Source organism: Lonchura striata, chromosome 9, assembly GCF_046129695.1.
Source record: "Lonchura striata isolate bLonStr1 chromosome 9, bLonStr1.mat, whole genome shotgun sequence".
Lineage (NCBI taxonomy): Eukaryota > Metazoa > Chordata > Aves > Passeriformes > Estrildidae > Lonchura > Lonchura striata.
In genome coordinates, this window is record NC_134611.1 from 12,371,643 (window position 1) to 12,429,017 (window position 57,375).

Sequence of the window (57,375 nt, forward strand, 5' to 3'; positions counted from 1 at the left end):
AAAAAAAGGCAGACAAAAAACAACCCAAACCAAGCTTCAGATGATTCCTAACCGGATTTCATGCTCCCTGAGTGCTTGGCAGGCTTTCCAGTCACGAAGGTTTTGGGGCACCAAAGTCCCTCCCCTTAAGTAACTCCTCAGTTATCAAACTCCTCAGCAGCTTGGGAACTTTGGGGCATTTAGTGGTGGGGAAAAGGGACCGGGAGCATGGGAAAGATCTGAGCTTGATAAGGACTCTGCCAAACGGATCCCAAGGCTTGGGACTCCAGTGACCAGCCAGCCTCCAATAATGCCCGATGAAAGGGAGCTCCTTAGCACTGCCCAAAACCGCCGCGGCACCTTCCCCTCGCCCAGCGCAGAGGATACAGCCCCTTTGTCCCCGAGCAAAGGGATCAGCACCAGCCAAAGGAGAGCTCTCACCTCCGCTCCTGCCCGCATCCCAAAGCCGGGATCCTGCCCGCATCCCAAAGCCGGGATCCTGCCCGCATCCCAAAGCGGGGCCGCCCTTCCCCGGCCGTGCGCGGTACCCGGCAGCAGCAGGAGCCCGGCGGGTAGACGCCTGTCCTCACCCATCCGGGCCGCGTTCGCTGCTGGAAGCAATTAGAGCAATTAGCAGCACAATTTGCGCTGAGGACTCTCACATGAGGGTGTTTGCCAAAGACCTCACCCATGGCCTCGCTGTCAGCATCTCTGCTCCTTGTGGGGGCTCCCATCTCCCCTTTCCCCAGGGCTGATATTGTTAAGGGACTGCAGTTCAGGGAACAGCAGTGTAGATAAGGCAGCAGTTAATGAATTGCTCATAATGGAAGTACAACAACTAAGCTAATTAAGGGTCTTCATATGTCTTCTCCAACCTTCATTAGCTGCTGTGGTGACCCCGTGCCTGCTCTGACAGCAGAAACCTACCCGCTCTCCCAAAGAGACCCAAAATCTCCCTTCTCCAGAGCAGTCTCTATCAGTGTCAGTTAATGGATGCATCATTTTTCCTTAATTTTCGAAATTAAGGCTAACACTTTTAATTATTATTATTAATAATAATGTCACTTGTGCTATATCCTTTTCATTAGCGGGTGTTTTTAACTTTTAAAAAACACATGTCATCTCAAACAAAATTATCTACTCTTTTACTCTGCAGTGCAGATGCACTTTGGCAGGCTGGACATGACTGCTGACACGTATCACATCCTTAAGGGACAGCTGGACATCCAAGCTAGATTTGGTTCTCAGATTCTGCCCACAATTATGATAAACTGTTCTTGAGGCACTTCTCCACCAGAATCGGCAGTGCTCTAAAAATTGCATTGATGGATTTCTCAGGTAAAAGCTCCTCTCCTCTCAGTCTTTTGTAAAAACAGCAGAATTAACATCCTGACTTAAACACCTGGACTAGCTTTGGAGGTAAATTGAAAAGATGCAGTGGATTCATACGATGTACTGTCAAATTTGAGATTCCCTCTGTACATTGATCAGTGATACAGGCTGCTCAGAAAATGGGAACACATCTAAGCAGAGAGGAATAGATCTGCTGCAAAGGGGCTACAAATTCCTCAGTGCTGAGCCCCCAGCAGTGCTGCTCTGCTGTCCCAGTGTCACAAGAGCCAGATGTCACTGGAGCAGCACAGATGCTGAGCCTACCCAGGGGGTCGCTGCTGGTACCAGTCCTGCTCATGCCCCACAGCCAGAATTACAGGCTATGACCCAGCACAAAATGTTGTCAAAACAAAGTCTAACCTTGCTGGCACCTCCACACTTCTCATTTCTGCCCTGCACCAGCCAAGATCCCAACCCCATTCTGTCTCTTCCCATTCCCCTTCCCTGAGGTCCTTTTGGGAAAGCACGGGCTTGTTATTGCTGAAGGATGCTCAGGTAGCATCTGCACAGCCACGTCTGAAGAGTAAACCAGTCCATGCTTTTCCATCAGAGTCATTTGGAAGGAATAATAGCATAGAAGGGCAGCTAGAAGATTTTGACAAAAAACATCTACCAACAGACACAGCAATTAAGGTTTTGACTGTATTGCTGCTGTCTTTTCTCTCTAAAAGTTTCCTGTGAAAGGGAACCAGGTGCAATGCACCTGTGAAAGGGAATCAGGTGCTTACCACTGCTCTTCCCAGCAGCTTTGCTTTTAGTGTCCCCTCTGCCATCCCAGGGTAGAGCTCACTTCTGAGGTACTCTTGGATGGAGAGACACCAGAAATACTTCTCTGCCATGGTACTAGGTATCAAACTCCTTCACTAGTGGCAAACTCTCACTCAAGATTATCTCAGAAAGTTACCTTTTGTTTTGGTCCATGCTGTCATGAATGTAGTTGCAGAGAACAGCCAAAATAAGTTGTCCCCATCTAGCTGTTCACATTAGATGCAATTAAATAAAATTACTAATTAAAAAAAAAAAAAAAAAAAAAAGAGGCACGGCAATGACTATTGTCAAGTTACCAACATAGAATATCCATCTCAGTGCAACAAAAAACTAATCATAAACCTATTTCTTTATGAGGATTTTTTTTTAAAGTTACACCGTTAAAAATAGTCAGGCTTTTAATTTAAAAATCAGGTATTTCAATATGCGGGCAGTACTGTACAGCCGTGAATGCCACTTCCAAGCTGCATCCTGCTCTCCGCGAGCCTTGCACCCCTCCTTGTGGTGCATGGAAGCAACTGTCGTGTGAGAAAAATCTGCTGGGCTTTGGTTCCCAAAAAAGAGCACAGAGACATCCATCATCTCTGGCACCGAGCACCACCTTCTCCATGTTGTGAACGTCTCTGAGCTAGAGATATAAACAACTTCTGCCTCTTACTAGAAGTAAACTCTAAGCACACGTTTCAAACATCATTAAAACGGAGGGAGTAGAAATGTGTGACACATTGAAACAGTTACACTTCTCAATCTTAATGTTTGTTTAAAGGTTACTTTTGGATGAAAGCTGGTTAGAGAATAAATAACAGATGCTGAAAGCATTCATTATGTATTTTTTGCAATTAGCAGAAAATCTTGGTACTTTTCTTAAAGAACATACATAATTTTGTGGGATGTTTATTACTGGAAGCAATCTGCTCTTGCTGGCAAAAGCAGCATCCAAGAGCCCAGGGAGGCTTCACAAGGAGTCACACATAGAAAGCCAAAAGCAATGCTTGCTTCAGGAACAGCACTTAAACCCCTGTGCTTGCTGTCAGAGGGAAGTGGTCAAATGCACTTTCTTTCCACAGAAAATTTTAAATTAGAAAGAACATGGTGAAATCATCCCTGTTTCTTTTCCACAGACATTTTGATTACTCAGCAAAAAAAAAAGTAGTTCCTGATTATACTTTCATTTGAAAAATGCACCCAGGATGTTTCATGCTGTTGTTTTCTTCTCTGCCCAAAGGGGCTTCTTCCATGGCCCAGCTACCACCTCCCCTCTGGGGTATGGAGATACTGCTATGCCTTGGGAACTCCTGTGCATCCAGCATGCATGGCCTGGAAGGGAAAAAGGAAGTAAGGAAGCCACTACAGTTCCCAGAAAGTATCTCACTCTCATAAAAATTTGTGTGTGGAGCAGCAGCTTTAACTGTGCCAGTCCTCCCTCTCCCTGATGATTTCCATCACATCCAAATGATGCTGAAGGGGGTATTCAGACAGAACAGAGGTATTTGAGTTAAACACAGTACAAACCTCAGCATACTTGGTGACCATAGTTGGGAATTTCAGCTGGTTTTGATTTAAGAAGACAACAGCAGTAATGCCCTGAACAGAAACCTAAAGAGTTGCCCTCTGCTCAGTCAGGAGATATTACATCTTCCATACACCCTCGTAGATCCTGATAGTCCTGAAGACCTCCACCATAGATTAAGCTTTAATCCTGAGACTTGATCTTATTCTATTCCCAAATCTCTTTTTATACCTCTTGGCTCTAAATAAAAGTGAATGCTGAAAACAGAAGTTGTCCAAGATACCATTTTCACGTACCATACCCAGCCCATCTCACTTTGGTAGTCACACAGCAGTCTGTGCCATTTCTTACCACACAGAAACAGCATTGTGTTAAAAGCCCTCCAGAGTAAAGCAGATAATATCTTTTGGGATGGTGCCTTGTATTTTCCAAGAGTTGTCTCGCTGCAGCCGTTATTACAAGAAACTAAACCAAACCCTCCTATTTGTAAATTGGATAGTAAAAGCACAACTCAAACTGGTATTTGGTTTAGGACTGAAGGGTTCACACAGTGCTTAAGAACCATTTTAGACAAAAGCAAGCTTTTTGCCAAACATTTGAGGGGGAAGAGAAAATTTCTGCTTTGCTGTCTGAACGCAGTCATAAGCCAGGATGCTGAAACTGCCTGGCACTGCTGTCCACAGTGAAATCCACTGTGCATCTCCCACTTCCATGCAAGGCTGATGCTGCTTTCATCCTGCCCAGTTCAGTTTCTGCAGTATTATCCTGAAGAGAAAATCCTGTCTCCACAACCCCTGGCATTAAAGGTGAAAGATTCAACAAGGGGAGATGAGGAACTTGTAGGCAGGGAGTGCTTTTACATTAATTTCTGTGCAGCACAATAATGAAATAGCAGGACCCCACAAGCACTGCTGCCCCATAAAATAGGTATTTATCCAAAGCTGAAGTCTTACAAGTGAGGCAGAATTGACTGAGCTTCTCTAAGCATCTTCTCTCCCCTCTTTAACCATCTTACTTGCCTCCCTTGACGCACAACTCGTCACTGCTGGTTTAACATTAGTGACTGAGCAAGTTTTCTCCTGCAACTGCTCTAAGCTCTGTGCTGAAGCAAGGCACACACAGCTGATCTGATTCACATAGGAGAAAAGAGTAAAGGTACTACACAGAGATTTCCTGTAGCTGGGAAAAAAAAAGTGCTTTATGTTCATTTTGTAACAGCTTATGCACCAAGTTCATGTCAGAAACAGGTTCAGGTTGCTCCAGAGGAAGGTTTAAAGGTTTTCTTTATTTAGCAAGCACATAGAGATTGGCAAAAGCACCCCCTTCCCTATCCCAGAGAGCATCTGCAGTTCAGAAAGGTAAGGAAAAGGCATTAAAAGGCAGAAAGCAAAGAGGATAGAGCATACCTCAGCTGAGGAGATTAGAGGACTCAATAAAGACACCTATTGTTACCAACAGAAATACTCTACAAATACCCAGGCTGAAACCCACCATCTTAAATTAAGCAATCCATGAAAAATAGCAGAGAGATGCAAGATAAAATTCTTTCTCCTGTATCTCCCCTGGCAGGCTTATAAAGCTCTGCAGATCACAAGAGTGTGCACTCTGCTGCTATATGAAACCATAGTATGTATACATATATATGTATTAATATTTTTACATTATCTATTTGTCTCCTTTGTTACCTGATCAGGCAAATCCTCTTCACATTGTCTTGCAGTTTCCATTTGCAGCCATTAACCCTGGGATGTTTGGACTGTGGCAAGGGCACAGCCCCGGGTCTCCAAGCCCTGCTGCACCACAAGTGAAGGAATAACCTGCTTGTGCCAAGGAGCCAAATGCTGCCCCTGATCACAGCCTTCAGAGACATCTGTGCCACAACAGGAACACTCTAATACTCAAACTGGTCCTGAACCTCACACCAGAGGAGCAAAGTAATCCCCTAAGCTGCAACTTTCCTAAATGCTGGCAGCCAGAAACTGCCAACTGGTAATGACAGCTGGCAGCTCTGCTCTGAACTGAGTGGTTTTTTCAATTAACTCTCCCCTTCTCCCCAGGTCAGCCTGGGCAGCAGCACACAGATGTAAGACACCATTTTCCACAAGACCTCAGAACTCCCTTATGAGACAGCTCTTCTTATTAAGGACAAATTGCTCCTCGTGGGGGATATCTTACAATGAGGCAATCCTCAAGTGCATGTTTATGGTCTCCTCTGCTTGCTCCTATCCCCGAAGTGAGAGCCTTAACTCAAAATCTCTGTCCAAAATGTACAAATCCAATGGGCAGCTTTGTCTCTTTCAGTCCATTCTTGAGGAGATGCTACAAGTTCAGGGTGAGGTTTCAGCAAAAGTTTAGCCTCTGCAGTTTACCAGCAGAAAGGTATCGAGCACTACTGAAAAATCCCCTGCTTTCCCCCACCCCTTTCAGACCACCTCTGCAAATCTTTCCAGTGTAAAGTTTCAAGTTGGAAGGGATCATCTACCTTAGAGGTCTTTTCCAACCCAAATGATTCTATGATTTTAAGTTCAACAAGTTGTTTAATGGGAAGCTACACATGACAAAACAAACTCTTTTATAACATAAAATGGGCTATTTTAAAATGAACCTGGCAGCCTCTCAGTTTCTTTTCTAGAGAATATTATGCTGTGCAAATCTCCTTTAAGAACAGCCTGGAGTAGAGCACGTACACACATGCTGCAGAGCCAGCAGAATGGCGGTCAGGGGATCAGCTGCAGATTGAGCAAGGAATTATGAGAAATCCAGGCCAAAAATGTCTCCAACAGCAGGTGCACAATAGGTTTGTGTTTCCTACACCACTCCAAGTCACTCTTCTTTCAGACACGTGCCAAATGAATTATCACTGCACAACTATATGAATACAGTCGTTTGATAAACCTGTATAATCAAGAAAAAGTATCAATGCCACAGGCAATGGCCTGATCTCCTGTGCTCAAAAGGACCTTCAGGACTTCAGTTTGATGGTGAAAACTGAACTTCTATACACATATATGTGCATGTGGCCACGTGAAGTATTTAACTCTAATAAATACTTACTTTACACAGATGGATATATATGAAAAATATCCTTTTGATAGATAACTGTAAGGCAAGCACTCATTAAGCCACAGAACAAAGTTTATTGGATCTCCTCAAATTCTTTATACAGTTTTGCTGCTAAATGGACACAACACATTCGCATATTGCCTTTAATTTTTATTTCAATCATAAGTCCATCTTGAAAGAAGTGATAACACATTTAATGGCATCTTCAATAAATAAAATGACAAAAAAATCTAGTCCTTGCACAGACACATTACAATCCACTCCAAATTCAATACTGCCAAAACATTGTTGGGTGTTTTTCTAAAACCTGCTTCAGAGGTTGTTTTAGCACTTAAATACACCAGAAAGTATATGATGAGAGAAAATTCTGAACAGAACTTGTGAAAACCAGTAACTTAGAAGCAAGAGTTAATGAAATCTCTCTAATTGGATTAAAGAACCCAGATTGAAGTATTTTTTGAAAAACCCTGATTCTAACCTTCATATTAAAACATGCAGTTTTGCTGGATCCTATCCATGTCAGCATACTTAATACAGAGTTAACAAGAGTTAAATTCCAGGTTTTCTTATTTTATTTTTTTTAAATGAGAAATTCATGAAGTGAGAGCATTGGCCTCCCACACTCACAAAAGCAGTCATGTCCATATATTCTGCAGTAGTAAACAGCTCTTTGTGGCCAGTCCACTGCCTGAACTCCTACCAGAGTGGAAAAGCTACTGCAGTTTACCCTTGGTTCTGCACCCATTTCTTCCCCAGTCCAGGAGCCTCAGCAACCTCAGTGAGATAAGAATTCCTGAAAATACAAATCTGACTGCAAAATGAGGACCAATACATCTGATTCTAATTAAAAACTAAGCTTAATTTAAACCTTCTTCTAAATGAAGTCGTGACTAAAGAAAAGCTGAGCATCAAAATTTCCAAATTGCAATTCTGCGTCATTAGCATGTCACAAACCAATTAGAGTGTCAGTTAATGTAGGAACAACCACTCCAGCACTAAAATCAGTTAAAACTCTCATCTTCATGCCATCAGTGGAAGCTTAGGGCACAAAAGGAATGCATGGTTGGGCCCCCCCAGACCTATGCATACTATATAAGGGACAGAAAAGCTTAAACAAAAGACAAAATTGCACCACATCTGTGCAAACATTTCAACCAGGTTGTTTCAACCAGTTTCCTGCTCACCTCAGCTCCTCCTGCTGACTGCATTTGGCTTATTCAAGAGAATATGGGGAAGCAGGACTCTGTTTCAGGGAATGAAACTTTTTTCTGCAATTATCTTCCCCTCAGCTGACCCCACTGCAACAAAAGTGCAATAACTTACAAACTTCTCAAACAAACAACTATTAAAATTACACATTTTAAGGGAAACATATTCACTAGTTTAACCTTAAAAATATTTCCCCAGGTAACAAACCTTAAAGCATTTGGTAACACAGTATTTCAATAATAATAGAGAGAATCCATTCCACTTGTTACAAAAGACAGAACTGTCAGAAGATTTTGCTTACTGTACACTTTTTAAGAACTTTGCCATCTTGTGAATACTATGCTGCAGTTAAGAACATAGCTATCATTTAAGATAAATGAGTATTGAAATCTAAACTGACTTTCTTAATCTTTTGCAAATGAAAACAAGGAAAAATCCAGGGCCATGTCATCCAAGAACTTGCAAGACAGTTTACATCCAGAGTCATAAGGAAGCACCACTTTCCAAAAAGTACTTTGTATGTCTGTTCCTGAAAAGCATATTTAATAGTTTTTTGACAACTGCTAAAACAGATTCTCATACTAACTGTAGCTTGACTTAGAGAATTCAGGTCTGGAGATATATAAGGGAATTTTGGGCAAAATTATACTTAAAAAAAAAAAAAAAAAAACCTGCTAAATTTGGTCCAAGCATCCATGAAAACCTAAGGTATATGGGTCCTTCATTGATTAATGCTGTTCAGTTGATCTTTAAGAAGAAAGTAGGAGTACAGCGATAAGGAAGAAGAAGGACTGCCCATGATAGGCACAGAACTGTGACAGAATAAACAGTTTCTTTAGAAAGATGTACTAACTGTGATTCTGCCATGTGAGCAACTGAACTTGCAGTAATGGAGAACCCTGAAACTTTATACTATAGACACAAGAAATTATTTCCTATTTAAAAAACAGATCCATTTCTGATCAACTGTTTTACCAATCATCATTAGATATGTGAAAAAAAATAAAAAAATCTTTTAAAATAATTACAAAGAGTGGACTGCAGTAGCAGCTATTCAAGCAAGATTCAAGCACAAGTTTAAATGGAGTTTCAAGCTGGGAATTAGCCTTCTTTGTCGAAAATTTGTACAACTTTTTCAAAAACCTAAAACGATAAAGAAGAATTTTATGAAGCATTCATCAAACAGTTACTCCAAGTTAAACCAACATAAACAGTATTTTACACTACTTTCAAAAAAATACAGGGTTTTTTTAAAACATTCACAGTAATTCTGTAACAGTGATACTGGCATCAGTTTTGGGAAGTGGACAGAAGAGCAACACTACTTGAGAAGAGCAAAAGCTCATGAAAATGAAGAAGGCAAGACCCTGTTAAACACAGAAACACTGGAAATGTGTTTAGTTCAGCTCACACTCAAGCAGAACAGATCAATTTCCTCAAGTTATTCACATCTTATTGGGTCCTTCAAGAGTCCAAACAAGAGTTCCACAACATCCCTGAGTAATAACATAACTGCTTCATTAGCAGGCTAATCACACACACACACATACATACACATCTCAGAAGAAATGTCAAAAATATGCACCCTGCCATCCCCATGTTTTTTTTGGCATATATACTTACTTCATCAACAGATTTAGAGGCATCCACTTTTCTGACTTTTCCCATTCTTTCATACAAATCTATTATCGGCTTAGTAGACTGCAGATATGTATTAATTCTAAGAGAAAGCACAAGGAGAAAAAGAACACATTACATAGAAAAATATAAAGAGAAGGGAACTGAAAAGTTTTGAAGCCAGTACCTCTTCTCCAGGCTCTCCCGGTTATCATCACTCCTACCACTGCTCTTGCCTCTTTCAAGACAGCGGCCAATACATATCTACAAAAAAACATCAAAAGGATGACTGCAGCCAGGAACACCAGCTGCCATCCTGAGAGCAGGAACAGACAAAAATCCTGTAAATCTAAATTGGCCTGGCACACAAAACACAGTCCAGATTTGGTGGGGTAACCACAAGTCACACAGGAAGTTAGTGTCTTCTAGAGAAGGATGATGGTTTACAGTCCAGTTCTTGAGAACAGGATTGAGGTCAGAGGAACTAAAAGCAACACCAAACTCTGTGATTTGACTGATCCTCAACCTGAGACATAAAAAAAGAAAACTACCTGATTTTCAGGTTTTCTTGAAAAGCAGCATGTCAAATGGGACTATTAGTATATGTCTGCACTAAAGGAAAGTCACTGTCTGTTCTCTCACGAATTTTGTAAGGCAAACTGACAATACTAAGTTACTGTCACTTAAAATGTTCTTATCTGACATTGCTATAATGAAGACTTCAAAATCTAAGTAAAAAATGAAGTACTAACCATAGCTAGAAGTGTCCCAATGAACTAAGTTTTTTAAACCTTTAGCTAAATAAGCAAAGCTGACACATGTACACTCTGTGAATACTCTTATCCTACTCATGGAAGAGGAAAAGAGTTAAAAAATATTTTCCTACTCAGTACAATCATAGTAAAGATCATTTAGGCATTGCGTATCTTTAGATCTAGTAAAAAAATCAAAATCACAAAAATTAGGCCCCATGAAGTGAAAAAATTAATTTAGTCTTATTTAAGGTTTTAACAGAAAAATTGTAATCCCTCATGTGCTCTTTAAGATTACAAAATGATAGCAAATAAGTAAAAAAAAAAAAAAAAAAAAAAAAAAAAAAAAAAAAAAAAAGAGACCAAAATCTCAGGAAGTTGGGGAAAGGGGCAACAGGAAAAAAAAAAGTCAGCTTAAGGTGCTGGGATACTCATAACAGTTTTTATGTTCAAGGGCACTGACAAATTAAAAAGACAGCATATCATGGCATGTGTTAAATGAATGTAATACATCACTGTCAAAATGCCCTTGTAATTTAATGACTTGCTGAATAAAATGTTGATTACTGACTATCCTCATAGTTATGAGCACAGCTCATAACTATGAAAATAAAGATTGCTGCACTTCAGAATTAAAACAGACATTGCACCAAGTCATTTTGGACTAAACAACAAATTACTAAGAGTAAACAGAATAATATTTTCTGAAAAGTAACAAATAATTCTGTAAAATGTATTTAAAGTTTTGATAAATTTTCTTTAAGAATGCAATTGCCCGGAGTACTTCCTCAATATGATTTATTCACATATGATTACACCAAGTGTTATTAGCTGTCTATTCCAATAAACAGGCAACCTTTCATGTGCTAAAATAAGTTGCCAAAAAACCCTTCAAACACCCAGGCCAAGTTTTCCTTCTACTCTTACATTAGCCCATTCTCCCTGTCAGAGCTTAATTGTTCTTCTTGAATGATTCCCACAATATTGCAAGAAAGGAAGTGACAGAATTACACACTTCATTACCTCATTGTCACAATCAAAAAAGAGAACAAAGGAAACATCCGCTTTTCCATCCATAGTCTTAGTCCAGCCTTGAAGATTATCTTCATTCCTGGGAAATCCATCAATCAAAAACTTGTTCTTCTGGGAATTGGCAGCCATTGTTTGATCCATAGCCTGATAAAAGATAATTCAATTCACAATCTCCTGCACATATTTATCTACTTATTAATTTACCCCCAAGATGTTGACATGGTAAGTTGAGAAGCATTTATTTTAGGATTATTGCAGATTTACAAAATGTGCTTTTGTTTCACTTTCAATGCATGCTGGTTAATTCACTGATGCGCCAACACAGCTACTGTTCAAACTGAATTAATTATTTCACAAAGCTTAAAAATCTCGTAACAAACAAATCTCATAATAAATCCCAGCTTTAAAGCTTATTTTCTACAAGATACCGGGAAGTGTCTTTATACAATAAGACATCAGAACATCCCTGATCTGAAGTTAATTTGGAAGGAAAAACTCCAGATAAATTTAGTGCCATGAACAGCAGCCTTTTTTTGACTTAAAAGAGATACTCTCATTGTTTTCATGGACATCCAACAGAGGCTGAAACTTTTCCTTTCACAAGAACATCAGTAGGTGGTCATCTCCTTCACCTGACTATCTATTTTGACAAAACTTACAAATCTTAGTGCCTTTAAGGCCTCCAACATCCAAATCAGATATGACTGAACGGACCAAGAGGTCCAAAAGCTAGTGCAGGAAAATAAGAAATATAGTTTCACTGCTTTTCCTAGAGCTACTAAAAAATACAAGAAAATAAACATAACCAGTTTTCACAGATCCCCAGGTATGAGAGGCCATCAGCTCTCCAGCAGTCACAAAGAAACACAAGTGAGTGCTGAGAGAAGCAGCTCTGTGTCTGCCCATTCATACTGCTCACACTGGAGGAAATGCAGTTCTGTCAGAAGACAGCCACTGCTTTGTTGCTTACTCTGCAGGAGTGACCCAGCAAGGAAATAGCCCTTCCCTTACCCTCTTCAGCAAGCTGATTGTTATTTCAACTGGCACGATCTCCCCCTCCTTAATGTAGTTCTCAATGAGTTCTCCATACTGGGAGCCCGGCCTTTTCCGCTCGTCCCGGAGAAGGTCACCGGCAGAAAGGTGTGTGTAGCCATACTTCTGCAACAGGAAAAACAAACACAGGCTCCCTTCAGTCAGAGCATTTGTGCAAACCTAACATCAGCCAGCAGTGTCAGCCCTGTTTACCCTTGCATTGCAACAGGAAAACCCAGGGAACAGCATCTTGCCAGCGGTGGATCTGCTCCATCTTCAGTGTGCAATCTGACAATAAAGCACACTCTGCACGTAACACACACAGTAAGAACCAGAGTCATTAAGGATGGAAAAGACCTCCAAAATCATCAAGTCCAGCCTTTGACCAAACATCATAGTGACAACTAAACCAAAGCTTTAAGTTCCACATGCAGTCATTTCTTGAACTCTTCCACGAATGGTGACTCCAGCACCTCCCTGGGCAGCCTTTTCCAGTGTCTGACAACCACATCAGTGAGGAAATTCTTCCAGATGTCCAACCTGACCCTCCCCTGCTGCACCTTGAGGCCATTTCCTCTTGTCCTGTTGCTGGCTGCCTGGGAGAAGAAGCCGACTCTTATCTTAGTACAAACTCCTTTCAGGGAGTTGTGAATGACAAGGTTTCCCTTAAGTCTCCTTTTCTTCAGGCTAAAACCCCCCAGCTTCCTCAGCTGCTGCTCACAGGACTCACTCTCCAGACCCTTCACCAGCTCCATTACCCTTCTCTGAACACACTCCAGCATCTCAATGTCTTTTTGAGGTGAGGGGCCCAGAACTGGACATCCTTGGGGAAAATGCTCAACAGGGCTTTGGTCAGGTATTTCTGTACCATTTTCAAAAGCAGTTTTGTTATGTTTGGAAACAAGATAAGACAATAATTTTGTTTAATTACCTACTTAAAGAAAATACATAGGGTGATTGCAGGTCCTTTGGAGCTGGAAGAATGTCCCAAACACAGGCTAAGTCAGAAATCTCTATGTTCATGTTGTGGTTTCTGGCACCAGCTTCCTCCCCTACCTTGGTGAAATCACCTGTAACACAGCAGCTACACAAACAGTCCTCCAGCCCCTGCTACCTCCTTCCCTGGGATGACCATGGAGAGCAGCCCTTGTGGAAAAGCAGTGACTTCTCCTAAGGATGACGTGGTAGATTAAGGTAAACAGCTACACTGGTTCCACCGTCTGTCACACCACATAGAGTAAACAGAGAGATCAGATTCAGATCTATCAAGATGATAGCAGTGTGCAGGAAAACAGCACACACCATTGCTCTTTCACCTCAAACTACAGCTAAAATAGTCACTTATGAAAACTACTGATGGAAGTATTTAATAGACATGAACTTCTCAGGCATTTATCATTGTAAATAGATACCTAGTGCAAGCACACAAATGCATTCCTATCAAAGAGAAATGCACTGTTACAAATAATAATTTTCTCAGCTCATTTAACACTGCAAGAAAACTAACAAAGTGCACTATGCTCCTTGACCAAATATAAGTCCATCAAAACAGGCAATAAAGACATCTCCTTGGCATTACCTAAGCTAGCTATACATCCAAAACACAGCACGCACATAACATTCTCATCTGAAAGTTTTTACACAAAACAAAAGCAGCAGCAAAAAACTTCAGGGTTATCAGTTTGGCTGCAGCAACATCCAAAGCAAATTTCAAACAAGGTGTCTGAGAGGCATAATAATGTGACTACACACTTGCTGAGGCTGTGAACTTTGGATTTAAAAACTTGGCTACTGAACTAAGTACAACAGAAATATTACACAACCCACTAAGTGACTTTAAAACATTTCAGTTGCTTTCCAATTTCACCCACAAAAGCATGGAAAGTTAGTTCTGCCATAGTCATAATTTAAGAAGGGATATAATTACTTAAATCTCCAAAACTGTACACATTTGGCAAGAAACAGGAGCAAGATTTTGCTGTAAATAAGTGTGAAGGAAAAGCTTCGCAGACATCCTCTGTAAGCTCACTGTACTCTTGCTTTAATGTACATTGCATTTGGATATGCCTAACTAATTGCAAATCTAAATATTTATAACCTACAGAAGCCATAAACCAGAATAAATTGTTCCTTATAAGCAAGAAACATTACTCTGCTGAATGCTAAATTAACATGTAGCTCTTCTTGCTAAAGTTATAGAATGATGATTTTTTTTAACATCAGGTTTCTACAAAGAAGAAAACAGGAGGAAAATATAATCCCTTAGGTTTTAGAGGATTACCAAACCATTTAATTTTCCTTGGCATTCCCCTTTTCATGCATGAAAACGAAATGGAGTCAGAAAATTTTTGGAATTCTCCGTCTTTTGCAAGGGCAAACTAAAGTAGTTTTTAACAGCTGAACTGGAAAGCAAAAGACAGAAGTGTTTTAAAGTGCTTTTGTACAAATAGACTTGTTTGAGATAATAATAAATTATATTCAAGACTAACTCTCAGAATGGCTTAACCAGGCAATAAGAAAAACAAACCTCTCCTTCAGGGGCAAAACATCTATTTGTGAACTGTACTGAGCCAAGCGCCAAAGAAAACACGTGGGTTTAAACAATGCAAACAAGGGGGGAGAGCGGCTTGGCTGCTGCTCCACACACAGAAGGCTTCAGAGATGTGGAGCTCGTGCTACCCTTGCCAGTTTTAATCAAGACGTTCAGGGCACAAAGTTTTCTTTCATTTTAGGTCATAGAAACCTTCAGCAGGCATCCTGAGCCGCAGCAAATCATCGCAGCGCCGAGGGCTCGCAGAAGAGACTGTGACAGAACCACACAAAACACGGGTCAAAACGCTCTCAGGCCTGGACAAGGTCTGCCCTGGGCAGCAGGACTTCCCAGCAGGGCCAAGCACATCCTGATGCAATCCACACAATGTGACTCATTGCCACTCCTGCATCCTCCTCTGCAATCAAAAAGGGAGCAGGACTCTTACCAAATAATGAAAAAGGTGGCCAAATAATGAAAAAGCAGTTTCCCTAGCTCTTACTAGGCACAAAATGTCACACTGAAAGGACAACTCGAAAAAAAAATAGGTCAAAAAATAATTTCCAAATACGTGGATGCCAAGCACCTAAAATCTGGAGAGATTTTGATATTACAGAGAAGAAAAAAGAAAATGTAGAATTAACTATTCTAAAATGCATTTCAGAGATAATGTTTTCTGCTATGCTGTCAGACTGGTGTGATCTAGAAGAAAAAAAGATTAAATCGGTAAGTTACTATTACACAAGTTCTCATTACTACACAAGTAGTGCAAACCCTTGGTGCTGTGATGATTTGCTCTAATTCAGGACACTTGCCAAGGGTTTCTCTCAGCTAAAATAAAAGAAAATTTTGTGCCCCAAACACCTTGATTAAAACTGGCAAGAGTAGAATGAGCACCACATCTATTTATTAGACAAGTTCTCACTATTTCTAAAACCATTTTTTGAAGTATGGGTCTCCAAATATAACTTACAAAAATCAACTGTGAAAGAAAAAGTGCTGTCTTCAACACCACTCAAGATCATTCTCCTCTTTTGCTTTAAAAGAATAAAACATAAAAATATTTTTTTTTAAATCCCAGTGAAATGAAAAGGCAAACTCAAATTTCCATCCATCCCATCACAGCAGTAGTGGATAGAGCAGATCAGATTACCACTTGCTGTTTGATCAGCCTGGCCAGTCACAGCAGGACAAACTGCGACACACAAGCTGTGAGCTCCACATCTCCAAATTCCAACCCGAGACTGCAGCTTCCCCAAGATGCCCTTCCAGCTTCCTTCTGTCAGCTGGGATTTGCAACTTTCACTCTGCAGACAGAACACGCTTTGTTTTCAGCAAATACAATAAACAGATGCATAAAAATGGAAATCCATGAGTCACATCAGGCTGGAAGCAGGTGGAGTCTGCCCCAGCAATCTCAGGCAGCCAGGGAGGATCAGAGGTGCCAGGAGGGATCAGAGGTGTGCAGCAGCTGACGCTGGGACTCCTTCCACACCCCCTTCCGTGGGGCACAGGTTTATTTCTGATTGAGCCCTGGTGGTCCTGCAACAAATCTTCCCACTAAACACACAGCTTGAGACTTCCTTAAGAGAGCAGAAGCCAAGAAGCAAGAGAAACACAAATTACTGCTTTGACCTTGACTCCTATCTTGGCTTATCATTGTTAGTTTGAAAATGAAAGTCACAGGGCTTAAGATTTAAACAAATAAAATACAAACTTTTATTGCCCTAGTTCTGACCTGTCATATCTTGGGCAATCTTAATAAATAACCAAAATTTGCTACATACACCATTCAAGAACTAGTTAAAATAAAAACAGAACTGTGAAAAGCAGTTCTTCTTGTGCAGCCTTTGGGGTTTCTTTAACCTAGAAAGCTCTTGTCAGTCCTACTAGCATGTGGAATTAAATCTTTGGGGCACAGACTATAATGCAGCAGTAGACCTTCTGTCAGCTTATTCCAGTTTTTAAAAATGAAGAAATTTTCTTAGTTTGAAATATGTTCTTGTCTCTGGAACACAAAAACAAACAAAACCCCACATTAACAAACCAAAACACACAATGGACATCCCACTGACAGTGCCTCCAAAAGAGAAGGGTGGCAAACAGAGCACCCCAGCTGCTTCAGGAGCACTGACTCAAGTCCAAAATCTAATGCCTAGTGTTCTGCAAAATTGAAATGTTCAGGGATAAACCTTCAGGAGGTAGATTTAAACACTCACCATGTTTTTTAAAATAAGTTCCAAAGTTCAGAAATACAAATTTATATTCTAAAAATCAACTATGAAAACTTAAAGCTAAGTAGAATACTAATACATGATACTCATTAAAGAAATTTCAGAAGCTGAGTTTAAAGCAAACAATTTAAACCCTGTTTTTATTTCAAGGAAGTTAACGCTGTATCACAGCAGACTTCTAGAAGACAATTAACACATGACAGCAAAACCTAAATCCTCTGCTACTTTCAGAGGACCATTTCTGATACAATGAATACTTCTTTGCATTGTTTCCTTTACCCTGGGAAATCTCCTTATCATATATCCCAAAGCAACTTAACAGCTTTTTCCATTTGGGTATTAACTTATGCCTTTATAAAAATGAGAAGGCTGAGCATCCCACTTTGCGGAATTAATTTTAGATTTAACCATAAACACACAGGATAGGGCTATGGTGGAGGTGAATTATATTTTAGGTACACAGAGAGCAATGCCTTGCATAGCCCAAATCTCTACAGATCACCTCGCCAAAACAAACAGACAAAAAAGTACAACTCAAATCTTGCTTGGAATAAAGACAAATTATTTAGTTACTATTCTACCCATCAACCAAAGAGCTTTGCATCTCAAGCAGAGGTTAGAAGGATTTAAAATTTAAGCACAAGAAAGCATATTTTGTGCAGATTTGCTGAATGCATTTTTTTTCCTTGACTTTACCATAATGATTTTTTTACGCAAAGTTCAGAAGTCAGCAATAAAGCACATTTCATTATCTCACAGTCACAGAAGATACACTGTGGAATGCATGAAGGTTATTGCAAGAACCTGCATTCAAATGACATCATTCAACTAGAGCTCAAATATTCTGCCTCACACGACACCACGCAACAGTCCCAGATGATGGCAGGCTGCACCTAACAAAGCTGTGGAAGGTTTCAGGAGTTAATCTGCAGAGCTGGAAGGGAGAGGATAAGAACTTAAGAGGGAATTCTGCTTCATCCCTCTCTAAATAGGAGGAACTGCTCCAGAACAGCAGCAATTCTGCTGTATTTGCATTTCTCTGACAATTCTGTGTCTGTGGAACATGCAGGAGTTAAGTCTTCCCTCCGTATCGGAGAAAACCAGCCTGGTTCAGCTGTCTCATCTAACCTTATCTGTGGAGATAAAGAATCCTAATCACTTACCCACTGTTCCCTTTCTTACATTGTGTCAATACCCATTTCCACTTGTTATTAGGTCTTCTTCCTTCAAATAATTTCTCCATTTGTGTCCAAATTTGGCACGAATACATGCCTTCTCCACATTCAGCGACTCCAGCACACACATATTGAGCAGTTAAGATTTACAGTAGTATTTAACAAATACATATTTCACCTACAACATGGGATACCCATCTCCATTTTTTGGGAATGTAAAGCACAGCCTGCAAAAAAATTACAAAACGTCTTTAAGAAATTGTTCCCAGGTACTTAGTACATAATATCTCTTTTACTCTACAAAACACAGACACCCTTGGTTTTTAATAAAAATGGTTTGATGCTAAATTCATACAAGAGCTCACCTCAGCCAAATGAGACTTCTTCCACATGTGATGTGCTCTGTCCCAAATCTCCAGTATGAATAGCAACCAAAACGTATTTATAGCTCATACTGACTTTTTGTTCAGCACAACCTTCAGCTCTACAGCAAGATACTGGGTCAGATTAATTCCAAATGTAAACTAATATTATTCCGTCCATTTACAACAAGGATGAATGAGGTTTATTATTACTCAGCTACAGCCCCCTTTTCTCTGTGGCAAACTGCCAACAGGGTTTAAAACACAAATAAAAATACACTTTAAACCTAAAGGCAGCATTGACTGCACACAGGCTGCTCACTCGCCTGCAGCAGGGCTCTCTGGGGGCTGCCAGGGGCCACAGGGAGGATTTGTGCTTAGACAAGCTGTGCTGCTGCTCTCCAGTACCTCTGCTGTGTTTCACCCACACTTCCCTGTTCATGTGCCCTTTTTCTGAAGTTTTCCAGCACACTTGCATCAGTCCAACTGTTCTTTAAACTACCTCAGACCCTCCCTGCCTCCCAATGTAGCCAGTGACTCTCGTGGAGGTGTCTGAGCCAGCAGGAAGGCTGTTCTTTGCATTCAACAGGTCTGAGTGCTTTCTACTGTCAGCTCACTGATTCCAATAAACTTCTTTCCACGTAGTGAACAGGATTAGCAGAATTAAAGCAAAGTTGCATTTATTCAAATTTGGATTTCCTTTTCCAGGCTTAGAGAAGAAAATAAATACTACACAACTGACATTTTTCTTTTTGCGTTTCTAGCTGGAAATATGATTTGAGTAGCAATGGCTCATTTGAACTCCTCCTTATAAAGTGGTCTTTATCCAATTATATCAGCCTATCCAGCTATAGGCATTTATCCTCCTAAACACAGGCCAGCAGCCACACAAGGTACTTCAGCCCTGAGGCTACACTAATGGTTTGCTGAAAGCCATTAATGACAGCCTACAAGGTTCCCCTATAGTTTAAGCCCATTTGTTTGCTATGTGCCAAAGGCTGAATTTGACCTTACAAAAAAGGCTTTATGAGCACTGTGAACCTTCCATCCCACAATTTAATTTAATGAATATGCTGGTTTGAATGCTAGTCTGTAATTTGAGGTTTAAATCCTTCAGAACAAAAGTCATAACGGTATTTTTCAGTCTGGACCAAATTCACTTAACTTAGTTATACAACACGGAGGTCTGGGATGTAGCAGCAGCGTGGATAAACTATAACAGCACTCCCAGGTAACCACCAGAACAGAGGACACACACAATGAGTCTGTTCCAGGAATTTTGGGGTTCTTTCCCACCAACAGATTCAGGAACAGGGGTATCACCACAGCTCTTAGCCAAATCTTTCCGTGAAGGTATGCATAAATTTTGATCCTATATAGCTTTTAATTAGAAAAGTACATACAACTGCTCAGTAAAAAAAAAAAAAAAAATAAACAAAATAGCTGTTTCAAATCCAACACACACACATGCTTGGAAGCATTCATCCCTAACTATTTCTGTAATTATCCACTTGGATACACTGTAATTATCCCTGCGGTTTTTGGTGTTTAAAAGGACAGTACTACACCATGTATCATCCACTGCTCTTTCTTGCGTATTTGTTGTCTCAAAAAGCTGGAAAAAATGTATTTGGAAAACTGAAAATTTGATAATATAACTGAAAGTTTAGTCAAATTATACTGTCAGTCTTAGGCTCTTTAAAAAGAAGGATGAACGATCTATGAGATCAGGATATCCTTTGACCTCTATCATATTGTGTCACAGGAAAAAAAAAATTGTTCTATTTTTAACATATTACTTCCACAACTTACTGAGATGGCACTGGGTATAAAAGCCAACACCCTGCAATGTCTGCTGTACCAGCTGTAACATTTATGGGACAGGCCCCGGGAGACACGGACCTTGATCCATGCGAAGTGCACGTATCCTCAATGGCTATCAGACACATCAGCTCCTCTCCCAGCCCGCAGCTCCGGCTGCCCGAGCATCCGGGTGGCAGCCACCGACGTGGCCGTGCAGACGTGTAGGGAGCCACCCACTCGGGATGGGCTGCGGGACCGGCCCGGCAAGGCAGCACCCAGGGTGGACGCCGGCGCAGGCAGACCCACCAGCAGAGTGATCCCAGAGGGAAAAGGGAAAGGGAAAAGGGGAAAGGGAAAAGGGGAAAGGGAAAAGGCTAGGAGGCCTGACAGGGGCTGGAACGGGAACAGAAGGGCTGCCCCACCACTTCACCCACTAAAGGGGAGATGTGGGACAGTTGCTTTTATTTATGGCCTCGAAGGAGCGAGGAATGGATGGACACTCGACAAGGCAGATGGGGGTCCCGCCACGCGGCAGAGCGGGACACGACCCCCAGCGACCACCCCAAAGAGGGTGACGGACCCACAGGGGGATCCGACACCTCCCAGGGCCCCACGCAGCCGGGGCGCCGCGGGTCGCCGGGCCGCGCAGCCCCTCCACCTCACCTCCACGATCCGGGCGCACTGCGTCCCCTTGCCCGCCCCGGGCCCGCCGAGGACGAAGACGACGACGGGCTTCATGAGGAGAAGGAGGCGGCGGCGTTGCAGCAGCAGGACAGCGGCGGCGGGGCGGCGGCCGTGGGGCGGCCGAAGCGCGGGCGGGGAGCGCTGGGGCCGAGGCCGGGACCGTGACCGGGGCTGTGACTGTGGCACCGCCGCCGCCGCGCTGTCCCCGCGGAGGGAAAGTGCTTCCGGGTCCCGGGCGGGGCGGGGCGGGCACGTGGGCGCGGGGCTGGCGGCGGCGGCTCTGCGGGGACTCACAGTACCGGACCCTGGCTGGGAAAGGCCGAGGCCGGCGCGGTGTTTCAGCGGGACGGGGCGTGTCGGTTCCGTGTTCGCCCCGGCAGGGCCCTTTCCGCCATGGCCCGGCCCGGCGGCGGCGCCCCCGCTGCCATGGCAACGCCGCCGCATCGCCGCACTGCGCCTGCGCGCTCCCCGCCCCCTGGCATTTTTAAACCCCCTGCGCGCGCGCTGGCAGTTGGTTTCCCCGGGGCGCGCTCTGATTGGCTGGACCAGCCGTTCCCCGCCGTGCGCCGATTGGGCCGTGACGGGCGAAGGGGGCGGGCCCTGCTCTCTGATTGGGCAGCGGGGCAGCGGGCCGGCCGGGGCCGCGGAAGGCGCCGGGGCAGGCGGGAGCCGCGCTCGGAGCCGCCGCCGGAGCCGCGCTCCCCTCACGGCCGCTGCCCGCGGGCTGCAGCGGCGGGCCCCGCTGGGGACAGGGAGGAGAGGGCAGAGTTACAGCCCCGCAGCCCTGCCCGGGTCCCGTTCGGCTCTGCCCGGTCCGGATCGGAGGTACCGCTCGGCGCCGCATCGCCGCAGCCCCGCCGGGCGCAGCGCTCCCGGTGCCCCTCTGCGAGTGCGGCTCGGGGTGTAAAGAGCTGTGGGAGGAGTGGGGGTGGGCTTCTGCTTCGTGCTTGTCAACTTGAAATAGTGGGGCTTTAAAAAGAAAATGTTCTCTTTTACAAATTTAAGTTTGAGGCTTGTTCGTTGTTGTTAAGTTGTTGGGCTTCTAAGGGGAGTTAATAAACTGCCGCTGGAAGCATCCGAGGTGGCCGAGCTCCTTGGAGGACTGCCTTAAAAATAAAGTTATTTCCTGGCAAGTTGAAATGCTGAGGAAGCCCCTATGCTTGGCAATATTTCATGCTTGAGATAGCTACAAAACACGTCTTGCTTATTTGTTGAAAGGTATTGAGGTAATTGCCAAATTATATGGGCTGTCAGTTGTTCTGTATGTTGCTTTGTTCAAGCACCTCAAAAAAAATCTAATCCTGGTAGTGTAAATAAGTTAATGTGATTATATACTGATTTCTTCAGGGCTCTTTGAAGTCTGACTGCAAGTTTTGCACCATAGTATTTGAGTTAAGCCAAGGCTTTATTTCAGAAGTCTTTAAAGTTTAAATGGTTTGAATGCTGACTTGAAATATGAATGCTAAAACAGGGCTTTGGGAAGCTGATCTAGCATTAAATTTGCTAAACCAATTTTTTTGTGCCATGGGAGTTTCTAACTAGTGATAACTTTCTCTCCCTAAATGATATCCAAGCAGTTTTTCCTTAAGCTTTATCTGCGAGCTTGTATTTTGGCCTACACATCTTCCAAGGTTGCACGAAGAAACTCAGGTGAACAGTGAAGGTTTTGTGTTGACTTTGTAACTCTGACAACTTCATAGGATGAAGTTTCTGCTTCGTTGGCCTGGACTTGAAACAAAAAAAGTACCAACATTTTATGTATCCTGTTCTTTGGTTTTCTTACTGTGTCATGCCTTAGTTCCTTCTTTTAAACATTCTAAGATAATGATGTACCTTAATCCTTTTTTTTAAAATCTCTGTGATCTTCCCAGATTTGTTCCCAAAAGGATGGTCCCTTTCAGTTTCCCTCTGTCCAAGTGTGCACTTTGGGACCCAGTCCCCATGGGCGATGTCATTGGCGCACACGTCACCTATTACAGGTATCCATTCCCTTTTTGGGCAAGCTAAAGGTTAAAATAACTCATGGATTGTGTGATGCAAAGCCTCATTTTGTCTTTTGATTCTGTTGTATGACAAGGGCCAAAGGACAAGGAAGCAGTGGGTTTGTTATAAGCATATAGGGATTTTCACAGGAAAGATTTCAGTTTCCTTTCCTTTGTCTAACAGTTCAGTGGCTTGAAGATGCATCATTTTAAAGTAACTTAAAATTTTTTTCCATTTTCTTCTCACATGGATAAGGGATACTTTTTAAAAACAAGCATTAAAAAGAATTTGCGACTTAAACTTGCTTATTGCTTCTTTTTAGAAACCCCAGAATATATCTGGTGGAGAAAACCTTGCGGCTTGCCTATCGCCATGCCAAGCAGAATGAAAAGAAATCATTTTCCTGTGTTCTGCTTGGGACCCTGGCAGTAGATGAAGGTAATTCCAAACATGAGGTAGACAGACAGCATTGGTTGGTTGAGTAAGCTGTTGTTAAGGAGTCTGAGTTGTTGCTCTTGGACTCTAATTTTATTTATTTATTTTGAAGATGGCGAAGGCATAACGCTAACAATAGATCGCTTTGATCCTGGCCGAGAAGTTACTGGTGGATCAGGCAAAATTCCAACTGCATCCCTTCCTGGAGACTTTTTGATTCCATGTACAGTTAATGCCTGGGGACCTTGTTCAGATAATATAATAGTGCACAGTGCTGAAGATATCAGCTTGGCTTTCAAGGTAGGCAGCTCTTAGCAACTTTTGGGTCTCTTAAACAGTGAACTGTCTGCGGGACACTGAACTATGCAGAGAGCTGTGTTTCCAGCACAGCAAGGGTATGGCTGAACCGAGACTATGTAGTTAATTGTGTGAAATTAGATGCTTGAGTGTCATTGAAAAGTGTATTGGAAACTTGTAAAAATCAGTTAATCCTCACAAGTGTTTAAGGATCACACAGTCTTGGATGAAAATCTTGCTGACTGACCAAAGTTTTTCATCTGGTCTAACCACCAAAACCAGCGAAACAAAAGAGATTGAAGCAAACTCACTTAAACAAGAGAAAATAGGGGTTTTTTGTTGTTTTCCCCTCAAAACTGTTATTAATCAGTTGCAGTATTTGGGCAGTTGTTGCTGAAGTGTTGCTAGGCGAGTGACCCGCCCAAAACGTGTACAGCCCTATATAGGTTAGCAGCCATAGCTGAAATGTGTGCTCTGCTGTAGAAATGTAATCTACTAAATACACTTTCCGTTCCTGTGGACTTTTCCCTGTAGTTGTTGCAGTGTGTATTTTATAATAAAAATCAAGCCTGCTTCACATCTGAACTTTCTCATGATGATACATCTAGATGTTAAATTACATATTTCTTGAATGCAAGTAAGAAAACTTTGACAAATCAGCTTGAGCCTTTTAGTTGTCTGTTATTATATTTTTATATAATTGAAATAACCCCAGCAATACATCATAAAACAGTGCTAAGGTACGCATAGCTAATTTTCAAGTGTATTTTGCATTATTCATTATATTCAGCAGAGCAGTGAGCTTTGGAGACCTAGGTTAATAGCTTTTTGTATATTACCTACTGCAGTAGTAAGCTGTGATGAATGATTGGAATTCCTATTGTAATGCATCTTGAATCATGGTAATCATATGAAAATAATTTCGTGTATTTAACTCGTCTTTTTTTTTTTTTTTCTTCTAGGGTCTGCAGCAGAGTCTGTGCAGTAAAAAATCTCTGGATCTTTCTAAACTGCTCACTGTTAGAGCCCACATTGTTTTCACAGAAAACCTGGATAATCTACACTTCAATTTTTGCTGGGCTTCTCTTACTGTGGCCAATATTTTGGAATATACCCCTGTGAAACCTGTTCCAATTATTCCAACAGCACTAGCAAGAAATTTGAACAGTCCTATGAATATTGCACAAGTCCAAGGAACTTATAAATGTGGGTGAGTAAAGGGTGGTCCTAAAGCTGTCAAAGTTGCCTGTCAGTTTCTTGCCTTTCCTAAAGGAGGTGGGTAGGAGAGATCTCAGCTGTACTTTGCTTTTTAGTAAAATAACTGGCATAAAAATGGCATGTCTTCTGGCCTTGGAAATGTATTAAAACATTAACTTGCTTTTGGCTTCAGTAAAAGGATCTTCCTACTGGGACGGGAGAACACACCTCTAGTTAACATAATAAATATAAACAGCTTCCAGCTTTTCAAACACCATCAGTGCTTGCCCTGCAGTGAAAAACAGATGAATGCTAACCAAAGCTTTTTTTTTTTTTTTTTTTTTTGTTAATTGTGCTTCTGAGATGGTATTGGGAAGTCATCATTCTGACTGGGAACTAATTGAATAGGGTGAACTAAGGATAGATCAGGGAAATAGTGTGAAGCAACTGAATGTCATTTTATTTGTACAGGGACTTTATGAATGCCTCTCTGAAAGTTACTCTTCAGATTTAACATGACTTGTTCTTGGGGATTTGTTATGAACACTAATTCTATATTCATTAAAATACTACAAATAGTACTATGTAAATTTGGTCCTTGATAACTCTTTGATACACAGGGAATTGCTGAAAAGCTGGGGAGTTGCTGTTAAGTGTGTGGATAAGAGCAGTTTTGATCTTTAATTTTTTTTCCCTAAATTTCTTTTCTTACAGTATTTTCTAAACTTGTACTTTTCTCTTCAAGATTTTTTTTCTGAAAAACTGCCTTCCAAAATATTAAAACAACCCAACTTTTGCTTTCTTTCAGCTATCTTACTATGGACCAGACACGGAAATTGCTTTTACTACTTGAGTCTGATCCCAAGGCTTATGCTCTGCCATTAGTTGGAGTGTAAGTGTTTGTCCAGATTAATACACACATCGATTTGAGATTTATCTGAGTGATTACATAGCAAAAATTTGGTAACAGAGCTGTCTCTAATTAGACTTTTTTCTTATTTCTAGTTGGCTGAGTGGAGTTACTCATATCTACAGTCCTCAAGTCTGGGCCTGTTGCTTGCGATATTTGTTCAGTTCTTCAATTCAAGAAAGGCAAGTCACTTTTATAGGTAAAACATAGAAGCTATTGGCTTCCCAAAAAAAGTATTCCACAGAAATGCATGACAGCATAGGCTCTGCTCAAAGATACTTAAGGAAATTCTGTGATTTATATGTTGTATGGAGGTACAACATATGTGCCTCTGGTTTAAATGTTCTTTTTAGTTTTGGTTTCTGCACAAAAATTTTCTGTGACTGAAATGTTGGAAAGCTGAGCTGATATCTCAAAGTCAGAAGAGGGCGAACATTAATATCCTTAAGGTCACTGCATTTTAGTTTAAATAATAAGCCGCAAGCAGGAAACAGTAGTTTAAACAGTGGTGGGATTTTGTTTTTGAGCATTTCTTAGAGGTGTTTTCTTTGAGATGAGCTTTCTGCCTGGTTATGCCTGACCAGCATATTGAAGCATATTGATTTGCAACCTATGCTGTCCTATTATGACTTCCTGTTACATGTTCAGTTTTTTTTTAATAATGTTTGCATTCTGGGGTATTTTTTCGTTGTGATGTTAGTGGATAATCATTCCTCATTGTCTAGATATTGTCACTTGTAACATTTGCTGAGTTCTATTTGTATGGAGCTGGGAGAGAGTTTAGGTGTTTATAGTTTGAAACTGTACCTCAGATAAGTGAGACTCTGAAATATGCTGTATTCATAAGCACTTCTTTTGATTGACCACACTTGTTTTTAAATTATGAAATACAACCACGTTTGGTGAACAGATGTGTCTGCAATTACAAAATAGACTTCATTCCCTTAACAACTGAAATATGTCCAAACAAAGATAAGAGACCAATTAGATTATTAGATAGGCAAGTTGGATGCTTGACTCTCATTAACTTTCACTGATGCCATCATGGAAGTGGATTAGGGAGATTTGATGAACCATGCAAACAGCATTAACCTCTACAGGCTAACTGCTTAATCTGTGCATCATACATTTTTAACTCTTTAGGCTGTAAGTAAATTTTGAAGTTGCGTGAATGTGTTTTTCAAGCATACTGCTTTTTCTATTGCATATATTATTTAATGAAGAAGCAAACAAATAAAAACCCTCACAAACAAGCATGTTACAAGTCCTATAAAAAGAAAAACTGTTCTGAAAGTAATACTACCTTTTACTGGAAGCACACATTGTTGTCATTATCCTTGAACTTGTGTTAAATGCGGATTGTTGTTATTCGCTATTCTCAACTTGTAGAAAAGAAAAGCTTCAATATAATTTTCCTAAAAAAAATCTTTTTGCTAATGAATGTTTTTTGAAAGTTTACGGATAACAGAGTCACTAAGTGTCTGTATAATGCATCTTCAACTGAAAACTAAAAAGAAAATAAAACACAATGTCATTCTTAGATGTTTTCTTCTGTTATGTTAGAACTCTTCCAGGAATTCATTTAAAATACTAAGTGATTGTAAAGGTTGGAAATACAAACAACATGGATTATTTCCATTTCTCTTCTTTTCTTTGATTCTTGTGTGTGGCTGTAGTCATAAATCCATCCTCACTATCCAGAGCTAAGCACCACTCAAAATGCTATGATTCACCAGTTTGCTAAACTGTGTGAAAATTTCTTCACTGTATTGAAAATATAAGGGCCTTCTTCATGTTTAAGTTATTTAAAGATGTGTTTTTCTTTTATTTTAGGGTTTTTTCAGAATCTGGGAGTTTTCTTATTGTGCTTTATTCGCTGACACACAAGGAACCAGAGTTTTATGAGTGTGTTCCATGCAGTGGGCAGACTGAGCTGGGGTTTCAGATCCTAACTTGCCACGAAACAATTCACCTCTTCAAAGTAAGTGTCTTGCTTTCCTCCTGCATCATGGTACTTCAAAATTTGCCTTAAGAGTCATTATGATGTGACCTAAATGGTGTAGGTCTATAAAACTGCTTTTTCCCAGGACTACTGTAAATTCAGTTTGTCCCTCAAATTGAGAAATTACTTCCAAAGTCAGCACTGCTCATGCTTCTAATAGCATTAAGCATCTGTCTTTTAAGTATAGTGTGCTGTGTTAGTGTTCCTTCCTACTAATGCCCTTCTGGCCTTATGAGCAGAGATTCAGACTTCCTACAGCATTTGTTACTTTAGTGTGCTGTGTTCACCTTGGCCACGTCAAACAGCGGCTCTGGGTGATGCTTGCTGGAGAGCAAAGCTGAGTGTTGTGCTGTGCTTGAAGTTGAATGCAAAAAAGGAATTTAGAGGTTATCAATTTCATCAGAGTTTTATTAATGGCAAACTTTATCTTTGTGCAAAGTAACCCTCTGAAAGAACTTGATGATAGAAGCCTGGGAGATGGCTAGTAAGGTTTGAGGAAGTTCTAGGAAATCTCAGTTCCTTTTGTGTTTTCCTAGGCTTGTGCAGAGCCTGCAGGTGAGTTGTTAATGTGCTCAGTAAGTGCTGCTATGCTCTGTCAGAGAAACAGTGAGTGTAACATGTGTGCTATGCTGTGTACTCATTTCTCTTCCCGATTGAATTTTCTGTCAGGGCTGGGTTCGTCCTTTAGCCTGGGGATAGCTCAGCCTCTGGAGATGACAGATCTCTCCACAGAAGCTCACTTCTGTTGTCTCCAGGAGTTGCCCTGCTGTGGTGTGTGAAACAGTACAGGAACGTTTGCTGTTTCCTGTAGTGGTGACAGCCCTGGAGGAGTATCTGAGCAGTTACAGTGAGGAAGCATCTGCTCATGACTATAATTAGCCCAACTACTTTACAGAGTAGCAGGGGAACAGTGTTAAACAGGAAGGGAAGTTGCCTGCTTCCTTGTAGTGCTGAAAATTTTGAAAGTAGGGGACAAGTAGCAAATAATCATATAACTGTTCTTAAAGCTGCTTCTTTGGGAGTGGTGCCTCAGTGATTGGAAGTTTGAAGGTTTTGTACTTTACAAATATGGAACATTTCATTCCAGAATGTTGAACCATCAGACAAGAGCCCAATCCAGTTTGAGTTGAGTGCAGAAAACCAAAATGCAGAAACTGAGTTCTTCAGCAGAATTTGCAAGAAACTTCCAATCAAAAGGTAAATCTCTCAGATGCCATTTATGTGCAAGTAGGAATTATTTATTGTATGAGGGTTTTGATCTGTTTTGTGCTATGTGTCAGTTGAGCTGTGAATACATTCTCTTGCATTAAAATCTGTGTATGTGTTATTATTTATTCCTAGAGTTAATATTTTTCAAGTTAGATGGTCAAACTGTCTGTATTCCAAAAAACCTACTTGATACTGATGGTTTTAATTTATACAGTGGATGTTTCTAAAAAGGCTTCCTCACTGATGAGGCTTAATTTGCTGTATTAAGCTTTAAGTGCAATCTGTCCTTTGAAGCAAATCTCTAATTGAAATCTACTTAAGTAAAAAAATAATTCCCTTTTTTCTTCACACTTTTCAGAGCTCCAAGACCTGGATAGGTTGAAGCTTAGTCATTTTTTAGAACCTGATTTATCCATCAGATTTTTATCTATGACTAGAAGATGGCCTTTATTTTCCTTCAAACAATGTTACAGTCTTTACTGTAGCACCTCCTATCTTTTTACTATATATCAGTGCTTTGCTGTTAGAATGTCACTTAAAAGGTGTGTTTATGTGATGCTGTGGGGAGGGAGGGTTTGTATCTTCTTTCCCAAAAGCAGCTTTTTTATTTTCATTGTTTCATCTTAGAACTGTTTGCTGGGTGAACTCCCCAGCTAACCAGAGAGAAGATGAACAGCAACTGCTGCTTAGGAAAATGATGCACTGTAGATGGCATGTTGAAAAACGTGAAGTTTCATGTTACTGCTGCCAAATCTGACAATCAAACACTTTTACTTTGATTTATCTTGGTTTTAGTCTTCCCCAAGGCTCTCCACCCAGCAAGTTGTCAGCAAGTGATCATGACTCTGGTGTGGAAGATGAGGATTTATCCCCCAGACCAATTCCAAGTCCTCACCCAGTGAGTCAACAGGTAACTAAATAGTTGCTCTGGGTATCTCAGATGTGACAGAGCAGCAGAACTCATTTTAAGGAAACTGGAGACTGCAAAGCTTCTCTCTCTCAAGCTAGCAGGGGAAAACAGAATTGAAGAAATTAACCATGAGTCCCACTCCTGTAGTTAATCTGCCATTTTCCAGGATTTGAAACACTTTAAATTCCTGTACATGCTGTGATTTGGGAACAGAGAGAGTAGTTTCTATTTTAGGACTCTCACTCTTGTTGAATGAAGAGCTGTAGTGTCTGAAATAGAGACAGTTCTTGTGGTTTTCTTTTCATTTACCCAAAAGATCTGCTCTGTCCTTTTTTCACTGAAGCATATACAAATACAATAAATACCAGCCCTTGTACAGCATAGATCTAGAGGGATGTGGTAATTGTGTATAAAATATGTCCTATTGCAGCTGTCTCCTGGATCTAAGAATAGTAAGAGGGGAGACAGAGTCCACCCCTAGAAGGGAAATATCCATATTCTGAAATGTTCTCCCAAATGACATGGAGCATTCATTTGGCAGACAGGGCTGTTACACTATTTAAAAGCAATTTTCCTTTAAGAATGATCCTAGAGATCTTGCTGCTTTTTCTGGATTCTCCAGTCTTTAAGGAATGTGTTTAACATGTGATGTGTTTGGAAGCTGATAATCACCATATATTGATTTTAAATTAAAACATTTTATTTGAGGAAATTTTGCATTCAAAGAGCAGACAGTATTTTAAAATTATCATACGTGTGTGTAATTATCCCTTCAGGTTACCAGAATTTTTCCTTCAGTGCCAGAGCTGTCACTTATTTTGGATGGGAGTTTTGTAGAATCAGGACAATCATCTAAGCCTGTGGGGACTTCAGGTGCTAAAAGTCTACCCACAGTGCCAAATCAGCCTATTAAAAAGAAGTGTTGCATGAGATCTACATGTCACCCCAGCCAGCACTCTGAAGACAGGCAGAACTTTCCTGCTAATATGGGAGATCCCACTGTGAGACGATTGCCAAATCCTGTACACCAGAAAATTCCAGCTTCAATGCCTTGTAGAGGAAATCAAGCTCTACTACAGCAGCAGGTGCAGTGTAAGAAGGCTTCCCCTCAATCAAGAAAAAGTTCAGGATCATCTTCTCCTTCAACACCTTGTAGTGGGCCTTCCCCAGATACATCTGTGCACCACCCTAGAAAGCCATTGGAAAAACTTGTATTAAATCCTGAGAGTGTCACACCACAGGGAGAGCCTCTGCTTAGGAGAACATCAGTGTCTGGCTCCAAGCAGCTTCCTGCTGTTCCACAGCCAGTCCTCCACAACTCTGCTTTGTCACCACAGAGCTGCAGACAACCACCAGATCTGCAGGTGCCAGTTCAAGTGCCACCTTCCTGTCCAGCATGCAGCTGTCAGTGTCCTGCTTCTCTCCAGTATAATCCCATAAACTCATGGCAAGGGGTTGGTAAAATTAGCCCCAAACACAGAGCAGAAATCCAGTCGGAGATGGCTCAGCAAAATCCTCGTGCAGTGTTCCATCAAAATATCATTTGCCCAAACGTTTGCTGCAACCCAGGGTATGCCACGAGCAGCCCTATAAACGTGAGATATCCCGGGAAAGCAGGGAGCTGTTCTCTTGACAATGGCTTATCACCTGGAATAAGGATGCCATCGAGTGCGAGCCCCTCGAGCCTGCAGTGCTGTGCAGCCCACTCCCCGTGCCTGCACACGCCTGCTCCTGCAGCAGCATCAGATAATGGCATGATGGGATTATCTCCAGATGCATACCGGCTCCTCACCGAGCAAGACAGACAACTCAAATTACTTCAGGCTCAGGTTTGTGGAAATGTCAGCTCTCTCCTCTGCCCTCTCAGTGATTATGCTTTGATAGTTCCCCTGCCAAAGGAATTAAATTAACTGTTGTCTATCTGTGTTGGAACAAGGGAGCGTGTCATACCGGCTGCAGTTTGGGCATAGAGAGGGGACTCAATTAGCTCTACCAATTGGTGTCCTTTTAAAAACTATTTGACTTGCATCTAATGAAATTCTGCATTTAATTTTGGGGTATTTCTATGATATGAAGGTTTCTTTTTAGTAGAATGTTTGTAATGCAAACTGATACACTTTCTGTATAAATGCTTTTCTACTAACATGCTTGTCTGTGTTAAAAAAAAATGCATAGGCTATAGGCTTTGGAATTACTGTAAACATAAGATGAACAACAGAATGTTTTCACATGTTGCTTTTTCCACCTTCAAGTCTACAGCTCCCTGAGCTGTTGCTTTGAAAACTTAAGTTGTCTGCATTGATGCCTGGTTCATTAGGTCTTTTCTGTGCTAGAAAACTGGACTTTGGGGGTCTTGCTGTGCTCTGTTGCCTCACCAGGTTAAGTTTCTTCAAAATATCAGCCCCTTAGCAACTTGCTGGCCCTGTATTTTGCAGGGTATGATTTGGGGCTGAAGAGACAGTTTAAATTTTGCTGCTGGTGATGAACAATGCAAATAGAGAAGTTTGCAGTACTTGAACTAGAAAACTACAACTGTTTTTGGTGTAGTTCCTGTATTTCAAGTCAAGAACCCAAAGCATGGGTTGGCCAGGAGGGAAATCCCTCCTTACTGCAGCCTTCACTGTTAACTGTGTTTCTTCCTGGAGCTGCAAGCTAATCAGTGAATAGGGTGGGTGAAAATCCTAAAGAGAAGATTGCCTGGCAACCTTAATTTTATCACTTATTTGCTTAGCTTTGTAATTAATATAAAGTTGGTGTAGGGACAGTTGGCATATAAATGCTTGGCTGGTAAGTCGGTTAATAGGCTTTGTATGTGAATGAAAGGGAATGAATACTTCCAGCAAGTGTGGTGCAAATAGGCTTTACCCAAGTTGTCTTGGTGCTGCCTCTGCCAGCGTGCTGAAAAATCTTCTTTGCTAGCTGTGCCAACATCAAAATTGGTGTTTTGATTTATGCTGTGTGCACTGCTGAGAGCTGGAAGGTGTTCAGACTGCTGTGGCAGCACAGCCTGTATTTGAATCCAGATCTTAGCAGAACCCAATTAATTCACTTTTGCCTGTTATAGCTGTTAGTTTGTTGTGCAGATGCTAACTTTGCAATGTCTCTGACAGATCCAGCGCTTGCTGGAAGCTCAGGCTCGCCAGGAGGGTTCCTCGGAGGAGGCTGTGCAGCCGGAGAAGCCGGGGGAGCTCGTTTCTATGGAAACACAGACCTCGCCGCGATCGCACAAGAGGAGTGTGAGCGTCGCCGTCAGCACAGGTAACGCTTCATTCTCCTAAAAGAGACTGGCACCGCTTTTTTCTGGACATTTCTGTGGGTCCTTTGGGCATGGAGGAAATGTTCTGCAGAAATGCTGAAGCTCTGCAAACACGCACCTAGTTCCAAAAAACACTTAAGTTGTTGAGATGTTATTTGCAAGTTTAGGCTGGAGTTCCTTTTGTCTTTGATTGCCATCACTGAAATAATTATTTTTCCAGTAGCTTTAGAAAGGTGTTCTGTTTAAAATGGTGTCTTCTTGAAATGTAATTCCACATCTTTTTTTATTTCATACACTGTTTTGAAAAGTAATAGCTTCTATGCAATAGAGTGTTCCAATAAGTATATTATTGATGTTGTTTGTTAATCATGCATGAAGAAGAGATTGTAATTGCTTTAGTTTAGGAGAGGTATGCAGCTGTATCTGCACAGCTGCATATTAACATAGTAGTTCCTGTTAAATCCATGGAAATGTTGTTCTAAGTCTGGAGGAAACTTTGATACAGGCTCAAGGTCAATGAATTAAAATTATTTAATACAACCATTTCTTTCCATCGAGTACACTTTGGAAGAAACTAGGACTTGGATGATATTTTGGCAACTTTTAGCTGATTTAAACTGTAAATCACTTTTTAAATGGTGAAAGAAACATGAACAGGAGAAAATTATTCCTCTAGCTATAGAAAGTCAAAGGGTGTCAGAAAAAAGTAATGACTCTTCCTAAACAGTTAAACCTCTAATTTTGTCCTAGGTGCTAGTTTATTTTGGGATACAGCTGCAGAAAAACAAGACAACTCCATACCACGAGGGAAAAAAGAAGATGGAGAGATTTCTAAGGAGGACATAAACATTTCAATTAATGCTGAACAAGATGCAAGTAATACAAGTATTGCTTCATCCTTAAGGGTCGTTGACATGCCCAGCTTTGTAGAGAGTATTCACCTTGTGGAAGAAGGAACTAATCAGAACATTCCCCAGTAAGTAACAGAAACATGCTGTGCTCACATAATGTGCTAAACTGCCTTATGTAAGTCATTACTTCTGTAATATTTTTTTCTTCAGGAGTTATAAATAGTCTGACCTCAGCTGTTGTGTTCTCTCCCTTCTATATTTTGTAATTATGCTTTGAACTGAACAGCTCACCAAAACACATCTGCCTTTAGAGTCTGCATTTATCAGTCATGCAGGTTTAGCTCTTGCCTACCGGTCAGCAGCAGCTGATGCAAAAGCCTTTAACTTACAAAAGCATGCACTGTGCTGGCAACATTCCTCTTCTTACCTTAAATCCTGACTGGAAAAGGGGGTGACGCTATACTCAGTTGTTTTCCTGCAGTGGCTTTTCCTTGTCAGCATTCAGAACCTTTCCAGTTCTGAGGGGCTTGGGATGAGGTGTTTATGATTGTGGCTGTTCCCTGAATTTCTCTTTGTTTTATGCCTGATTACTTTGTGTGTGGTGCATGCAGATACTGACTTCAGTGCTGTTAATTTAATTATTTTTAAGCTCAGTTGCTTTATAGAGCAGTGACTAATCTCAGACTAATTTGGGAAGTGGTTTTAAAAATATTTTTAATTATCTATATGGATGCTACTTCTACTTAGGAATAGCTCAACAATTTAGCACTTTAGTGATCTAATATTGTCTAAGTATAAAAAGCCAAAGGAGAGGGAATACCCTTCCAGTTAAATTAGATTCCTAAAATACTCATATTGAGAAAAATGATGGTAATTAAGCTATAGCTTAACTATTTGTAGTCCTTGATTAAAGTGCTGTCTGCAAACATATACTGGTACCAGAGATGTTATGGATTTAGATCAATCTTATGAATGTTGCATTTTAGGACAATGCCATCTTAAGGTTCCCTTCAACTTGGATTCATAAACCAGTAAAACAGCTGGAAGGTATCTTATAGTGAGAATGCAGAGCATCACACAGATTTCTTTGAGGAGGAGGAGGGGAACATTTTTGGGAATGATGAATAATTGCTAGTGTAACAGTAGCTGATAACCTACATTGACTATCTGGTATGTCACGTGGTTTAAATCTTATCGCTTTCAACACAGCCAATTGATCAGTTGAGTTCTGAAATTCCCTTATCTTACACTTGTCTCCTCAGGAGGAACAGGAAGGGGGAGGAGGGTCGCTTGAGGATCTTCTTGGGATGATAGTAGTATTGATATGTCTGCTCTCCAAAGGCTTATGCAATGCATACATCAATGAGGGGGGTGCAGAGCACTGTGTTGTAACTCATTCAATGTTTACCCTTTTAAGCCTTTATAGTTCCTCTTTCACATCTCTTACTGAAAAATATTTTAGCTAGTTGTTTGTTCTCAGTTTGTGATACTCAGTGTGCATGTGTCTACTTGTAACTGTCTTTGAGAAGTTTTTAAACTTCTCAGGAATCCCATGATAAGTTATGCCACAGGAATCCCATGGTAAGTTATGTACCTTGGTAAAAGCAGCTTTTTTAGTATGTCATGTGTCAGAGCATACAGAAGATACTTGCTTCTAAAGGCTTATAAGTGATATGCTGAAAACATAAATTTCAAATTGTTAATAACTTTCCTTTCATCTTGTTTAAGTCATAGTGTGTCACTGAGTTTTTACTAGTCCAGAGGTGCCATTGCCACTTTGAAATCACCTTTTGGAAAACTAGTCAGGCTGTTGTAGTTGCACACTTGGAGGTCTATTTCCTCAGTCCTCAAATTACTTTGGAGAGGAAGTGAGTGCAGAAAGGAGCAAAGCCTTGAGCAGCAGGCAAAACTAAAACCCCTTGGGATCCGTTTCCGTTTGCAGTACTCGATTGTTCTTCTCTGATGTTCATGAACAAATAAAGTACACGTAGTGATAATGATGCTTCTGCTGTTTCAAGGAAGTATATGTAGCTATCTTGGTGTTCTCTTCCAGAGCTGGAAACGTTTCCCAAGCACTTGTTCGTGGTTCATCCCTGGAAGAAAGTGTCGGTGTGTCTTTACAGAAAGAGCCATTGGAGGGAGCCAGGAGCCAGGTGGTGGTAACAAGCGAGCAGAGCTCGGAGCCACTGCTGCCTCAGCAGCCCTCAGAGGAGCTGAAGCTTTACCAGGACTTACTGGTAACTCATGCACATTTTATATTCTGCACTGAATGCAGCAGTCAGAAACAGCACCCTGCTGAACTTATGATGTGGTATTGGCATGAATGAAAGCTGCTTGTGGTTTTCAAATTCACATTGTGCTCTGCAGAAAACTCTGCGTTTGTGGTTCTTAAATTTTTTTTACATTGTTTAAGTGGTTATTTTATACTTCTCTTTCATGTATACCTGGAGTACTTTCTATTAGCTAATAAATAATAATTTTTTAATTCAAGGACATCAGCTGATAAGTTCCCAAATTAGTGGCCTTTAAAATAACACAGCATTTTACTTTCAAGTCCCTTAAAGGGCAGATATTTTAATCTGGAAGAATATCAGTATGTGATACGTTTAAATTCAGAACAGACTCTTACAGAAAGCTTGAAGTGTAAAATGTTCCAGTGTTTGCCTACACTGCTTTGAGTTTTAAGTGATTGCATCTGAGCTATATCTGAATGTGCCTTCTTTGTCAGAATAAACTATTAATCCATCAAGTTGTATTTGAAGTTGTGTCAGAGTAAGTCAGGATTTTGGTATGTGGCAGTTCCTGTATGTCATTATGTTTTTGCCGTGTGCTCCCTTTTTCTGTAGGGCCAAGTAAACCACCTCTTAAAGACCTCAGAAGTGAAAGATCACCTGCCTTTAAAATCGGAATTTGTTGTTGAGGATGGTCCTACATATCAGGATATTGATGGTACAGAAGTGGCTTCAGAGACTGACCCAGGAGGGGTGGACAAAGAGAGTGTCGTTAGTGCCACACTCAAACAGCTGAGGAGTCTTGGAGTGACAGTGGACTCACCTGGCAGTATGAAGGAAAATACACACAAAGTGGAGAATGCCAGGTAAAATGCTGGTGGTCTTGAGTAGTAATGTGCAGATCCAACTGAAAATTAAGATTTGACTCAATGAGTCAAGAGAAGACTGTTCACTGCCGCTGGGATTTGGGTGCACCTTGATCTACATTTCCTGCACAATTGAAATGCTGGTTCATGCTATGGGCATTTCAGATAGGTTAAGAGCTCTGTTAGCAAAACTCAGAATATTTAAACAGAACACAAGTAGCTCTTGCTGTTAGAGCATCTGGTGATTCTTAAAGCATTGTGCATGCAATTCCCTCCAATAACAAGGAATTCTTTGGTGTGTGTCCAAGTATTCCAGAGCAACTCTGGACTTGAGAGACTGAACATTAAGTAGCTGTGTATTTTGTCATTGCTTCTTAACCTTTGTCTTGCACTTTACCAGTACATGTGAAATTATCATTGTGGCTTTGGTATCTAATCAAAACTGGTTCTGTCCTAATTGCTTGTTATTGTGGATGCCTTGAGCAGAGAAAGTGCTGGGGAGAGAAACAACAGCCTTGTTGAAACAGAGGAAGGAACAGAAGTAACTTCTGAAGGAGGGTTTTCAGGCACAGGAATTTACTTGCATAGCTGTGTAGGCATAGGCTGACTGCCTGGTGCAGCTTCACTTTCATCCTTATTGTCTTCTTGATCCTGGTGTGTAGCTGTTATGTAAACAAAAAAAAAAAATCTAACCACCTCCTAATTAATCTTCTCTTCAGCCATGTGGCAAAAGCTGTTTCCAGTCATAAGCTCTTTTCTCTCCATTTTATTTGTATTTTATTGAGTGTTTTTCTGGAATGTCTGAACTACCTTCCTGGCTGGAGTCTGTCAGTGTTCTTTTAATGTCAGTAACACGCTAACATGTGAACCCGTATGGCGAAACTGGAACTCTTGGGGTTTTTTTTTTTTCTTCAAACTTGGGGAGTGGGGTGGAGTTCTTCCTTCTGCCACTTTCAAGACTGATAAACAATTCTGAGAAAAGGTCTACAGCTCAGTAGAGAAGGAAACAACAGTGCAGCTCCATAGCATAATAAATGGTTGTTGTTGCTGAGCCAGTTTATTCTCCCTGGGCAAACTTCAGAATCTGTACTTGGTGCAGTAGGAAGCCTCTTAATTTTTAATATGAGGAGCTTGGGTTTATAAACTAATATATGATGTGTGAACTAAATGCAGTGGTTTACAACCATTACTGTTGTACCAGAGCTTGTTCTTTCAGTCTTTAAACACTTGATGTATATACAAGAAATTTCTGCACCAGGCAACAGAACAAATGAACATTCCTTGTTTTAAGGTGCTTCAAAAACTAGAACCTTTTAGGCTTCTGGAAACAGATGCTATGTCAGAGTTTCTGTAAAAATTCTGGAATTACCAGGCATTGGGAAAGATATTCTTGGTCTCAGTCATTTGGCTTTTATTTCTAGCTATAAAATTGGGGCTGAATGGTAGAATTTAGAGTTGTAGGATCAGATGCACATAGTGCCACATTCACTAGTGAGAAGCGACCAAGAGTTCGAACATGCTTTAAAACCAAAACCAGCACTGTAGCCTGCTGGAGATGGGTGGCTCTTCATATGAGGGTACTGTGTATTAAAGGAGAAGGGAATATCATCCATCCTCTGACAGTGAGGATCTCACTCCTGATGAAGCTGTGTTCAGAAGAAAGGGGAAATCAGTACAGTGAGCAAAATTATGAAATGGATGCTTTTCCTGTAATGCTAAGGTAACTTTTTGATGCTTTATTTCAGCATCTTGGCATGCATAAATCCTGAAGCAGTGGTGCCTGGATTAAATTCCATGTTACTTGCCAATGTCAGCATGTGTCCCAACGTTGTTGATCTGAGCATGGAAGCAAATGCCATAGCCCTGAAATACCTCAGTGAAAATCAGTTATCCCAACTCTCTCTCAGTCGCTCAGGCCAAAATCCTCCCACAGATTTCTCCTTCCAAGACATCTTGCAAACAAATACGGACAAGAGCATGGTGGGTCTGAGTTTAATTTCACCCAACAATATGTCCTTTGCAACCAAGAAGTACATGAAGCGATATGGGCTGATACAGGACAATGATAGCAGTGAAGATGAAGAGGAACTGCAGCCTCAAGATGGCAATTTGGGCACTGTCAGAAGCAAAAGCATGCCAGACAAAAACTGTACCACTGCACTGGACAGCTTCAGCCACCAGACTGAATTGCCCAAAAGAATGGATGGAAGACTTCCCATTCACCTAAAAAGTCACAGCAGAGAGTTGACTACTAATGCTTCCCCACCAGAATTAAACAGCCCTGCATTAAAAAACATTACAAATGAAGTTTTTCCTCCCAGAACGGATCAAGCAGATGAAAATTCTCTTCAGTTCCTAAAGGATTTAAAATCAAAAACCAGATTGTTACCTGGGAGGGCTGAATTCAGTGAACACCCCATCAGGAAAGATGAAGGAGATACTCAGGCCTTTCATGGAAATCTACACACTCCAACTCTTGAAATGCTAAACCAGTCAAACAGCATCAATTCTGTTGGCACCATTCTTGATGTCAAACAACTCAGGCAATTACCAAAGCTGTTCTGAACATCCCTTGAGATGGCTGCAACCACCACTTCAGATCAGAGGGACCTCTCTGTAAAAGACTACAGGAAACCACGGGTTGAGCTCTCTTTGAAGAGGTCACTCTGTTGTAGCAATGTAAAACTTGCAGAACTGAGATTTCAGCCAGCTCAGGGACAGCCACCTCAAAGTGCCTGGCTGAGGCAGTGCTGATCAGCATAGACATATGTGTGCACTTTTGTTTACAGTTAGGTGTGATTTTAAAGCATATTGAAGGTGAATCAACCTGAGCCCAAGATGTACTTTTAATACAATTTTAACAGTGGTGATTACTTAAGTGTTCTTTTGTTTTTTAAAAACAGACTTTTCCATGTTTGTGCCAACTGTGAGCCACTGATAATGTGTGTGGCAGAGCAGGGGTAACAGAGCTAAAGCACTAATTTTTAGAAGTTTGCTGAAATGGTTGCATTCCTGTGTGTGGGTTGTGTCTGTGAGGACAGGAGATATAACTCTGGCTTTACTTTGTGTAAAATTATTTTGAATTCAGCCAAAATGGCACATGTAACTCTCTGTATCATGAAATCTTTGAAGGAAATGGGGGAAAGCTAGCACTTTTAAGACTTGTAATTTTTTTTCACCTCTATGTTTTCTATTTATTTAAAATTACATATTGCTGATAAAGGTCAAAGGTTCCATTAAAAAAATTAATCTCCACTTGACTAATGCTGCCTTTATTTAAGACACCTGTGTCTTCCTAGTCATTGTTAAAATGGTTAACTTGAAGTTCACTGATTCAGCTGCTACTGAACTCATCAGGAATCTGATACTGGGTGGTGGGGTAAGCAGAAACGATAATTTAGTTTGTTCTGGATTGACACATAAATCTTTTGTCACCAAGCACTCCAGTCTTCTAATGAAGCAGCTCTTTTCCGTAACCTTGTGATGATAATATTGCACAAAGTGAAGAATTTGGCTGGAAGTGGTGATTTATTCCCATTCCCACCATTCTGGTGGGAAGATAGTGGAATGATGGTGGAGCCATGTGTTTTCTCACTGGCCTTTTAGGTGCATCAGCATTCTCACACAGGCTTTGGAACAAACTTTGTTTTAGTGATGGCATTGTCTCAACAGCAGTTCAGCCTGGTGCTGACCTTGCCTTTCCTGTTCTGAGTGTTAAACCAGAGATTTAAACACCCCACACTGAAATCCCAGTCAGTGTTAGTTCTTGGTATGTTTGAGTGGGCACTAATTGCTAATTAATTTATTACAGAATTGGGCTGAGATAAGCCATGTGGTATTTTGAAGCCAGTTCAGAGAGGGGAAGGCAGCAGCTCCTTTAAGCCAGAATTTCTCTTCTCACACAGCCTCTTCCATCAACAAGGATATTTGCTTCCTTTCAGGAAAGGTGCTACTTTACTGTGCTGGAAAATAAAACCTTTCTCAGTCCCTGAATCTCCCCTGGATCAGGCATAAGCTTATTATCTGCCAACACATTTTCTGCTGAATCAGTCAAAAAATAGTTAATGTTTTTGAACATTCCAGTGAGATGAATGAGGCAATTCATACCTCTGAGCTATTGTTGCAGGGTTTTGTTCTTTGTTTCCTATTGTAAAATGTCTGGAAACACAGGAAGATGACAGTTGTATTGGTTAATATTTTAAAGACTTTCTTCAAATGCTCAAAGGCTAGAAACAATTTGAAAACAAAAGCCAAACTACTTCCACACAGCTCAGGACAAGGGTGTGGTGTTATAATAAGTTACACAAAGCATGTAACCCTGGACAGCAACCTCTGAGCAAGCAAAATGTTAATTTACTGGACCAAAGCAACAAAAAACACCCTTCCCTTCAAGCAACATTTTCCTTCCATAGTGTGGTGCTGAGTAATTTCAAGATGTCTGGATTTTTTTTTTCCCCTAAAGCATCCACTGCAATTAGAGGTAAAAAAAACACACACGTAAAGCCAGGTCTGGCTTTGTTAACTGAGCACTGAGGCCCAAGCTCCAGAGCTGGCTTGTGAGGGGATGGCATGGTTAATGAGGTTATATTAAGGCTTTATTGATTTGATTTTTGAGGTTTTGGGGTTGGTTTTTTTGATGTTGTTGTTAGTTTGTTTATTTCTTCCATTGTTTCTAGCTCTCCTTTATTCTAGTTAAGGGAAGATATTTATAGTGCTATCTCAAAAGTCGCTGGGCCTGCTTGGAGCATCACTGACCACTTTACTTTGGATCATTTTGGTGCTCCCCATCCTGACCGAAGGGTTTGATCCCTCTTCAGTAAATTTAAAATGCGGGCCGGAGGTGAGCACGGCCCCGGCTCCCACCGCAGCGGGCACAGGCACGGCTGGGAATGGCCCTCGGTGCTCAGAAGATGCTCGGCTTCCTAATCTCCCCCGCCCAGCCCCGGCCGTTCTATCTTTAACGCTTCCTGTCGGTGAGAGGAGCCGGCTCGAAAATGGTCGTGTTTCCTGGCGGGAGGCACGGCGGGCTCTGCGGCGCGTCGTGACCGTCCCTGCCCCGCCGCCCCACGCGCGCTGCCGGCATCGTGCGGGCTGCTGCCGCCCGGGACACGGCCCGGCCCCGGCCGTGCCGCGGGGGGAGCGCCCGGGGCTGGTGGAAACCTCTCCCACGGCCACGTCCAGAGCGGGAGGCTGAGGGGAAGGAGTGAAAGGAAGAATAACAGCTCCGGCATTTCCCCCTGCGGAGGGCGCGCAGGTGGCGGGGAGACAATAGCGACCCCCGCGCCCCGGCCCCGCCGCCGCTCCTCGGCAGGTGCGGCCGGGCCCCGCCGCCGCTTGTCCCCGAGCCCCGCGCACGGCCGGGGGCCGCCGCCTGGCCCAAGCCCCGCACAGGGGACCGGGGGTGTCCCGGGAGGGGCTCAGCCCCGGCCCCTTCCCTCCCGCCCCGCGCCGGCCGTGATTTCGTTGATTTTCGGGTTCCCGCGCGGGCCGGTCCCCAAACCCCTCCCCACCGCTGCCTTCAGGGCCGCGCTACCCGCGGCTGCCGGAGGAGCGGGTCTGGGACCCTCCAGCGCCTGCTGCCTTCCCCCTTTCCATGCCGCCAGCCTCTGGCATTTCGGGGAGCTTTCCACGCGTCCCGTCGCTTTGCCATGGCCGCGCAGAGCACCGCGACCCCCGCCCCGCCCGCTCCGTCCCCACGAGCCGCTCCGGGGGCTCGGGGCTCTGGCCAGCCCGGGGATCTCTGCCCGCCCGGGCCCGGAGCCCGCCCGGCCGGGCTGAGCCCCTTCCCCGACGGGGCGCGCAGCCCGGCCCCAGCCCCGCCGGCTGCCCCGCTGGCTGCCCCGCGCTGCTGCCCGGCACTGCTGCCCCGCACTGCTCCGGGGCGAGCCAGGGCCTTTTCCCCCTTCCCCCAGCCCCTCTCCTCCAGGGTCCGCCGCTAACATCCCAAATTTCTCGAGGTGCCGGCTCGGTACCCGCTCCGCTCACAGTCCCCAGCATCCCCGGCTCGGCAGGGATGCTCGGCCTTTTCCCACCCCAGAACGGGAGACGGGACAGGGAGCTCGCCCCAGTTCAGCCCTTCAGCGAAAACACACAGTGCTGGGGGATTGGGGCCGCTTTTCTCCAAAACACCTACTTTCGATGTGCTTTATTTACCTCCTCTTGTCCCAAAGCAGCCCACACCCTTTCCCCCTCTCTCAACAACTCCAACAATTTATTTTGGCTCATTAAATTTAATTAAGAGCGGAGTAGGTGTTCCATATTTAATAATAATAAAAAAAAAAAAAAAGAAACCAGAAAAAAAAAAAAGAAAAAAAAAAAACAGGGGCATAATAACCTCCAAGAGGACTAAAATAAAGAATCGCTATTCAGATGCGGGCAGCCACAGTGCAATTTTTTATTACTTTTTTTTTTTTTTTTTTTTTTTTTTTTAGTGTCTTTTTAAGAGCATCTAAGCACACACACATAAAAAGCTAGAAGGCATGCATTCCGGAGTTATTCCTATGCATATCCCTGCAATAATTTTCCGCTTTCCTTCGATAAAATTGCCAAATAATAATGAATCATTTCATAAATAATGGGTTTAGAAGCTTATCAGGGCAGGCGGGCCACTGCTGGGGTTTTATCTCTCTCGGCCACATTGCAGTAGTGTTCCGCTCTCCATACTAAATAGGAAACTGGACGTGATGTGGAATTAGAGCCTACCCAGCTGAAGCCACCCAACACTTACTACAAATATAGCCGCGATGCGTAGGCCACAAAATGGCTCCACTCACTTTTCCCAATGAAAAGCAAATGGTGAGTAAAGAGGAATCGGCTCTGCACAAGTCTGGGCGCTGGGGACGGGGGGATGTGGTTTTGGGGGGCTTCGGAGGGCAGCGAGGGAGCTTTTGGGGGCTTCTGCCCCACATGAGAGACGGGAAAAAAACACAACATCTTTTCCGCGGTTGGATTTTAATCTTTTTTATTCTTTGATGCGGGGTCGGTGAGGAGGAGAATACACTTTTCCCTTTGAAATTGTGGGGTGCGGCACCCCCACGGCCCCGGGACCCTCGGGCTGCGGCAGCGAGGCGGCGGCTGGGACGGGCTGGGGGGCGCTGGGGGCAAAGAGCCCCCCGGGCCCGGCTCCCCCGGCCTCTCCCCGGGGACAAACACCAGGACACGGCCAGAACCCGAGCGCTTCCCCCCGAGACGGGGGTCCCCGATATCCCGCTCCCTCCCGCCCCTTCGCTTTGGGGCGATTTCCCTACAAAGGGCCGGCGGGAGAGGTGCGCTTTTGGGTTGAAAATTTCCTGCCGATCGGCTGCTGGAAAACAAAAGGATTTTGCGAAGCAGAAACCAGCGGGCGGGGATTTAATGCCCCCCCTCCATTTTTTTTTTCCCTAAACGAAACCACTGCAATTTAAGGCAAAATTCTGCTGATATCTTTGCGGTTTTGCGTATTTCGTTTTTTAACAACTGCGGGAAGAGACGCCATCGGGATTATTTCTTTTTTTACGAAGGGGAAAACCTAATTTTTCGTGATTTCGTTGGCGGGGTGAGCCGGCCTCACCTTCCTGTCGCTGGGCGGCGGGGAGCGGGCTCTCTCCGCCGCCGGCCCGGTGCCGGCTGTCGCGGTTCCTCGGCCGGGGGCGCGGCCGGTAACCGGCCCCTTGAGGAATTTCATTTGCCCCTTTAGGAATTAAATTTTCCAGCCGGACGTGGGAGAAAGGCCGCCGCCGTCGCCGCTTCGTGCGAGCCCATCGGGAGAAAAACAACCCCGTGTCCGGCCCCGTCTGTGATTTCCTCCCGGGAACACCGGGCTTGCAATGTGTCCAAAAAACCGCCCAATTCGCCCCAGATATAGGGCGCTTTTTTTCACGTCTTTTTTTTTTTTTTTTTTTCTGTGTTTATTTTTTTTTTCCACGCCAGACCATGGCCGTCGCTCGTTGTGGCCCCGTGTGCGAGGCGGCGGCGGCGGGGGGGGACCGGGGGTGGCCGCTGTCCCCTATCACAGGGGCCTCCCCGGGGTGCTGTCCCCTCCTTCCCTCTCCCCTGCACCTTTCTCCCTCCGCTGATCTCTGGCAATCCGGACCCACGAGATCCACCCTCTCCTTTTTTTTTTCTCCCTCCCTTCTCTTCCTCCCAGGATTTAGCAGTTTTATCCCGATGCGGGTGTCCTTCCTCTCTGTAAAGTCGTAAGTACCTTGAGGTGGGAGGAGTAAATTCAGCCTGACACTGAGAGCGCTTTTGTTGAAACAGGAGAGACTTGCGGTGTCCCTACTTAAATATGACACATGTGAGTAATCTCTTCCTATACAATATCGGAATAGACAATTAGATTTTTCTTTCTAGAGGGCTGGTGGGAAGGTGGCCGGAGGGAAGGCAGAGAACTTGTGCTTTAGGTTGGGGAGTTGTAATTGTTTTATTTTATTTTCCAGAGAGATAGTGATATATGGCAAAAAAATTTGGGGTTTTGTTTTGTTTTGTTTTTCCCTCGCGACTCAGCTTATCAGAAACGAAATAAAAAATTACCCGAGGCAAAGGACCGAGAATGATGGGTGGCAGCTTTCTGCTCCATGAAGCTCCTTATTTATATAGGAAAGAATAATCAATCAACCAAAACAAAACAAAACAAAAAAAAAAATCCAAAACCGAACGAAGGCATACGTGGGAGATAAAGCATAGAAATAATCGCGATATCTGCCCCAGGCACGAGGTGCCCTGTCGCGACAGCATTTGTTCTGTGGGAGAAGGGGGACAATGCTTTGTGTGCGGCCGCGGCCGGGCCCCTTCCTCCTTCCTGCGGTAGCGAGTGTGCGGGGGGATCGCCTCCGTTAGGGGCTGGGTTAACCCCCTCTCCCCCAAAAAGCGCTTTCAGGTATATTTCGATAGTTTATAAGTAACAATAAAAAACAATCATGAGAGGAGAAGGGGCCGCCAGGGAGGCTAAGGCCGCTGCAGGCAGGCCGGGCGGCACCGGGCCGGCTCCGCAGGGTGGGGAGCCCTGAACGGGGAGAAATGCCCCCCGAAAAGCGGGGATGTGCGCTGAGCCTCCGCCGTAATTCGGCCGCACCGTTGAACCGCACCCCCGGCGGTGCCGCGGCCGCTGCCCGAGCCCGCGGCCGCTCGGGCGCCCCGGCGGTGCCGCCGTGGATCCCCGCGGGGCGCCGGGAGCGCGGCGGGGGCTCCGCCCGTGCCCGTGCGGGACCGGGCGCTGCGAGACGTCAAAGCGCCTCCGTGACGTCACGCGGGACCGGGGCGCCCCGTGACGTCACGGCACCGCACGGCTCGGCGGGGTGGACCGGCAGGCTGCCCTCCTCCCGCCAGCAAACTCGGAATTATTCGGGGCGATCAGGGGCTCCCCCGTTTCTCACCGACGGGTCCAAGCCTCGAGGCGGGCCCCCCGTCGGGGCGGTGCCCGTGCGGGGGCAAAGCCGCCGCGGGCCCGGTGCGGGGCCGGCCCCGAGCGCTGCCTCTCTCCGCAGGACGATGGACAGGCCGCCCGCCCCGCCGCCCCCCAGTGACCCCCGCGATGCCCGCCCCGCCCGGCGGCACGACTCGGAAGCGGAGACCACGAGCGAGCCGGAGAGCAGCCGCGGGGGCATGGAGGCGCCGGCGGACCCCCAGCTGCTGCTCAACGGGGCGGCCAAGGAGGCGGGCCGGCCCTCCCCCGGGCCCCCCGCCGCCCCTGTGCCCGTCATCGAGCTGGTGCGCCGGGGGGGCTCCCTGGACATAAAAAGCCGTGAGGCGGCGGGGGAGGCGATGCAGAGAGCGCCGGGAGCCGAGCCGTGCCGCGCCGCCGAGGCTGCCTGCGAGGCCCGCATGGTGCAGCTGAGCCCCCCCGCGCTCCCGCTGCAGCCCCCCGGCAGGGCCATGCTCTACAACCTGGGCCAGCCGCTGGCCACCATCAACAGGTCCGTGTCACCCTTGTCCCGTCCCATCCCACCCCGAGCAGCTCCCCCGGGGGTGTCCCGCGCGGTGTTGGGGCGGCGGGAGGCGAGGGGCGGAGATGCGGGGGCATGAGCAGCAGCATCCCTTCCTCTCTGCGCCGGGCTCGTCGCTTAATCATCGCGGCTTTGCACGCAAACTTTGCAAAGAGGGAAAGGGAAAAGGCGGGGGGGAAAGTCAAAAAAGAAACGAAAAACTCGTTCCTCGAAGGAAAAAATATTTGCGGTGATAAAGTCCTGGGCAGAGCGAAGGGGTCCGTCAATAAACGGGCGAGAACCGGCTTAGCTCTTCCGAGCTTCCCGGGCTCTCTCTGTTCTCGGACAAGTCCCGCAAATAAGCGAAAGGGACAGCAGAGGCTCTGACAGGGCTGAGCCAGGCCGGGGCTGTGCGGATCCTGCCTCGCCTCGCAAGGAAAGCTGCGGTGAGCGCCCGGCCCAGCACAAACTCTCGGGAATGGGGATTTTGCCCTGAGCCGCAAGCCTGGGCGCCCCACGCCGCTCACATCCATCCCTGTCCGGGCAAGGCTGGCGGCTCTCGCTGCGTGTCCCCGGCTGGCCGCGTGTGCTGTCACCGCACGACCCCGGGCTCGCTTCGTGAGCAGCGAGCTCGCTCCGAGGTCACGGAGCGGCTCCGCTTCCCGCCCACCCGGACGCGGCCCCCGTCACGGGCAGGGCCGGGGGGGTGTCCGTGTGTGCTCACGGCCTGTGTGCCTTCCTTTGCAGCGGGTTTTTCGGCGAACCGGACTCCTTCTCCATGTACGGCAGCAACCGGGTGAAGCGGAGACCCTCCCCGTACGAGATGGAGATCACCGACGGTGAGAGAATTTCCCCCTGCGCCGAATCTTGGCAGGGAGGGGTGTCTCCATCTGCCATGGGGGGCAAGTTCCTGCACAATGCCGCACTCCGGCACTAAACCCCCAAATAACAAAAGGACTAAACGCCCAAAGCGTAAACCGCGAGTAGGATGCCCAGGGAGGCAGGGGGGCTCTCCGGTAAGCGGAGCCCACAGCGGTCCCCAGCAGCGTGCTCGCGGAGTTTGCCTTCCCCCAGCGCCCAGCGATGCAGTTCAGCCTGTGGCTGATTACATCCCTCTTCTGCGAATGGCTTAGAGATTAATCCGAAAGAAGACAATAAGTGCGCGTCTTTGTTGAAGTGCGGATCAGGGCCATTGCAGGGAGATGCTGGGTCTGTAAACCCTTTCAGCCAGGAGGCGTTGGCACTGCAGACCACAGCCTTGGCAGAAAGGATAACCTGCCTTTAAACCAACCGCCTGGGCATCCTTCTCGCGTTTTAGGGTTTGCCTGCTCCTGGCAGCAGGTTTGGGGTGTGGGATGCTGCTGTGAGGGGTGTCTGCCCACGGGCTGCTGCTCACGCAAAGGGACACTTGCAAGAACGATTTGCACGTGGAAGGCCGACCTGTTTATCTCTGGGTTAATTGTCCGTGCACATAGATTCACTGAAATGCGTTTTCTCTTTAGCAATTGTTAACACTGTATTTCAATTGTCGGACAATTAATTTTCTTCCTTTCCAGCTAGCTGTCCCTTTCCTTCTACCCAGCTAATCTAAGATCAAATCATAACCTGCATCAGTCTAAAATAATGCATCCCGAGATGAGAGGCTCAGGCTATTATCTGCATTAATCAGTCCTCCCCTTCCCACTCTGCCCTCCCGGTCCTTTCAGACTGCAGCCCCGTGGGACAGGGGATGTTGCAGCCCCGGCACAAGAAGGGCTTTTTGTCTGGGTTTTGATACCAAGGCTTAGCCGTTATGTGGAAAAGTCCATCAAATCTCGGTGTCTGACTAAAGCTTTGGACTTGCTATTAAATTAGGTATTAAGGATTACAGAAATACTTGGTTTTAAGCAAGTTTTTGAGCATGTGTTTTGTTGCAGGTGTACAGATTGGGCTCAATCCTGCAGGTTCTGGTTCATGTGAATTTCCAAGATTGGACTCAGTATTTTTTGAGGGGAAGAAGTGTATCAGATTATGTTATCTAAACAGGAACAATTTGTAGGGGTGCACATCCCATGCTGAGGCACCTGTGTGGTCTGGGGCCCTTTGCTTATTGCTCTGCTGGGTGACATCCATGGCACACAGGAGCATCACTCTTGGGGGTCCTCAGCCCTTGGGGGCTGCAGAAGGGCAGGAAAATCTTCCCAGACACTTTGTGTTTGTGTTTTTTCTGCAAGAGAATAAGTGGTGGGTTTTTTGTAGTAGTTCTTTATCTATTTTATGGGAATTTTGTTCCATTTAATGTCTTCTTTAAAAGAAGAAGTGAAGATAAAAAGGCAAAAAAAAAGTATCTCTAAAAAAGTATATCCTGGAACTTTGGAAGAACATATTTTTATTAATTTCTCTGATATTTCTAATTTTAAAAAGCATCAGTCAATCCATTAGAACAAAATCCAGGCAAAAATTCTCATCTGATTGCTTGAATTAATTATTAGGCAAGGTTTTTTTTATGAGAAGTAGATTTTCTATTATAACACAGCTATGGGGCATTTTAATTTCCTCCACTGCTTGACATCTTTTGGTCAAAGCCTGATCTCTTTCTAAAAGATATGTTTAATTCAGTTGGGGCAGGAATCGAGAATTTGAGTGGTGTCAGGATTGGTTTTATATACTAAAATTTGATTTGAGTGCTCCTGGATGAAAATGAACAGGTCTTTTTTTTTTTTTTTTCCTGATTTCTGACCAATTTATTAATATATGCCTTTTAGCCATCAACTAAACAGAAATACATATTTTAAGACTCAAAGTCTCATGAAGATTTTTTTTTTTAATGAGCAGTATCCAAGATGAGGTTATTTCTCATACCCTTATGGGAGGAGTAAATCGCTTTTGAACTCCATCTCTCCCTGGATTCAAGACCACTTGCTTTGTCTTGTCTAGAAAGAGCAGTAAAGTGCAAAAATTTATTATTTTAGTAGGATGTAGCACATTCTTCACTGCTTAATTAGCAGTGCTGCTGAGGTCCCTGTCACCTTCCCCACAATCCTGTGGCACAGCAGGCTGCACACATCAGGGACAAGAAACCTTCCCTTTGCATGAGCTCCTGTACCTTAACTCATACCGAGGGCATTAGGTGCTGTCTGGGGGTGAATATTGCCTTTATTAGAGCATCACACTGGCATCCTAGAGGTCAGAGAGGTTTTTGTCATTTCTACATCCCCTAGCTTGTCCCGGGGGCTGTTTGTGACTTTAGGGGGCTCCCAGCTCTGAGCACACCGTGAGGAGGGGTGAGTTGTGTGGCTGCTCGCACACTGGAGAATTTGGCAGCTTGAACTGGCTGCCTGGGAGTGTGTCCCGAGGCAAACCCTGCAGTGCAGCATGCCCTGTGTGCTGTGCTGGGCTGCAGGGACTCGGCTTCCCCTGAAGGGAGCAAAGTGTGATGCTATCTGGTCAGCTGGAACGAGGGATTCCACCTCTCCTGTTGTGCAGGGTGGGATTTGCTGAGGTACAGCCTGACCAGGATACTTCTAAAAAGTCACACACGTCTGGTTCCTGTGCCACAGTCAAGTCAGCCAAGAGTTTTGCTAGAAAAGAATAAAGGTGTTTAAATGTGCCCTGGGGTGCTGGTTCCACTGGGTGATGTCAGAACTGTGGCTTAAACTGCTCACCAAGGCCAGGGACTTGTTCCCACCAGGAGGGAGAAGTTAGGCAGGTGTGGAATACAGGGGAGAGATGGGGGGAATGGGAATTCTACAGCCCTTTGGGGTAAATCTCACCAATGTGATACCTGCAAGGCTTTGCTTCCCACTCTGTGATGATTTTCACTGTATGTGATGCTTCCTATCCCATGGGAATTTCTGCCCTGCTCATTCTTCCAGATTTTCATGAGATTGATGTGAACTTCCATTGTTGATGTCTCCTGGAGGAGATGATGGGAAGGATGTTATAATAAAAGCATCTTGTGATAGTGTTCCCTCATGTGAGCTGGTTTCCATGGACCCAAGGACCTGCAATCCTGATTTACAGCACTGCTGCTCCTGCAGAACAGTACTTTTTGGTAGATGTGCTTTTGGGTCTCCTCTAGCACAGAGACAAAGCTTTTCTCATGTACACCAGGAGCTGCCCTGATGTGCTGAAAGAAGAATTTGTGTGTTTTGTGCCTTCATCCTGTGTAACATTCCCTCTTAGAAACATGGCCGTAAAATTTCAAGGTGTAATTGGGGGTTACATGTAATTAGGTCAAGTGGACACCTCCATCAATTTGGAGTCCCTTCTCCAATTAGTGTCAGAGGGAGTTTTTGCCCTGTGGCAGTGAGGAGGAGAGAGAGCAGGCAGCCCTCAGGTCAGCTCAACTGTTCCATCCTCACCCTTCCAGCAGGACACTGCCTTCACTCTGTGGGTCAGTGTGGTCACTTTTGTACCTGCCCTCATTGCTATGGGGCAAATCCCACCACCCCGTTTCATTCAGAGGGCTGCTGGCAACCCTCTGGTCTCTCAGCAGGAAAAATCTCTGGATCTCAGAGTTGTCAAAGCCTCTGCTCAAGCTAATTTTCCTCCTGTCCCAATGGTGGGTCCTCTAGACAATTTTTGGGATAGAAAATAAAGCCATATAGTTAAATTAACTTTTAATAGGACCATTGTTGCTAACTTATCCTTGTTGAGGAGTTGAGATACCCTAAAATTATAGCAGCCTTCTGCACACATATCATGTCCTGAGCCTTCTTCCTTGGAGAGGTAAATTTCAATATCTGAGGAGACATCCAAAGAGATGCAACTCCATTTTTCCCTTCCGCTGGATTGAACGGAAGTTACAGCTTTCTCAGCTCATGGGGTCAGTTTCCACTTAGCTGGAAACTCTTGTTTCACTGCCTTGCTGATTAAACCTCACTAAAATTAGTCAGTTAGTTAATTTGCAAAGCGGTGACCTGTCCAGCACAGTTATACCTGGCCTGTTAGACCCAGCTCCTAACTGTGCGTGGTTGGAATTGCAGGTCCCCACACAAAGGTGGTCCGTCGCATTTTCACCAACAGCCGGGAGAGATGGAGGCAGCAGAACGTCAACGGGGCCTTCGCAGAGCTGCGCAAGCTCATCCCCACCCACCCGCCCGACAAAAAACTCAGCAAGAACGAGATTTTGCGCCTGGCTATGAAATACATCAACTTCCTGGCCAAGCTGCTCAACGACCAGGAGGAAGAAGGAAACCAAAGGGGCAAAGTGAACAAAGACTCGGGGATAGTCCAGGAAGACCTCCTGCAGGACATGTTGTCTCCCAACTCTAGCTGTGGAAGCTCTTTGGACGGAGCGGCCAGCCCGGACAGCTTCACGGAAGAGCACGAGACGCTGGATTCGAAGCACACGCGGAGCCTGCACCACGCCATCCTCCCCGTAGAAGGCAACGCGCAGCGGTGATGATCCTCACTCTGCTCACTCTGCTCCCGAAGAGCCACGGGGGAGAGGCCAGGCCTGGCTGTGCAGCTGCTGGAACTTGTGCTTGTGGGGTTTGTGACTCTGCCTTTCCCTGGGCTGCCCGCTCTCCCCAGCCCAGCACGGTGGCCGAGGACAGGACCAACCCAAGATGAACGTTCGGGGTTTAGGTACGTGACCGTACAAAGAAGAAAAGCGTTGAAGTCATCTTCGTTGTACAGAACTGCTCGGGATGGGACTCTGAGGAGGGGAAGGAGACGTGGCTGGTGCATCTCCAGCGTTTAGAGGGTTTTCAGACCACTTGGTGGCCGCCTCTTGTCAAGCAGTCATCTGGGTGAGACGTGGAACTCCTCTGCGCTGCCCACGGAGGCCACCGGCGCTTTCCAGCTCCACGTGGTGCTGGAAACTGCTGCATCACGCCAGTGCTGCAGCACTTCTCCAGCCTGTGGCACATCCAGCTGCTCTGAGCAGGAGCTTGGCCACATATTCCTGTTGTCCGAGAGCTTCTGACTGTATCTTTTTAAAGAGCTGAAAAAATACCCTCAGCAAAAGAACTATTAAAATGATTTAGACTATTTCTTTTTCTCTCCTTTTTTCTTTCTTTCTTTCTTTTTTTTTTTCCTCCTTCCCTTTCTTCCTTTCTCTTCTATCTAATTTTGGATTGTTTGGGCTTGTTGTATTTATGATGTGGGATTACTTCCGTTTAACACTGTCATGCAGTATCCACTGAATGAAAAGGTACATAGGTGTTTTCTGCCACCCTCCCAGTCCCTGATCCTTCTGCAGGTGAATTTCAAGCCTGCTGAGGTCTTCTAGAGTTTTCCCAGTGGTTTCTGTGGGACCAGATCTTCTCTTGAGAATTATGAATTTCAGAGTTGGAAAAGGAAGAAAATATTTGCTAGTGAAGTATCTCTTTGGACTGGGGGATTTTTAAATTCAGAAAAGCAAAAAAAAAAAAAAAAAAAAAAAGGGCAAAAGGAGTCAATGATGTATCAACAGTGTGCGTGTACATAGGGTTATAAAAAGGTTTTTTGATGGTATGCTTTGAATTTTTTGCTTTTATTTTGTGAAATGGTGGTTCAGCTGTGCCAGTGCCCACAATAGTGCTGGATTTATTCTGGTGTTAGGAAGGTCCTCACCTGTTGAGGCTGGTGGGAGTCCATAGCCTCTCTGAATCTTGGGGGAAGCAGTAAAAACAGCGGTGGGCTTAGCCTGCACTCCTGAGTGCTCAAATTGCTGCAAAACTGAGCTCTGACTGTGCTGCTGCCCCTCAGGAGGAGGTTTGGGAAACAGGACAGGGGAGCAGGAGGCCACTGCTGTGGTGGCTGGGAGCTGAGACCACCCTGTGCCACCACTGCTGCATCAGGCCCACCTCCCACCAGCCCATCTCCTGGGGCCTGATGGAGCAACTGCCCCAAACCCATCCTCTCCCTCTGCAGAGATGCCAAGGCACAGAAATATCTACCATGATACAGTAGGAAAAAACCCCAAACCCACACACAAACATCCTTTGGAAAGGAGGAAATCATCCTGAGTGGGGACATCTTCCACCACACTCGTGCCTTCCCAGGGATGCTGAGGTACAAGGGAACACAGAGAATTTGAGTGGGTGTCTGCGAGCCCATCCAGGCTTAATTCAGAGCCCTGTCATTTCCATCCCTGCTTGGTTTTGATGCCTCTTTGTAAATAATAGGTAAGAGTCTGGCATGTGGCTTGGCATGTTAGGCAGAATTAGTTGCCTGGGAAGAGATCCTGGCCCATGCAGGGATTTCCAGCATAGCCCCCAAATTTTTGGAAAGCACCAATCTTAAAGTGGGGAAAAGGAGGAAAATTCCTGGGTCTGGATTGCCTGTGCAGGGGTTTTTTACAAGAGGGGGTTACCTGCAGGGAAGGTGCTGAGGGTGAGGAGGCAATGCTGAGGGAGAGGTTTGGACTGGTACTGGTGCCAGGGGTGGGAGAGACAAGCAGGGAGGCTGCCAGGTGGGGAGTAGGGGGGTGCTGTCACACAGGTAAAGCCAGTCCTGGTTCCCAAATAACCCTGGGTGGGATATGTGGGGCTTTTACACTCTACTGATTAACCTGCTGCAAGGAAAAAAAATAAATCACCTATCCTCAGAAATCCCTCATTCCACACAAACCCATTACTTCTTGTCTGTATCTTCTCAGTAGCTGAACAGTTGGGAAAATGGTACAACCTTGCCAGCACCCCCAAACGCCCCCAGGCACCCACGCTCCTGCAGGGAGCTGCAGGTCCCGGGGCATGTACAGTTGTACTTTAATTGTGATTTGAATGGTACATTTCCTCTGCCCACCTCTCCTCCTGCCTGCTTCATCTCTTGCTGTGTGGACCATCACCCCCATTCCTGTTGGGAGCAGCGCTCTGGGGCAATGTTGTACCGTGTGAGTGAATTCCTGCCTTACGAATTTTGGTTTTTTCAACCCCATCCCTTTCTCTGCCACCCTCCCCTTGGATTTCTGCATTTTTTCTGCAGAAATGAAGTAACCAGACCTGGTACCCTGAGTCTCAACCCACTGTGGATGTGCTATTTAGAAAACACATTTGTTGTAATGTGTGTGTATATATAAATATATATATATAATGAATATATCAAGAATATTTCTAAATAAAGTTTTACAAAGCAGCCTCCACTCGCTGTCTGCCTCTGTCCCACCTCACCACTCGAATCCATCATCACTCTGGAGTTTCATCCCTGAGCGTCGTGGGGCGCAGATGCCGGGGTGGCCCATTCCCAGCCAGCCAAAGACATAAACGGGCAGCAAAAAAACGTTGCAAAAGGACCTGTAGATTGTTTGGGTTTGTTTTTTTTTTCACTTGCTTGACTCACAGCGTCCAGCCTGGGCGGGGGGAAGAGCCCAGGGCCAGCAGGAAGGAAGGCGGGTGATGAAGCAATGCCCGCCGCAGCGAGCGTTACCAGCCACCCCCTCACCCCCAGCGTGTCACTTGTAGGTCCCCCAAAGGCTCCAGTGGCCTTTTCCCTTCTTTTGGCGAGGCCGACTGTGCAAGGAAGGGGCTGCTGGGGGGCCACGCTACTTCCCTTTGCACCATGGCAGGCATTCGGCCATGATTTAACAGGCAGTGAGAGTAATTCCTCTTTTTCAAGAAAGAAATGATCACAGCCACGTGCATAAGTGCTTTTAAAAATACACAGCACTAATTAGGGAGTGTTACAGGCTAAGCACTCCATTGAACATGTATGTATTTTAAAAATATATCTATCTATATCTTATACACATATATATATATTATATATATATTATTTATGTATGTGTATATATCACTATGCTGCTGATGGTGGCTGACACTATACTGAGCACAGGGCAGATGAGCAGGAATGGTACCACAAGTATTTTCTTGTCCTTCATTTCTATGAATTACAGAGTTGTTGCCTATTTAAACAAACTCTTTAAAGCATACCTCACTTTTTTAAAGCCTCCCCACAAAAGCTTAGCTGCTAACCCTTCCTCCACAACAGCCTTGGAGCCAATGTTTGCTTTTGAGGTTTCTAGGTGAAATTTCCCCCCGATGGAAGAGTGGAGCCTTTCTCACACCTGGGGGTGTGGGAGCCCTGTCCAAAGCCCCAGAGGAGGGACAGAGGCTGACCCCTCCACAGCCAGGCTGAGCAAAGCCCTGGCAGCCAGGACTGGGCTGGTTTCACCCCAGGCTCTGGGACAAGGCGTGGGGCAGGTGTGGGCAGTGTGTGGCTGCTGGGTGCTTATCTGGAGCTGGGAGATGAGGACTGTACATCTGGTTTAACCCCTTCTCCTGTTCTGCTGCCAGCCCAGCAAGAGCTGATAGTTCACCCACCAGTTATCTCTGCCTCCCACCTCCTGCCCCTCTCCCTCCCTCCTTCCATTGCCTTTCACCTCCTTTCACCTCCCCCTTCTGCTTTTTTGCTTTCTTCAAGTAAAATGTCCTTGATGGCCACAAGTATTTTGCAACCAGCAAAGGAAAGAAACATCCTTAAGGGAAAACCACCTGCAGGGTGAAGGATTCAAACAACTCTGTGCACATTTATAGGTTCTATAACCTATGGAAAGGGCTGAGAGGCGTCCAGTGCCAGCTGCTCCATGGTGAGATGGTCAATGTGCATCACTCCTGATTGACCCCCATGGTGGGAGACCCTGGGTGCTGCTCTGCTGGGACAGGCTCCAGGGTTGTGTCCCCAGGTGGTGGTTTCACGTTGGCCATGCTGGAAGAAGCATCTTTCTTCCATCATCTTTTTCTCCTGAGCATCTGGACCTTCCTTGTTGCTGCTTGGCCACCAAAATGCAAATGTCACAGAAAGTAGCAGACATTCACCTGCCTTTGTGTTTCTTTCTAAAAATAATTTTTGAAAGTCCTTTCCATTCTTGTCTTCCACTGACCACTTTTTTTTTTTTTCTGTTCATGCAAAACAGAAAAGAAATCTGGGGAAAGCACCCTAAGGTCCTGGTTGCCACTGCACAGAAGGGATTGGTGCAGCAGGATGAAATAGCCTGGGTGTCATGGGTGGCATTGGCCTCAGCTGGGACAGTGCTGGGGCCCATCTCTCACCGGTGGCACCACAAGGTGATGGGGAGTTCCAGTCTGTAGGGCAGGAAATTTTCTGCCAAATGGCAGTTTCTTCACAAATTTGAAACAGATGCATTTAAAGGTGTTTTGTTAATCCAGTTTTGTATTGTGTTCCAGGAACTGAGTGACTTCAGGCTTCCAGTGGCAGGAAATTTCTCCTTACAAGTGCATGGATGACACTGGGAAGTGAGAACACAGGAGACTTGGCAT

At 44.4% G+C, this 57,375-nt stretch overlaps 3 protein-coding genes across 4 annotated transcripts; 2 read left to right on the plus strand and 1 right to left on the minus strand.

The window, feature by feature from the left end:
• Nucleotides 1-6,849: 6,849 nt before the first annotated feature.
• CMPK1 (cytidine/uridine monophosphate kinase 1) lies at nucleotides 6,850-21,327 on the minus strand. Of its 2 annotated transcripts, none has more exons than XM_021529024.3 (6): nucleotides 21,122-21,327; nucleotides 12,334-12,480; nucleotides 11,314-11,466; nucleotides 9,726-9,802; nucleotides 9,545-9,641; nucleotides 6,850-9,064 (listed from the first exon to the last, which is right to left on the minus strand). In XM_021529024.3, the coding sequence occupies exons 1-6, from the start codon at nucleotides 21,194-21,196 to the stop codon at nucleotides 9,023-9,025; spliced, it is 591 nt and encodes a 196-aa protein (XP_021384699.1). In that variant the 5' UTR covers nucleotides 21,197-21,327; the 3' UTR covers nucleotides 6,850-9,022. The 2 variants fall into 2 exon arrangements, with proteins under 2 accessions (XP_021384699.1, XP_021384708.1); XM_021529033.3 differs by lacking the exon at nucleotides 21,122-21,327 and adding an exon at nucleotides 18,659-18,927.
• A 593-nt stretch (nucleotides 21,328-21,920) lies between these two features.
• On the plus strand, nucleotides 21,921-40,544 carry STIL (STIL centriolar assembly protein). Its single transcript, XM_021524983.2, has 16 exons — nucleotides 21,921-21,967; nucleotides 23,014-23,121; nucleotides 23,448-23,563; nucleotides 23,673-23,860; nucleotides 24,820-25,067; nucleotides 25,863-25,946; nucleotides 26,060-26,146; nucleotides 27,798-27,945; nucleotides 29,054-29,163; nucleotides 29,971-30,085; nucleotides 30,862-31,914; nucleotides 33,196-33,343; nucleotides 34,092-34,317; nucleotides 36,246-36,429; nucleotides 37,039-37,289; nucleotides 39,035-40,544. Exons 2-16 carry the CDS (start codon nucleotides 23,030-23,032, stop codon nucleotides 39,852-39,854), a joined length of 3,870 nt encoding a protein of 1,289 aa, XP_021380658.2. The 5' UTR covers nucleotides 21,921-21,967; nucleotides 23,014-23,029; the 3' UTR covers nucleotides 39,855-40,544.
• A 3,526-nt stretch (nucleotides 40,545-44,070) lies between these two features.
• TAL1 (TAL bHLH transcription factor 1, erythroid differentiation factor) lies at nucleotides 44,071-55,234 on the plus strand. The gene is made up of 4 exons (XM_021524973.3): nucleotides 44,071-44,084; nucleotides 46,754-47,182; nucleotides 47,939-48,030; nucleotides 52,159-55,234. The coding sequence occupies exons 1-4, from the start codon at nucleotides 44,071-44,073 to the stop codon at nucleotides 52,575-52,577; spliced, it is 954 nt and encodes a 317-aa protein (XP_021380648.2). The 3' UTR covers nucleotides 52,578-55,234.
• Nucleotides 55,235-57,375: the final 2,141 nt, after the last annotated feature.

Excerpts from the sequence above, each read along its gene's own strand:
- CMPK1 (XM_021529024.3), bottom strand. The coding sequence starts at position 21,196 with ATGAAGCCCGTCGTCGTCTTCGTCCTCGGCGGGCCCGGGGCGGGCAAG. Across the intron at positions 12,481-21,121 it reads AGTGCGCCCGGATCGTGGAG|AAGTATGGCTACACACACCT; the intron begins GTGAGGTGGAGG and ends TTCCTGTTGCAG. Across the intron at positions 9,065-9,544 it reads CCTCTAAATCTGTTGATGAA|GTTTTTGAAAAAGTTGTACA; the intron begins GTAAGTATATAT and ends TTATCGTTTTAG.
- STIL (XM_021524983.2), top strand. The coding sequence starts at position 23,030 with ATGGTCCCTTTCAGTTTCCCTCTGTCCAAGTGTGCACTTTGGGACCCA. Across the intron at positions 23,122-23,447 it reads GCACACGTCACCTATTACAG|AAACCCCAGAATATATCTGG; the intron begins GTATCCATTCCC and ends GCTTCTTTTTAG. Across the intron at positions 25,947-26,059 it reads GCTCTGCCATTAGTTGGAGT|TTGGCTGAGTGGAGTTACTC; the intron begins GTAAGTGTTTGT and ends TCTTATTTCTAG.
- TAL1 (XM_021524973.3), top strand. Across the intron at positions 47,183-47,938 it reads CCGCTGGCCACCATCAACAG|CGGGTTTTTCGGCGAACCGG; the intron begins GTCCGTGTCACC and ends CTTCCTTTGCAG. Across the intron at positions 48,031-52,158 it reads CGAGATGGAGATCACCGACG|GTCCCCACACAAAGGTGGTC; the intron begins GTGAGAGAATTT and ends TTGGAATTGCAG.